Below are 71,802 nucleotides of genomic sequence, written 5' to 3'. Positions count from 1 at the left end.
TTAATGAGCCCTGGGACACTGAATTCCTGCACTGAAGAGCTGAAGGCTGAACAAGCCTCTGGAGCAGGAAAATTCAGCAGCAGCCTCCAAGGTGCTGAGGATGTCAGCAGCCCCCACTGAGGCCATCCCTGCCCAGAGACCGTGGGGGAATGGGCAGACAAGGAGAGCGTCCCTGGGGCTGGGGCAGCACAACTCAGAGGCACCAGGGGCTCCAGCTGGGCAATGGAGTGTGGAATGTGGCTGGGAAAGCCCTGCCTGGGCTGTGCCGAGCAGGACAGACAAGCCCTGACTCCCATCCCCCAAACAACTCTCTCAAGGAGACATTTAAAGGAATTACAATTGTTTGTGTCCCCTGAGTTGGACTCCCTGGAAAATACCAACAAGAGGTCCTCAGGTGCTCAAAACAACCAAACAGCTTTTACTGGCAACTTTAGAAATTCAGTGAAACTTCAGCAAAATGTTTATTATGACATTGTAGTGGTTTTGGTTTGTTAATTTATGATTTTTCTAATTGTGAGATTTCCTAATTAATGTATTGATGAGTGTGGTGGGTTTTATAGTCAGGTAATTATTTTTGTATTAATTTTATTGTGAGATTGGATTACGAGAAAGGTAAAGTATGCCGAAAAATTTAAAAGGGTATAAAGGAAAATTTTCTTAAAACTAAATTTAAAAGAGAAAGGACTAATACCTCACCTGCCAGTAACTTGTGGTGGAAGTTGTGGTTGGGTTGTGTTAGGATTGGTTTTATGGTTTGTTTTTGGGTTTTTCTCTGTTTAATTTTAGTTGTAGGGTTATTTTGGATGGGTTGCAGGTTGTATAGGTTTGAATGGTGTTGGGGGAAGGGGACTTGATGGTAGGTTTTAATAGATGTGGCTAACTTTGTTCTGGTTAGGGTTTTGTAGAAAGTTTTGTTTTCCTGTTTAGTAGTTGTTGGGGTTTGGTTTGGTCAGAATGGGGCCAGTGCTGGGGTGGGGGGGGGGGGGCAGCCTCAGGGGGGTGGGGGGAAGGGGCTCAGCCCACGGCAGGGTTGCTTGGTTTGGTTTGGTTTGGTTTGGTTTGGTTTGGTTTGGTTTGGTTTGCGTTGGTTTGGGTTGGGTTGGGTTGGGTTGGTTTGGTTTGGTTTGGTTTGGTTTGGTTGAGATGGGGGCTGGGGCCAGGGCCTGCTGCTTCATTGTTGACTGGAAAAGAAGGAGGAGGTTCCTGAGTTTTTTGTCTTTAATGTATGTGTTTCACAGAAATGTGTTCAGTATCTTAGTGGTTTAACAGATTGTCAGTTACACAAAAAGTTTTGTATGACCTTTTAAAATTCTTCTAATGTCAAACTACAACAGACATTCAATCAACAAAAAACACTTCTCAGAGCATTGACTTGGCCCATTCAACTTCACAAACTCTAAGCCTGTTCAATTTAATGTAAATCAAAATTTGCAGGAGCACAGAAACAGAAGACACAGAGAGAGAGAGACAAAAAAGATACAGAGAGGCACACACACAGCTACCAACTCCTGGATTCCAGCACTGTTCTGATGGAAATTCCAAGAGGAGGTAGGGCCAAGATGTGTGCTTGCCATGTGGTCAGCCTTAAATACCCCTTCCCCCAGCTGGGCCTTGGGCTCATTTGGTCCCTCAGGAGCTGGGCTGGGGGCTGCAGAGGTGGCTGTGGAGCATTGCCTGTGCTGTGCCAGGGACAACAGCCTGCAGGGACAGAGGCGCAGGGCAGGGACACCGTGGGACAGCCTGGGCTGCACAGGGCACAGGGATGGGCAGCAGCTGCAATAGAGCCCTGACAGAGCCAACTTGGGCAGCACTTTGGCCATGGCTGCTGGCCCTGGGCCTGAGGCCACGAGGGGACAAGTGACCCTTGCAGGGCTGGGGCCTCATTGCCTCCTTGTCCCTGCTCAGCAGCCTGGCAGGGGCCGCCCCATGCTCCTGCCCTTGGCATTGCACATCCCCACATGCCAGTGCCCATCCCGGGAAGAGCCCTGAGCAAGGAGGGAGGGACAGGATCTGCCTGGCCAGGGGCTGGGGCTCAGGCCTTGGCCCTTTGCATTCCTCAAACACATCCGGTGTGCTCAGCACAGAGACACCTTTGCCTTGGTTGTCCCCAGCTGTCATCACAGCCTCCAGTGTTCTGCATTCCCTGGAACCTGGGGACAATTTCTCAGTTGTGGCCCTGAGCGGGATCTCTTCAAAGTGCAATAAACTTCAGCATTTTGATGAAACTGAGTTCTTGAGTGTTTTGTGATATCACTGAGGGAGTTGCGACATCACAGAGCTGGCTGTGACATCACAGAGTAGGATGTGAGGCCATAGAGCAGACTCTGCCATAATAAAGCGTGAATCTGTGGCATCAGAGGTTGGTTTGTGAAATAATCAGGTGGCTGTGTAACATCATAGAGCAGGCTGTGACCTCACAGAACAGACTGTGACATCACAGAAAAGACAGTGACATCACATGGTGACTTTATGACATCACAGTGTCTTCTGTGACATCACAGAGATGGCTGTATCACATCACAGGGTGACATCTCAGATGACTGTGTGTGCAGAAATGGCTACATGACAGGGGTCACACAGACATTCACTCGTTAGCCTACCAGGGGCTGGGAAAGTACCGAACACAGCTAGTTTGAGCTTTTGCACCTGCAAGATAGTGTGTCCTTGGGCCTGGCTGAGTATGATAACAAGTAGACAGAGAGACATGGGAAAAGGGAATGTAGGTCTATAAGAATGAGGAAGAATTGGTGGTATAGCTTAACCAATGAGTTGCTTGGCTTGCAGAATAATCATGAAGCTTATTACTTGTGTGTATAAAAGTTTGATGCTTTTGCTAAATAAACGGAGCTTCCTGATCTCATATTGAGTGTCCAAGTCTTCCCGCACCTGACAGTTTCCATGGCAACCATCACCAACCCCCTGTTGCTATGGTCAGTCTCTTGGCAGCTCCATGGAGACCCCATGCCGGGGTGGTTGCCATGGACACCAGCTCAGGCCTGCAGCCAGAGCCCGTTGCCATGGCAACCATTGGCAGCCCCCCATCCCCAGGCTCATGGGATCCCAGAACCACAGAACTGGCTGAGCTGCGAGGGACCCATCAGGATCCTCCAGTCCAACTGCTGGCCCTGCACAGGACACCCCAACAATGCCAGCCTGGGCCTGGCAGCGCTGTCCAAACGCTGCTGCAGCTCAGAGAGCCCTAGAGCTGGGACCCTTCCCTGGGGAGCCTGGGCAGGGCCCCAGCAGCCTCTGGGCAAGAACCTTTTCCTGGCATCCAACCTGAGCCTGCCCCGACTCAGCTGCAGCCGTTCCCTCCACTGCTGTCCCTGGGCACCAGAGGGAAGAGGTTCCCACAGCCCCAGCCAGGGACCCGCTCCCAAGGCTGTTGCCATGGCCACCAGGGCTGGGACCAGCTGGGATGCTCGGTTCCACGGGCCGGGGTTCAGGAATGGGATTCACCAACTTCCTGCTCCTGCTAAAACCCCACTGCCCTCCCTGCCCTCCCACCTCTTGTGGAAAGAACAAAAGGCAAAGATCCCGGGCTGGGATAAGAACAATTTATTGGGAACAGCAACGAGATAAGAAACAAATGGATCAGAAACAATATTGATAACAAAAGCGATAAATAAAATGGTTTACAAGGAAAACTTAAACACAACTCACTGGGTCTGCCTGGCGACAATTTCCCCTTTCTGGAAAGGACACCCTTCTCCTCAGGAAGAGAGAGAGAGAGAGAGAGAGAGAGACCCTTTCCTGCCTCTGGCAATGACCTGAGGTGGGAGTGAATGTAATGAAAGGGCCATGGCCAGACCCTCATGTTCTTCCATCCCACATCATGTCATTGGCTGGGGCAGGAAAAGGGACAGGTGTCTTCCCAGACAGAATCACAAGGAACATGGACCACCAGGGCTCTTCCCAATGTGGGACCTCCAATGGGAGATGAAGCTGGAACTGGGCATAAAGCTCCCCCTGCAGTTGGAGCATTTGCAGGGCTTCACTTACTGGTGAATCTGTTGGTGTCTGGTCAAGTGAGAGCTCTGGGTGAAGCTCATCCCACACTGGGGACACTCGTAGGGCCTCTCCCCAGTGTGGGTGCGCCAGTGGGTGACAAGGTGGGAGTTTTGCTTGAAGCCCTTCCCACAGTCAGGGCAGAGGAAAGGCCTCTCCTTGGTGTGGATCCACTGGTGCCTGAGGAGATGGGAGCTGGTCCTAAACCTCTTGCCACACTCGGGACACTCGTAGGGCCTCTCCCCAGTGTGGATGCAGAGGTGGGTGATGAGGGCAGAGCAGCAGCTGAAGCCCTTTCCCACATTCCCCACACTTGTAGGGCCATTCCCCAGTGTGGATCATCTGATGGCAGATCAGGCTGCTGCTCTGCCTGAAGCTCTCCCCACACTCCAAGCACTTGTGAGGCTTCTCCCCATCATGAAGCTGCTCATGGACCATCAGCTCTGAGCTCTGGCTGAAGCTCTTCCCACCTTCCTGGCACAGAGTGGGTCTTTCCTCCTGAGAGCAACCTGGGCTGTGTTTGAAGCCCCTCCTCCTTTGGAATCTCTGTGCATTTTCCCCCCACTGTAATTCTGCACTGTGGAGTCACTCAAAACAGCCTCTTCCATGAGGTTCTTCCAAGGAGATTTGTCCCCTGTGGTCTCCATCCTCAGCCTCTTGTCTGGGGGAGGAAGGAAAAGGAGAGGATGGGATTTGCCTGTGTGCCAGAGCGAAGGGGAAGGAGATCCCCCCAGTGCATCCCCAGCAGGACAGCGTTGGCACCGGGGTTGTCCTGCAGCTGGGGGCCATGGTGGGCTGGGAGATGGAGCAGGAGAGAGGGGGAAAGGGGCACTGACTTCCTCCTCACCTGCCTGGGTATCCCAGGGCTCCTTCCTCTTCCTCACAGCCTCCTCCTCCATCCAATCAAGATTTGGGAATGGGAAATCCTGTTCTGGGAAGAAAACAAAGGGTGCGCACATTGTCTTTTGTTCTGGTTTGAAGGTAAACTTGGGGGAGAGTCTAAGTCGGAGTTACAATTTAAGAAGAAAATTTAGATCAGGGCAATGATACAGAAACACTGCCTTAAACTGACAGAGTCGGGATATAACGTGACACCCTGTTGGTCAGGGTGGTGGCAGCAGTCCCATTAAATGGTGGCTTCAGTCCTGTTAGAGTAATCAACGTGATTCTGTCAGAGCAGTGATCCTGTAAAAGGGTCTGGTCTTCCTCTGGATGTCCAGTGGTGGTTCTGGAGCTCTTGTCCACTGGGAATCCAGTAGGCCAGTTGCTCCTGGTGTTGCAAGGCTAAGCTTATATCCAGGTAGGAATGCTTGGTTCCTCCCCCTGGGCGGAGCATCCCACAATGGGAGGATGCAATTTTATCAGTCCTGCAGTGACACTCAATGGCCCATTAGCAGAAGATATCTCCCCTGGAGGGCGTTATCAGGGGTGAGTCATGGAAGAGATAAAGAATACTGCCCTGCCTTTTAATAGCAGTTGATGAAGATGGGGATTGGAAACATGCATTTGGTTACATCTTGCATTGCAACCTGAAGCAGTGGGGTAATCCCTGCTCTGGGGGTGAACACCACCCCCCTTACCCAAACTGGCTCAGGCTTCAACCCTGGGAAGGGCTCACACACAGGGGACAATGTCACACTTGGCTCCCTCCAGAGGAGGTCTCTGTCCCTTGCTCTCTCCCCCTTTTCTCTTTCTTTCTATCTCTCTCTCTACCTCACATTTACTGTTCAATAAAATCCATTTTGGATTTGGTCTCCTTAGCACCTTCATTGGGGCAGAGGAATCTCTGTAACAATTTTCTTAACCATATTGCAATATTATTTGGGCACAGTGAGTTCAGGGTGCTGTTCTCTGACTCCAAGTGCCTTTGACAACAGCATGGTTCCCTTCTCTGAGGAGATTGTGGTTCTCTCTGGAAGAACTCTTGGAAACTTGGAAGGACTTGGAAACAGTCCCACCTTCCTCCTGGGGAACTTATGGGAGAAATGATGAAGAAAATGGCTGTTCTGGCTGACCAGTGAAAAAGAAAATATTTTGTTGTCCTTCCTTGAAAAGGGTGCTTGGGGCAGTCTCTGTCCCTCTCAGCTCAGGGGATGCTCGGGGGTCTCTGTCCCCTCGCCCTGGGGGATACTTGGGGGGTCTCTATCCCTCTGGCCTCCGGGAATGCCTGTGCAGGGCTGGGGACCAGGGCTTCTGTGTCCCTCTCACGGCTGAGGGTGCTTGGGGCTGGGGGGCTCTCCCACCTTCTCACACCTGGGGAGGCCGGGGGGTCTCTGTCCCTCTCAGTCCTGGTGTGACCCCACCCAAACATCATCGAGGTCAGAGGGACAGAGACACCCGCAAACCCCCAGAAGGGTTGAACCTGGGATTTGGTTTGGGGCTGAGGATTTTTGAAGGGGCTGGAGTTGGGGCTGGGCTTGGAGTTGGGGCTGAGATTTGGATTAGAGCTGGGATTGGGGTTAAGGCTACACATGGGATTGGTTTTATGGCTGGGGTTGTGATTGGGTCTGGGGCTAGACAAGTCTGGCACTGGGATGAGATTAAATACAGAACTGTAAATGTGTCTAAACATGGAGTGAGATTGAGACCAGGGTCAGGGTCAGGTTTGGGACTGAGATCACCCAGAGCGGGACAGAGGGGATGTCACTGCAGGATGTCCCTGCCATCATCCCAGTCCTCCTCAGGCACCTCCAAACATGAGGGGCAGCTGGGTGCTCCATGATCCAGGTGCTCCCACGCTGCCCCTCAATACCAGGTGAGCATTCCCTGAGGGCAGCCCTGACTGTGACCCCTGGGGCTCTGGGATCAGCCCTCACATCCCTGTGGGAGCAGCTGCAGACAGGATGGGAGATTCCTCTGGGCACTGGACAAAATAAACTTGGCAGAAATCAAACCTGACTCTGCATAAATCGCTTTGATGAATACTTGTTTTTCCCACAAGTCATATGTGATGAAAACACAAATAAATTGCAAACATGAATAAACCAAAAATAGAAGCAATTTTGTGGCAATTCCAAGGTTGATCAGTTCCTGAACAGCTCCAGCTCAGCTGCTGGTAGGTTCCAATAAGAGCCAAGTAGAAATTCGGCCCAATACAGATTATGAAAAGGAAGGGAAAGCTCTGTGTAGCTGTCACAAAGCTGACAGGGATGAAGAGAAAAATGATTCTCACATTTGGCAAAGCCCTCAAGCCTGTGAATTCAGAAGTTATTCTGGAATTTAGCTACTTGAGCTGGGGTTCTTGTGTGACTTTCCGCAGCCTTGTGTTCCTCATCGTGGGGTGAATGAACCTTGTCAGTCTGGCTGGTAGCATTTGCTCCCTTTCCTCCAGCGATTTTAACAAACTTTTCAAGGAAGGACAACAAAATATTTTCTTTACACTGGCCACCCACAACACCTATTTTCTTCATTAGTTCTCCCATAAGTCGCTCAGAGGAAGCTGCATCCAGGTTTCCAAGAGTTCTTCCAGAGAGAACCACAACCTCCTCAGAGAAGGGAACCATGCTGTTGTCAAATGCACTTGGGTTCAGACAACAGTGCCCTGAACTCACTGCGCCAAAACAACGTCACAATCTGGTTAAGAAAATTATTAGAGAGATGCCTCTGCAGCCAGGAAGGTGATAACAAGACCAAATCCAAAATGGATTTTATTGAACAGTAAATGTGAGGTAGAGAGAGAGATAGAAAGAAAGAGAAAAGGGGGAGAGAGCAAGGGAGTGACAGGGACAGAGACCTCCCCTGAAGCAGGGTAAGTGTGACATTGTCCCCTGTGCATGTGGCCTTCCCAGGGTGTGGGTTTTACACATGAGCCAGTTTGGGTAAGGGGGGTGGTGTTCACCCCCAGAGCAGGGATTACCCCACTGCTTCAGGCTGCAATGCAAGATGTAACCAAATGCATGTTTCCAATCCCCATCTTCATCAACTGCTATTAAAAGGCAGGGCAGTATTCTTTATCTCTTCCATGACTCACCCCTGATAACGCCCTCCAGGGGAGATATCTTCTGCTAATGGGCCATTGAGTGTCACTGCAGGACTGATAAAATTGCATCCTCCCATTGTGGGATGCTCCGCCCAGGGGGAGGAACCAAGCATTCCTACCTGGATATAAGCTTAGCCTTGCAACACCAGGAGCAGCTTGCCTACTGGATTCCCAGAGGACAAGAGCTCCAGAACCACCACTGGACATCCAGAGGAAGACCAGACCCTTTTACAGGATCACTGCTCTGACAGAATCACGTTGATTACTCTAACAGGACTGAAGCCACCATTTAATGGGACTGCTGCCACCACCCTGACCAACAGGGTGTCAGGTTATATCCTGACAGGTTATATCCTGACTCTGTCAGTTTAAGGCAGTGTTTCTGTATCATTGCCCTGATCTAAATTTTCTTCTTAAATTGTAACTCCGACTTAGACTCTCCCCCAAGTTTACCTTCAAACCAGAACAAAAGACAATGTGCGCACCCTTTGTTTTCTTCCCAGAACAGGATTTCCCATTCCCAAATCTTGATTGGATGGAGGAGGAGGCTGTGAGGAAGAGGAAGGAGCCCTGGGATACCCAGGCAGGTGAGGAGGAAATCATTGCCCCTTTCCCCCTCTCTCCTTCTCCATCTCCCAGCCCAGCACAGATCCTGGAACAAAAGACAATGTGCGCACCCTTTGTTTTCTTCCCAGAACAGGATTTCCCATTCCCAAACCTTGATTGGATGGAGGAGGAGGCTGTGAGGAAGAGGAAGGAGCCCTGGGATACCCAGGCAGGTGAGGAGGAAGTCAGTGCCCCTTTCCCCCTCTCTCCTGCTCCATCTTCCAGCCCAGCACAGCCCCCGGCTGCAGGACAACCTTGGTGCCAAGACCGTCCTGCTGGGGATGCACTGGGGGAATCTCCTTCCCCTTCCTTCTGGAATGGAGGCAAATCCCATCTTCTCCTTGCCCTTCCTTCCCCAGACAAAAAGCTCATGATGGAGACCATGGAGGAAGAATCTCCTTGGCAGAACCTCATGGAAGAGGCTGTTTTGGTTGAGTCCACAGTGCAGAATTGTAATGGGGAGGAAAATCACCGGAGATCCTGCAGGAAGAGGGGCTCCAAACCCAGCCCAGGGTGCTCTGAGGAGGAAAGACCCTCCCTGAGCCAGGAAGGTGGAAAGAGCTTCAGCCAGATCTCGGAACTGGTGGCCCAGGAGCAGCTTCATGATGGGGAGAAGCCCCACAAGTGCTTGGAGTGTGGGAAGAGCTTCAGGCAGAGCAGCACCCTGATCAGCCACAAGATGATCCACACTGGGGAATGGCCCTACGAGTGTGGGGAATGTGGGAAGGGCTTCAGCTGCAGCTCCGCCCTCGTCACCCACCAACGCAACCACACTGGGGAGAGGCCCCACGAGTGTCCACATGTCAGATTTTGGGGCTGTTTAGATGGTCTGGGAAAAGCCCAAGATGGCCTTGGGTCGCCCGCGTTCCAAAGGACGAGAAGAAACTTCAGATTTTTTTCTCGGTCTCGGTGTTTATTAATTGCTTATCTAAAAGATTTTCTCTTGGCCTGACAGAGTTCTGCTCAGCAGTCAGCCATGGGCACACACTGAGAGCCCCTGGGGCGGTCACCTATCTTTATACTTGGAGTTACGTATACAATATTTATCATTTTTCTCCAATACCCTCTACCCTTATTAACCAGTGTTCTTTTAGTAAGGTCCAATCCCAGAGTGCCAACACCACCACAGAAGATGGAGGCCTAGAGGAAGAAGAAGAAGGAGAAGGGCACGCCCCAATTCCTCCATCTTACCTCTCTAGACCCCCCTGTACAGAGATCTTAAACCCTGTATCTCACACTCCAATTAACTTATCCCTTCACCATTCACCCCGGTGAAATCCTCCTGTCCTCATACTGATGTCATCTCCCCTGTGGGATCAAAGTCCAGTCACCAGACATTTCTGGCAACATTCCAGGACTCCCGAGCCCCCCAGGGGTGGTCTCGTTCACCCTGCACCCCAGTTCTGAGAGACTGAGATCCCACATCCACACTGTCAGAAGAGCTTTTTGACAAGCTCCGATCTCCTCAGGCACCTGCTCATTCACACTGGGGAGAGGCCCTTCTGCTGCCCTGACTGTGGGAAGGGCTTCAAGCGCAACTCCGACCTCATTATCCACCAGCGTATCCACACTGGGGAGAGGCCCTACGAGTGCCCAACCTGTGGGAAGAGGTTTCAGACCTGCTCAAATCTCCGTCTGCATGAGCGGATTCACACAGAGGAGAGGCCCTTCCACTGCCCTGACTGTGGGAAGGGCTTCAAGCAAAAGTCCACCCTCATCACCCACCGGCGCATCCACACTGGGGAGAGGCCCTTCGAGTGTCCCCAGTGTGGGATGAGCTTCACCCAGAGCTCTGCCTTGACCAGACACCAACGGAGGCACCGGTAAGGGAAGCCCTGCAAATGCCACAAACGCAGGAACAGCTTCATGCACCACTCCAGCTTCAACCCCCATTGGAGGGCCCACATTGGGAAGAGCCCTGGTGATCCAATTTCCCTGTGATCCATCTGGGAAGACACCTGTCCCTTTTCCTGCCCTTGCCAAAGACATGATGTGGGATGGAAGAACATGAGGGTCTGGCCATGGCCGTGTCATTACATTTACTCCCACCTCAGGTCATTGCCAGAGGCAGGAAAGGGACTCTCTCTCTCTCCCTGAGGAGAAGGGTGTCCTTTCCAGGCAGGGGAAATGCATGGCCAGGAAGAGCCTGTTGTTGATGTATTAGTTTTCCCTGTAAACAGTTTTTCTTATCCCTTCTGTTATCAACATTGTTTCTGTTCCGTTTGTTCCTTATCTCATTGCTGTTCCCAATAAATTGTTCTTATCCCAGCCTGGGATCTTTGCCTTTTGTGCTTTCCATTGGGGGTGGGAGGGCAGAGAGAGCAGCGCGGTTTTAGCACGATCAGGAAATTGAGGAATCCCATTCCTGAACCCCGGCACATGGAACCGAGCATCCCAGCTGGTCCCAGCCCTGGTGGCCATGGCAACAGCCTTGGGAGCGGGTCCCTGGCTGGGGCTGTGGGAACCTCTTCCCTCTGGTGCCCAGGGACAGGAGTGGAGGGAACGGCTGCAGCTGAGTCGGGCCAGGCTCAGGTTGGATGTCAGGAGAAGGTTTTTGCCCAGAGGCTGCTGGGGCCCTGCCCAGGCTCCCCAGGGAAGGGTCCCGGCTCCAGGGCTCTCTGAGCTGCAGCAGTGTTTGGACAGCGCTGCCAGGCCCAGGCTGGCATTGTTGGGGTGTCCTGTGCAGGGCCAGCAGTTGGGCTGGAGGATCCTGATGGGTCCCTCCCAGCTCAGCCAATTCTGTGGTTCTGGGATTCCATGAGCCTGGGGATGGGTCTGCAAATGGTTGCCATGGCAACGGGCTCTGGCTGCAGGCCTGAGCTGGTGTCCATGGCAACCACCCCGGCAGGGGGTCTCCATGGAGCTGCCAAGAGACTGAGCATAGCAACAGGGGGTTGGTGATGGTTGCCATGGAAACTGACCATAGCAACAGGGTCCCGGTGATGGTTGCTATGGAAACTGCCCATAGCAACAGATGTCTGGTGTTGGTTGCCATGGAAACTGACCATAGCAACAGGGGGCTGGTAATGGTTGCCATGGATACTGACCATAGCAACAGGGGGCTGGTGATGGTTGCCTGCTAAGGATCAGATTTTTCACAGGCCCTCAGAGGGGTTCCATGAGAACTTACCAGGAGTCTCCAGGCTGCTCCAGAGCTGGAATGTCACAGGCACAGACAGGGGCTCCATGGAGACCTCCCAGGGGTTTCTGGGATGGTAAGGAGCCGTGTGGTCAGAGGCAGTCACAGCCATTCCATGGTGACATCCCAGGGCACCTTGGGCTGCAAAGGCGCCAATCTGTCACAGGCACTCACGGGGGCTCCACAGTGACATCCCAGGAGTCCCCAGGCTGCCAAAGGGCTGGGATGTCCCAGACACTCACAGGGGTTCCTGTCATGGGCACAGTGGGAGCTTCAGGCAAAAGCTTTATTTCTTTATTGGAGAAACTTCTGATGAGTCATGAGGTGAAGAAATGACACCCAGTAGCCACCATGGTTCCTCAAACCCCTGCAGGGCCCCTAGACTTCTAACATTCCTTCTAAGAGAGGAGACTGGGAGTGGCTGGATCCAATCCCAGCCCCAGACTTTGTCAAAGGTGTAAAAGATGTAACAGGTGGAATTCAACTTCAACACATTTTGTCCCACAGGATTAATGACAGAATACCAGATACATTTATATAAATATGTCTCTGGCTTATTCTGATCATGATCAGATGGAAAGATCACTAGCACAGTTATTTACTCCACAGTTCAGGAGCTATACCATTATTAGAATATAGTGCTCTAGGCAGCAGTTTTGAAGTCAACAGGGCCTTGCTGGAGTTGTTGGAGCCCATTGCAGGCAGAGCCTCCTGCTCCAGAAGGAACTGCCTTTCCTGGGCCATGAGCAGGGCAGGTCCCGCTGCAGGGAAAGCCCCAGGCCAGCCCCAGCACAGGGAAGGGCTCGGGCACAAGGGCAGAGTGCCGTGCTGGGAGCTGTGCCAGGGAGAGCCTGAGGCACCAAAGGCACCTTGGCAGCAGCAGCTGCTTGCAGGCCACGGCCAGAAGCCTCCCTTGGCAGCCCGGCCTGGTGGCCACCACTGCAGAGCTGCTGCCTCAGGGCTCATTCCTGGCTGGGCTCTGAAAAGCCACTTCTGCTCCAGGAGCCTGACTGGGAAGCCATTGGCCCCAGCACCTTGGGGACAAGCTATTAATGACAAAATTCTTCATGCCAGCAGAGACAAGGCAGGGGCAGAGGAAAGGGCAGAGCCAGGCCCAGGGGACAGGGCTGCCATGGTGATGGCTGTGAGGTCACTGCCCCTGCAGCAGCCTGGCTGCCCTCAGCAGACATTCTGGCCAGAAGCGTTGTGAGGGCACCCAGCACATCAGAGAACCCACACTACAGGAATTCTGTCCCTGAGGATGAGAGGGTTTCACTGGGTCAGGCTGCACAAACATCCTGCTCTTGGACAGTTCCTGTGATGGGGCATCCCTTTCTCTGGAAATACACTTGCAGCTTTGTGCCTTTCTCATAACTATAAAAGATTTCCTCCTTCTACCAAATGTAAATCCACCCTCATTCGTTTTAAAGGTATTGACCCTTGTTCTGTCACTGCAAGATTTAGGAGAAAAATCCTTTAATCACTATTTTTCCATTTTCACAGGTCTTGGAGAGGACCCAAAAATCTCCCAAGATGGAGTTTGGAGGCCTCATCAGATAAGCACCAGGGAGAGGCTGATAGCTCTGGGGTCAGTGGGGTAGAGACTGAGGACTAAATGGGAATAGCCTGGGAGGGATGGAAGGGTGGTTTCAGAGAGTCTGGAGCTTTTTCTTCATAGTGGGAATGGGCCTGAAGAAGACATAATAGCATCAAGGGCAGCTGGGGAGGCCCAGAGTGGCACCAGGAGAAAGGAATTTCCCTGCCAGGGCAGGGCTGTGGTGCAGCACGTGCAGGCATAGGCAGGCAGGAGGCAGAGCTGCCAGCAAAGGAAGGGCCCAGCCAGGTGTGGCAGCAGGGGATGCCGACAGCCTGCAGGGAGAGAGGCACAGCTTTGCTCAGCACCAGAGACACCTTTCCCTCGCTTGTTCCCACATGTCATCACTGCCACCTGTGTTCTGCTCTACCTGGAACCTGGGTACATTTTCTTGGTCCTGTCCCTCAGAAGGATCTATTTAAAGTATGAAAAACTTCAGTGTTTCCCCCTCTTTTTGAGTCCCTGAGAAGTTCTTTGAGCACATTCTGGGGGATGGGTCTGAAGCAAAGAACAGCAAAGCCCCAGAGGGTGATTAAAGTCCCTGTGCTGTGTCTGTGCTGCTGAGCTGGGCCGGGCTCCTGGCCCAGAGGCAGCTCCTGGCAAGGGCAGCGCTGCAGAGAGACAGCTCTGGCCAGGAGCAGCTCCTGTGCACAGCCCAGCAGGGCTGGGACACTGCCAGGGCCCCTCAGGGACACCAGCAGGGCACAGACAGAGCTCACAGGGACTCAGCACTGGCAGGGGCTGTGGCATGTCCCCGAGGGGGCTCTGTCACAGCAGCACCTCTGGGGCTGTGTCACAGAGGCACAGAGCAGCTGTGATGTCAGCAAGGGGCTGTGTGACAGCACAGAATGGGCTGTGTGAGGTCACAGATTGGGCTATGACATCACAGAGTTTGTTGTGTGAGGTCACTGAGCAGCTACAGCATCATAGAGGGGACTGTGTGACATCACAGAGCAGTCTGTGACATCAAGGCATGGCTGTATGACATCATAGAGCTGGCTGTGAGGTCAGAGTGTGTGCTGTGACATTACAGAGTGGCAGTATGACATTGCAGAGAGGGTTTTGTGACATCACTGAGACTGTTGTGACATCACACAGCTGCCTGTGACGATAAAGAGTAGGTGTGAGGCCATAGAGCAGATCCTGCCATCATAGAGGGTATCTCTGTGACATCAGAGAGGGGGTTGTGACAGCACTGGGTGGCTGTGTAACATCACAGAGCAGGCTGTGACAACACAGAAAAGACAGTAACATCACAGGGTGCCTTTTTGACATCACTGTGTTTTCTGTGACATCACAGTGCAGCTGCATGACATTCCAGGGTGACATCTCAGATTTGGTTCTGTGGCATCACAAGCATGATGTGTGACATCCCAGAGTGGGCTGTGATATCATTGGTGTCTATGTGACATTGCAAAAGAGGTGTGTGGCATCATAGGGGCTGTGTGACATCACATGGGCTGTGTGACATCACAGGATGCTGTGTGACATCACAGAGGCTGTGTGATATCACAGTAGCTGTGTGACATCACAGGGGCTGTGTGAGGTCACTGGGAAGGTCACTCTGCCCCGGCCTCCCTCACAGCTCCCCCCAGAGCAGTCCAACCCTGCTCGTGCACAGCAGGGTCCCCTGTCCCCCCAGGGTCCCCCCACCCCTGGCCCTGCAGCCTCCCCCAGAGGATGTTCCACGAGATCGACCCCCGAGCCTGACACGGGGAGGGGGGGCCGGGGCCCTGGGGGTGGCACAGGGGGACAGGGACTCCCCCGCAGCATCCCTGTGTCCCCCAGGGCCAGAGCCTGGGCCAGGGCTCCTTCACCCTGTTACCAACAAGGGGCTGAGACTGCTGAAAAAATCTCCAGCAAGGGAGCAGCAGAAACCAGATTTAATATTAAGGGACAGCAGCACAAAGTTCCTTGGCAAGAGCCACTCTGCTCCTGACTGGACAGTTCAGGCACAGAAAGGAAACAAAGTAACAACAAAACCAATGTAAATCTAGGCAATCAAACCAGAAATGAACTGAGAACTGTCCCTGTGAGTGTGTATGACACAAGGGCAGCGAGGGCAAGGATAAAAGGAATACAGCCTAAAAGCTTAATAGAGCTCAAACCTAACAGAATTTAACTTACACCTTAACCTTAAGTGATACCTTCAACTTCACAATTTGGCAGAAGAACACTACTTAACAGTATCTAACCTAACTTATAGCTTATGACTTAATTTAAAACAGGAATACCACTTAAAAAATTAGGTAATAACTTAAAATTAACTTTATATCTTTGCAAAAGAACAGCTTTCAGCAGCATTTAACTTAGCTTAGAGCTTGCGACAAAACCTTACTTACTGATATCTGGATATCTGACTGACTCAGCTATCCAAAGCACTTAAACCCCTCAGAGAGCAGCATTTCTGCCACATTTCCCCAGCACAGGCGCTCCTGTGTGCACACAGACACAAAGAGTCAGTGCAAGGCACCTGTGAGCAATTCCCCTGAGGGCAGGAAATGCTCACTGCTAATGCTTTGGCATCTCCCCAGTGGGTGAAGGGTTGAGCCTGGAGGAGTGGGGGGATCGGCCCAGGCTCTGTGGTTGTTCAGGATCCCTGAGTGCAGCATACAGGAGAGTTCCCATCTGGGAGAGGCCCCACTCAGAGGGAGTCGCTGGCCCAGGAGACCTCCAAGGGCTCCTTTTGGAGCGCTGTTTGCAGGGCCCCAAGAGAGGGGCTTCAGTCCCAGCAATGGTTCATCCTGGCCACACTTGGCATCAACAGCTTTCTTTGGCAGTGTGAGAACAGGGATCTTGTGCCACAGAAGGAACAACAACAGTTCCCAGGGCTGCTCCTACAGAAACCAGGAGCTGGTTGGGCAGCAGCAGTGCCTGGAGCAGACAGTGTTTGTGATGAGCTGCAGAGGAGCAGAGCCCAGGGGCTGTTGGCCAAGGCCGAGGCCCAAGGAGCATTTCTCAGCTGGCAGGGCGGCCTGAGAAGGGGAGGGGGGAATGCAGCAGCACAGGGCCATGGAACCAAGGGACCATTTTGACACTGAGGAGCCCTGTGAGACCAAGGGACCATTGTGACACTGTGGGGCCCCTTTGAGACAAAGGGAACATTGTGACACTGTGGGGCCCTGTCAGACCAAAGAGCCAGTGTGACACTGTGGGGCCCTGTGACATCAAGGGACCATTTTGACACTGTGGGGCACCATGGAATCATGGAGAGCACTGTGACATTGCTGGGCCTCATGGAAACATGGAGACCATTGTGACACCATGAGGCCCCGTGGAATAAGCAAACCATTGGGACACTGTGAGGCCTCATGGAACCAGTGAGACCATGAGGAAGTCCATTGTGATACTATGGACCTCCTCATGGTGGCCCTGGGAGGACCATTGTGATACTGTGGGGCCCCATGAAATCAAGAGGCCTTTGTGACACTGCAGGGCTGCATGGAACCAAAGCTCCAGGGCAACACAGAGTGGCCTCCTGTCATCAGTGGTCCATTGTGACACTGTGAAGCCAGAGGAGACCATTGTGACACAGCAAAGCCCCAGGGTCCAAAGGTCCATTGTGATATTGCAGACTTCATGGAACAGAGGAGTCACATGACATTGTGGGGCCTGGGGAACCACGGAGACCATTGTGACACTGCAAGGGCTCATGGAATCCTTGGGACCATTGTGACACTGCAAGGGCTCATGGAATCCTTGGGACCATTGTGACACTGCAAGGGCTCATGGAATCCTTAGGACCATTGTGACACTGTGGGGCCTTATGGAACCAAGGGGCCACTGTGACATTGTGGGACCCCATGGAACCTAGGGGCCATTGTGGCACTGCAGGTCTTCTTGTAATCAAGGGGCCATTGTGACACTGCTGGAACCCATGGAATCAAGTCACCATTATGACACTGTGGGGCCCCATGGATCCAAGGAACCATTGTGACACTATGGAGCCCCACAAAACCAAGAGAACACAGAACAGCTCTGGCTGGTTTGGCCTCCCATAGACTGCCTGACTGGTCCAGCTGACCTGTGCATGTTGAGGGTCACTTCTCATCTGTGGCTGAAACACTGGGGCTCTGTGCTTTCCTTCCCAATGGAAAAGAACTGTCCTTCTGCTCCAGGCACCCATGGCCAGAATTGGGATTTCACCTCCAAATTTCCTTATATCCTGATATTGTTCCCATAGGAATATTGCCAGGACAAGTCTGGCTGGCAGTGGTTTCACAGTAGTCACTTCTCATCTGTCCCCAAAACACTGAGGGAGGGTCCATGCTCTCCTTCCCATGGGAAAGAACTGTCCTGCCTCTCCAGGTGCCCATGGCCGAGATTGGTTTTCCACCTCCAAAATTCCCTAAATTCAAAGACTGCTTCCAAAAAAAATCTGCCATTCCTGACACGTCTGGCTGGCCTTGGCCTACTGAGGCTCTCACCTGCCTTCCAAACCTTGGAGCTGTGTGCTTTCCTTCCTATGGAAAAGAACTGTCCTTCTGAACCAGGTGCCCATGGCCACAAATGGGATTTCACTTCCAGCATTTCCTGTAGTGACAGACTGGAGGAGATTGTTGGCTCGAAACATTTTGTGTGTGGGGGAGGAAGGGGCAGGTCCAGCCTTGCCCTGCCCTGGAACCCCAGCACTGCCCTGCCCTGTGACCCCAGTACCCCCAGAGCCTCTATCCCAGCCCAGCAGTGTCTGCCAGTCCCTGGCACAGCACAGGCAATGCTCCACAGCCACCTCTGCAGCCCCCAGCCCAGCTCCTGAGGGACCAAATGACCCCAAGTCCCACCTGGGGGAAGGGCCCAGGATGACCAAGGGGTATTTGAGGCTGACCACATGGCAAGCAGACATCATGACCCTACCTCCTCTTGGAATTTCCATCTGAAACATTCTGGAATCCAGGAGTTGGTAGCTGTGTGTGTGCTCCTCTGTATTTTGTTTTATTTCTTTCTCTCTTTCTGTGTTTTCTTTTCCTTCTTCTAATTCCCTCTTCTTGCCAATTTTGAGTAACTTAAAATTGAACAGGCTTAGAGTTTGTAAAGGTGAAGGGGCCAAGTTAATGCTTTGAGAATTGTGTTGTGTTGATTGAATGTCATATTAAACCTTTTGCCAAAGTTTCTCTGATTTTCTAAAGTTACCAGTAAAAGCTGTTTTGTTGCTTTGAGCTCCTGAGAATCTTTTGTTGGTATTGCTCCAGTGAGTTCAACTCAGAGTATGGAAAGAATTGTAATTCCTTTTAAATATCTCTTTTAGAGAGTTGTTTGGGGGATGGGAGTCAGGGCTTGTCTGTCCTGCTTGGCACAGCCCAGGCAGGGCTTTCCCAGCCACATTCCACACTCCATTGCCCAGCTGGAGCCCCTGGTGCCTCTGAGTTGTGCTGCCCCAGCCCCAGGGACGCTCTCCTTGTCTGCCCATTCCCCCACGGTCTCTGGGCAGGGATGGCCTCAGTGGGGTCTGCTGACATCCTCAGCACCTTGGAGGCTGCTGCTGAATTGTCCTGCTCCAGAGGCTTGTTCAGCCTTCAGCTCTTCAGTGCATGAATACACTGTCTCAGGGCTCACTAACATTGAGAACACCTTAAAAAGCCAAGCCTCTGAGAACAATTTAATTTTAATTTTTAAATATTTCGTGGTTAATTAAACAAATTCCAGTAGTGTATTCAAGTTGAATAGATTCTATTTAAAAAGACAGTGAGAAAAGATTTCTTAGGTCAAATTGAGGGTTTTTTTCCCCTGTCAATTTATATATACATGCAATCACCAGCTGACACTGAATCCAAGTACCTCCTTATGCAGTTGGAAAAGATATGAAAATCAAGACCCTTCATGGCTGACAATCAATCAGACTCTGTCTCTACCCCCACCCAACCGTTTCCCCCATCCAAGCCCTTGCACTCAGAGTAGCCTTGTGCAAATCTGAGCTCCCTCCAGGCCAGGCTGCACCTGCAGCTTTCAGCTCCTTGGCTCCAACTTCTACCTGCTTTCCTTGGAGAAGGAGCTCCCCGAGAAACAGAGGGATGTTCATTTGTTTTCAGCCAAGAAACCCCTGGGAACTAAGGTGTGTGCTGGAATTCAATGCACTCCCCATCCCGCAGCAGCCCTGCATTTCCCTCCTGCAGCCTTGGTCTCCAGCACAGCCATGGAGGCTCTTTGGGCTCTGGATGGTTCCTGCAGCCCCCAGGGGCAGCTGAGCTCTGCCTTTGGCACAGTCAGGCCTGGCCAGCGCAGGCCATGCTCAGCAATTGCTTGTGTGTGCCTGGCCTTGCTGTCAGCCCTGGCAGCGGCTGCGTGGCCCTTTTGTGGCCCTTTGCTGGCCCAGCCATGGTGGCCCAGCCCCTGTGCAGGCCCAGCCCAGGCCAGGAGCATTGCAGCTGGGAACTGCCCCAGTGCCGTGGTGCTCACAGCAGCCTTGGGGCTCTGTGCCCCATGGCCTCCCTGCTGGGCAGCCTCTGCCAGCTCCTGCAGAGCCCGTGGCACCTGTGGGGATGCACAGACAGCCCTGCCCCGGGCTCTGCTGGCCTCTGGGCCAGCAGAGAGGCAGCCAGGGCTGGCCATGGCTGGGAATAGGCCTTGAGCCCCACAGGAGGATGGAGCTGGGCCACAGCCAAACCCAGCCCAGGCCAAAGCTGGGTTTAGCAGCCAGGGCTGCCTAGGCAAGGGCACAGAGGCTGGTGCTGACAAATGTCCTGGGCCCCCTCTCCCTGCTCTGTCCATGCCACCAAGGGCACAGAGCAGCCTCCTCTCTGGGCCACTTGCCTGTTTGCAATGCCTTACACAGGTGCTGGCCCTGCCCCACAAGGCCTGGCCTGAGTCCTGCCCCTGCATGCTCAGCCAGGCTGAGATGGACACTGATGGTTTCTGGGCCAGGCTCTCTGAGCCCAGCCCAGCTCCCTGCAAGCTCTGCCAGCGGCCTTGAGCTCTGGGCAGCACCAAGGGCCTCTCCCCAGCTCAGCCCAGCCGGCTCTGGCCCCACAGCTCTGCTCAGGCCAGGCTGCTCTGGCCACTGGCCCACGGCCTCAGCCCCTTGGCAAGGGCACAGCAGCAGCTGCAGCTGCCACAGGACTCAGCCCCAGCCATGGGGGAAGGTGCTTGGCCAAGTCCAAAGGAGGCTCCCTGGCTGCCCTTCTCCCCTCGGGCTCAGGTGCTGAGAACTCTGCAGCCCCTGCTGCCATCCCATCTGCCCAGGGCAGCGCAAGAGCCCCAGCCTTGGGGCCCTCAAGAGCTGCTCCTGGTCCAGGCCCAGGGCCCATCCCAGAGCTGGGGCAGCCACAAAGTTTTGCCCATTTCTGTTCATTGCTGCTCTGATGGGGATGGATCCTCAGCCACTTGGAGGTTGCGGGAGAACTTTGCTTCTCCAGAGGCCTCTTTTTTCTTGACCACTTCAGTTCAGGAATTCAGTGTAAAAGGCTCATAAATATTTGTTCCAAAACACCTGAACAAGAAGAACCCCAAAGAATTATATAAATATTCAATTTGACTGTGGTTAATTAGACACATTTAAGAAGTATATTCAAAGTGGATATACTATATTGAGAACAATGCAGTGAGAACTGTTTTGTCCTCTTTTCTTTTCCTATTTATAGATTGATATCAGCAATGTCCAATTGATATTGACTCCCAGACCCTCCTAATGCAGTCTGAATACACATGAAAATCAAGACCCTTCATGGCTGCCAATCAATAACACTTTGTCCCTACCCCCTCCCTACCATTTCCCTCAGGAATGATGTGTCCAGCAGGACCAGGGCAGTGATTCTTCCCCTGTGCTCAGCACTTGTTGGGAAGCACCTCAAGTTCTGTGTGCAGTTCTGGGCCCCTCAGTTTAGGAAGGACATGGAGGGGCTGGAGCGTGTCCAGAGAAGGGCAACAAGGCTGCTGAGGGGTCTGGAAAAGAAGTCCTGTGAGGAGTGGCTGAGCGAGCTGGGGCTGTTTATCCTGGGGAAGAGGAGGCTCAGGGGAGACCAGGCAGTGTCAGGGCACAGATTGGACTTGATGATCTCCAAGGTCTTTTCCAATCCTGCTGATTCTGGGATTCTCTCAAACCCTTGGAGCAGTCACAGGATGAGCCCTGGGCCTCCTCTTCAGAAGCTGCAGCAGCCCAGGTCCCTCAGCTTCTCCTGCCAGCCCCAAAGCCCATCCTGTCAGTCCTGCGGAGCCTCTGCAGCTCCTCATCATTGCCCAGAACAGGCAGCCCCAGAGCCAGACACAGAAGTCCAGATGTGTCCCCCTGGCCTGGGGTGCCTCTGGCAAGGGAGCAGCAGGAGGAACTGCAGGAGCCTGCAGACAATTCCTGCAGCACTTGTAGGATGATCCTGCTGCCCAAGGGACGGGTCCATGGTGCCAAGTCATGAGTCCCATTGCCCAGTGCAATGGGGAGTGGGGCCAGACAGGAAAGGGCAAACAAGGATGGGCTGTTTGCAGGGGAGGGAACAGGGATGGGCAAGAGCAAGAAATTTATATCGGGGAAAGAGTAAAGAAAGCAAAGGTGAAGCAAAGGAAATGCTCAGGACAGTTTGGGGGTGGTTGCCAGGCAGCCCTGGCTCTGCGCAACATTGTCTGCAGTGGGACAGGAAACTCCCAGCTGATGGGAACAAACTTTCTGGCTGACTGCAGAGGCCAGGACAAAGCTGAGTGGTTTCCCTGGTGTCCCCCAGCCCTTGCTGGCCCCAGGGGCTGATGGCAATTGTGCTCCCTCAGGTTCATGTCCCCACACCAACAGCATCGTGGTGCTCCCTCTGCTGTGTGCAATGCAAACAGGGGCTGCTGAGCCAGTGCTGCCGTGTCTGTGCCTGCAAGGATGGGGCACCTGTGTGAGCTGGGGAGAGGCCAGGGCTGCATAGGGGGGATGTTGTTGACAGCTCCATGAGGACGCTCTGGGATGCTGTCCTGGGCTGTGCAGCGCACTGGGGATGGATCAGCCCCTGCTCTGCTGCTCCTTCCCGTCTGCCCCAGGGCCCTTGCAGAGCCCCAGTCATGCTGTTTGTGCCCAGCCTGCCCACGGCCAGCCTGGGGCTGCTCACAGGGCTTTTCGTGCTGAGCATTGGCCTGGCTGTGTTCTTGAGAGAGCCTGGGCAAGGAGCCTGGAGCCCCCAGGCCCTGGGCTGAGGCGTCAGCGCTGCCCCAGCCGTGCCCATGGCCTGTCCCCGCTGCAGCCCCGGCACTGCCACCCCCAGGACTGTGCCCGGCCCCGAGAGCACTCAGGCCCTGCAGCAACACCAGGGCCACCAGGGCAGCGGGGCAGGGCCATGGCAGCAGCACTGGCAACACCAAGTGCTGCTGCTGCTGGGCCCAGCTGCTGGGCCAGCCCTGATCTGCCCCCAGCTCTGCACACCGACATCGCTGCTGCAGCTCCAGAGAAGGCAACAAAAGGGCATCTCTGCAGAAAATTCTGCTGGGAGATCCTTTATTGTGGGATCTCAGCACAGCAGCCCTGATGTGCAGAGTCACCGAGATAACCCTTGGGGGGCTCGGAGGTCCTGGAATGTTGCCAGAAGTGTCTGGTGGCTGGACTTTGATCCTGCACAGGAGACGACACCTGTATGAGGATGGGAGGATCACACGGGGATAAATGGTGAAGGGATAGGTTAATTATAGTGTGAAACACAGGTTTTAGAATTTCGGTACAGGGGGGTTCTAGAGAAACAAGATGGAGGAATTAGGGCGTGTCCTGTCCTTCTTCTTCTTCTTCTTGGCCTCCATCTTCTGTGGTGCTGGTGGCACTTTGGGATTGGTTCTTACTAAAAGTGCACTTGTCAATAAGGGTGAAAGGTATTGGGGAAAATAGGTAAATATCTTATACGTAGTTTTGGGTATAAAGATAAGTGACCGCCCCGAGGGCTCTCAGTGTGCTCATGGCTGATGTGCTGTGCAGACGTCTGTCGGGTCGGGAGAAAATATTGTAGATAAAAACTAATAAACACTGAAGACCGAGAAAAAACCTGAAGACTCCTTTCGTCCTTTGGAGTGCGGGCTGCCCCAAGGCCATCCCGAGCCTTTCCAGGCTATTAAAACAGCCGGGAATGAGACAAGGTGTGACCCTGCCCCGGCAAGGGAGCGGGACATTCCCATCCCCACGGATCAGGGCTGGGAGCAGCACTTGGAGCGCGGATGTGGAAATACTGGGAGCGACTGGGAGCTCACTGAGAGGCTGAATTATCCCCCCTTCCCCTTCTCAGGCCACCCTGCCAGCTGAGAAATGCTCCTTGGGCCTCGGCCTTGGCCAACAGCCCCTGGGCTCAGCTCCTCTGCAGCTCATGACAAACACTGTCTGCTCCAGGCACTGCTGCTGCCCAACCAGCTCCTGGTTTCTGTAGGAGCAGCCCTGGGAACTGTTTTTGTTCCCTCCGTGGCACAACATCCCTGTTCTCACACTGCCAAAGAAAGCTGTTGGTGCCAAGTGTGGCCAGGATGAACCATTGCTGGGACTGAAGCCCCTCTCTTGGGGCCCTGCAAACAGCGCTCCAAAAGGAGCCCTTGGAGCTCTCCTGGGCCAGCGACTCCCTCTGGGTGGGGCCTTTCCCAGCCGGGAACTCTCCCGTTTGCTGCACTCGGGGATCCTGAACAACGATGGAGCCTGGGCCGATCCCCCCACTCCTCCAGGCTCAACCCTTCACCCACTGGGAAGATGCCAAAGCATCCTCAGTGAGCATTTCCTGCCCTCAGGGGAATTGCTCACAGGTGCCTTGCACTGACTCTTTGTGTCTGTGTGCACACAGGAGCGCCTGTGCTGGGGAAATGTGGCAGAAATGCTGCTCTCTGAGGGGTTGGAGTGCCTTGGATAGCTGAGCCAGTCAGGACTGTAGGGAAGGTTAAATCACAAGCTGTAAGTGAAGGTAATTGCTGCTAAGAGTTGTTCTTAGTTACTAAGCTGTTTCCTTTAATATAAGTTATAAGCTAAGTTAAATATTGTAAAGTGTTTTTCCTCAGTTAAATTGCAAAGTCATAGGTTTAAGTTAGGTTACATGCTGTTATACTCTGCTCTTTTGCTAAACTGTGAACTTGAAGGTATCAGTTAACATTAAGGTACAAGTTAAGTCCTGTTAAGTTTGAGCTCTGTTAAGCTTTTAGACCGTATTCCTTTTATCCTTGCCCTTGCTGTCCTTGTGTCACACACACAGAGGGACAGTTCTGGGTTAATTTCTGGTTTGATTGCCTGTATTTGGTTTGGTTTTGTTGTTGCTTTGTTTCCTTGGTGTGCCTGAAGAGTCCAATCAGGAGCAAAGTGACTCTTGCCAAGGAACTTTGTGCTGCTCTTGGTTAATATTAAATCTGGTTTTTGCTGATCCCTTGCTGGGGATTTTTTCAGCGCTCTCAAGCCCTCGTTCGTAACAGGGTGAAGGAGCCCTGGCCCAGGCTCTGGCTCTGGGGGACACAGGGACACTGCCGGGGGTTCCCTGTCCCCCTGTGCCACCCCCAGGGCCCCGGACCCCCGTCCCCGTGTCAGGCTCTGGGGTCGATCTCGTGGAACATCCTCTGGGGGAGGCTGCGGGGCCGGGGGGACCCGGGAGGACAGGGGACCCCGCTGTGCACGAGCAGGGTTGGACTGCTCTGGGGGGAGCTGTGAGGGGGGCCGGGGCAGAGTGACCTTCCCAGTGACCTCACACAGCCCCTGTGATGTCACACAGCCCCGTGATGTCACACTGCCCCTGTGATGTCACAAAGCCCCTCTGATGTCACACAGCCACGTGTAATGTCACACATCTGCCTGTGATGTCACACAGCTGCCTGTGATGTCACACAGCCCTTGTGATGTCACACTGCCCCTCTGATGTCACACAGCCACATGTGATGTCACACAGCCCCCATGATGTCACACAGCCCCCGTGATGTCACACTGCCCCTGTGATGTCACACTGCCCCTCTGATGTCACACTGCCCCTGTGATGTCACACAGCCACATGTGATGTCACACTGCCCCTGTGATGTCACACTGCCCCTGTGATGTCACACTGTCCCGTGATGTCACACAGCCTCCTGTGATGTCACAGCCCACTGTGGAATGTCACAAAGCCATCCTGTGTCACAGAGCCATTGCTGGCATATCCCTCTGTGATGTCATAGAGCTGTGCTGTGATGTCACAGAAAGGAACCCAATGATGTCACTGTCCTGGGATGTCACAGCTTGTTCAGTGATGTCACTCAGACACCCAGTGATGTCACTCTCTGATGTCACAGAGCCACACTCCATGATGGTAGAGTCTGCAGTATGGCCTAATACCCTCCTCTGTGATGTCACAGCCACCTCTATGATGTCATAACCCCTCACTAATATCACAGAACTCTCTCTGTGATGTCACACTGACACTCTTTAATGTCACAGCACACACTTTGACCTCACAGCCTGCTCTGTGATGTCACACAGCCATGCCATGATGTCACAGCCTGCTCTGTGATGTCACACAGTCCCCTCCATGATGCTGTAGCTGCTCAGTGACCTCACACAATGAACTCTGTGATGTCATAGCCCATTCTGTGACCTCACACAGCCCACTCTGTGCTGTCACACAGCCCCTTGCTGACATCACAGCTGCTCTGTGCCTCTGTGACACAGCCACAGAGGAGCTGCTGTGACACAGCCCCCTCGGGGCCGTCCCACAGGCCCTGCCAGTGCTGAGCCCCTGTGAGCTCTGTCTGTGCCCTGCTGGTGTCCCTGAGGGGCCCTGGCAGTGCCCCAGCCCTGCTGGGCTGTGCACAGGAGCTGCTCCTGGCCAGAGCTGTCTCTCTGCAGCGCTGCCCTTGCCAGGAGCTGCCTCTGGGCCAGGAGCCCGGCCCAGCTCAGCAGCACAGACACAGCACAGGGACTTTAATCACCCTCTGGGGCTTTGGTGCTCTTTGCATCAGACCCAGTCCCTCACAGTGTGCTCAAAGAACTTCTCAAGAACTCAAAATCAGAGTCCAAGTCCAAACTTTCTGTAACTTTTAATGGGTCTCACTGAGGGACACGACTGAGAAAGTGTCCCCAGGTTCCAGGTAGCGCAGAACACTGGTAGCAGTGATGACAGGCAGGGACAAGCAAGTGAAACGTGTCTCTGTGCTGAGCACACCAGATGTGTGTCAGGAATGCAAAGGACCAAGGCCTGAGCCCCAGCCCCTGGCCAGGCAGATCCTGCCCCTCCCTCCTTGCTCAGGGCTCTTCCCGGGATGGGCACTGGCATGTGGGGATGTGCAATGGCAAGGGCAGGAGCATGGGGCGGCCCCTGCCAGGCTGCTGAGCAGGGACAAGGAGGCAATGAGGCCCAGCCCTGCAAGGGTCACTTGTCCCCTCGTGGCCTCAGGCCCAGGGCCAGCAGCCATGGCCAAAGTTGGCTCTGTCAGGGCTGTCTTGCAGCTGCTGCCCATCCCTGTGCCCTGTGCAGCCCAGGCTGTCCCACGGTGTCCCTGCCCTGCACCTCTGTCCCTGCAGGCCGTCGGCATCCCCTGGCTGCCCCACCTGGCTGGGCCCTTCCTTTGCTGACAGCTCTGCCTCCTGCCTGCCCCTGCCTGCCCACACAGAGCCTGGGCCTGCTCCAGGCTCCTGCTGGGGACGTGCTGCACCACAGCCCTGCCCTGCCAGGGAAATTCCTTTCTGCTGCTGCCCAGGCTGGGCCTGCCCAGCTGCCCTTGGTGCCATTATTTCCTTCTCATGCTTATATCCTGTAGGAAGAAAAGCTCCAGCCTCTCTGAAGCCCCTGCCAGGCTACTCCTGTTCTGTCCTCAGTCTCCACACCACTGAGCCCCGAACCTGCAGCCTCTACCTGCTGGTTATGTGATGAGGCCTCCAAACCCCATCTTGGGGGATTTTTGGGTCCTCTCCAAGGTCTGTGAGAATGGGAAAACAGTGGTCAAATGTATTTTCTCCCAAATTTGCAGTGGAAGAACAAGGGTCCATATGTCTAAAGTGAATGAGGCTGGATTTGCATTTTTTAGAAGGAGGAAATAATTTACAATTAGGAGAGTGGAACAAAACTGCAACTGTTTTTTTTTCCAGAGAAGGGGATGTGCCATGCCAGGAATTGTCCAGGAGCAGGAGCTTTGTGCAACCTGACATAGGGAAAGCTCTTTCCCTCCCCAAGGATGGAATTCCTGTTGTGTGGGTTCTCTGATGTGTTCACAAGGCTTCTGGCCAGAATGTCAGCTGAAGGCAGGCAGGCTGCTGCAGCAATTCAGAGGCATCTCCCTAATAATTTTAATAAACAGATGATAACCACCCACTGAAATTTTAACAGAATTTGTTCACCTTTAAACAGCTTAGGCAATCACTATAGGAAAAAAATGTATAAACTAGTACATTTAGAAAATCTTGCATTTCTTCAGTGCAAAAAAAGGCACAATCAGTAGATCATATATTGTTCATCCACTCAGCTGGGCGTACCACTGAACTGCTGCACCAGAAGATGGGCACTATCCCATCCTGTATTTCCCTTTGGCATTCTCTCTCAGAGTGCAGATGAGACAAAACCAAAAAGTTCAACTTGAGTCAATCTTTACCTTCAAATGAAAATCGGGAACCCTTTGCAGAGGCCAATGCTCTGCACGTTGATGAACTTTTTGCAGAGGCCAATGCTCTGCAGGTGTAGGAATTCTCTGCGCAGACCAATGCTCCGCGATCAATTCCCTTGGCGAATCGCGCAGTGCAGCCGCCTGCAGGAGCCCAGGCTGCGCACACCCAGCCAGGGCCGCGTTCTCAGGCAGCTGAGGCCGCGCCGCTGGCACAGACGCCGCCGCCGCGTTCGCGGTTCCCAGGCACCCGCGGCCCCCGGCAGCCGCCGCCCTTTCCTGGATCCTGCCCCTCCCGGACCGGGACGCCCCCCCAAGATGCTGCCGGGGCTCGGGGGCTTCGTCTGCCCGGGCTGGGGCTCGGCCTCCCCTGCGGGACAAGGTGAGGGGGGTCCCCGGGGGTTGTGTCCCCCCGGGAGCGTGTGTGAGTCCCTCATTTCCCCACCAAGCCGGGGTCACCCCCTTTTCTCTGCCCAGAGCTCCTGAGCCAGCTCCTGCTGCCCCCTGGGAGGGGCTTTGGGAAGCCCCCCGGGGACCCCCTTGAATGCCCATTCCTGGGCACTGGGACCCCCCGCATCTCCTTCCCCAGCTGCAGGACCCCCTGCACCCCCTTATCCTTCCTCGACACCCCCTGCACCCCCTTTCCCGGGTATCCTCCTGTTACAGCCCCTGGATCCCCCGTTTCCATGAGCCCGGGGACCCGCGGACCCCATTCCCGGCCAGCCCGGGGTACCTCACCCCCAGGCCTCCCTTTGCCCGGCGACCGATGACGTCACTGCAGACTCGTGGCACCATTGGCGGGCAGCAAAGAGCGGTGCCAATGGCGGGGCCGGAGGCGGCTCAGGGGGCGGGGCCGCAGCAGAGCAGCGCGAGGGCTCCAGCGCTGGGGCTGGGGGCGCTCGTGGGGTTCCGGGGGGCGGCGAGAGCTGAGGGGGACCCCCGGCACCGGGACTCTGTGATCGCCCGTTCCGGAGCACCGGGGCGCCCCTGAACCCCCATTCCTTGGCACCGCCATCCCCCCGCACCCCCATTCCCGGGCATGGGTTCCACCCTGCCCCCCCTTACCCGGCTCCAACAACCTCCGCACCCCCTTCCCGGGCATCCCGCCTCTCCCAGCCCCCAGAGTCCCCTTTTCCTTGGGCCAGAGACCCCCTGGACCCCTATTCCTCCCTTTGGGAATGTGGGGCAGCGGGATGGGGGTTTCCCTCCCCGCCTCATCATGCCGTGCTTCCCAGAGCCGGAATCCAGCGGGAATCTCACCCTGGTGCTCCCTGTGTCTGTCCGCGCTGCCATCGGCGTTGTTCTCCTCCTCGGATTCGGCGTCTGGAGGCTCCAATAGGGTTCCCCACAAACCCATCCTGGGGGTCTACCTGTTCTTCCCCCCTCCCAAGACTCCTGGGGGTCCCCCATGGCCCACCCAGCCCCCCCAAACTCCTCCTGGGTCCCCCATAAGCCGCACATGGGATTCCTGGGAGTTCCCCTGCCTTCCCCCATTCCCAGGACTTTGGGGATCCCCCCCGATCTGTCCGTGCCCCCCCAGATTTCTTCCACGGCCCCCCTCTGATGGCGGGGGGTGGGGGCTGACTGCTGGTGCCCCCCTGCTTGGGCGCTGAGGGGAGTTCGGGGGTCCCTCAGCATTTGGAGTCCCCTGGGGGTTGGGGTGACCCCCTGGGCCCCCAGGATCCCCCTGAATACGCTGACGCTGCCTGTGCTCAGTGAGGGGGCTCATTCCCAGTACGGGGTCCCAGCTCTGTCACCGGCATTGCCAAGGTACCCCTAAAACCCCTAAAACCTCCGGGGAACCCCAAACCCCGTGGAACAAACCAACCTCCCTGGGACCCCAAAACCATCCCTGGGCTCTCCAAAAGCTCCCCAAGACTGAAAAACCCCATACTGACCACCCCAAACCCTCCCAGGACATCAAAATTCACACAGGATGTCCCAACACCCCTCCAGATCCCCTGAGAAGGTTCATACCTGGCACGGGATCCCCATTTCTGTCACTGGCAGGTATCCCAAAACAGCCTTGGGTTCCCCCTGGCATCGCCTAATCCCCTGTGTTGGGAGCCCAGAAAACCCCCCTTGGGAGCCCCCAAAAATCCACCATGACCCCCCAAAATCCCTGGTATAAACAAAACCCCTGCCAGGAACCACTCACAACAGTTTATACCCAGCACAGAGTCACCATCACCATCACCCAGATACCCCCAAACGCTCCCAGGACCCCCAACCCCCCCTGGGACCCCCAGTATTCCCAGGATCCCCAACTCCCCCTCCCGGGCTCCAGTGTCTGGAATCAACGGGAGTGGTGTTGCCCGTTTAAGGCGACTGATAGTGGGACCCGACCATAGTGGGGGCCCTTAAAGCGGTGATGGTAGAGAGAACCCCAAAAATCACCCTGGGAGGCAAAACATCCCCTACAGGGCCTTGGAGTGGGGGCCCCATAAAAATGTCACTTAAAGCCATCATGATCCCCCCTTGAAAGGGGCTTGTGTGGCTGCGGTTCCACAAACACCCTAAAATGGGAAGTAAAAAACACACTTGGAGTGGTGGGATCCCCCCAAAAAAACCCTCAAAAGAGAAAACCTTCACTTCAAAGGGACCTGAAGACCCTTAAAGGGCCTCGAGATGGGACAAGATCCCTTCCTCTGCTGGGGCCTCTCCCAGCCAGGAACTCTCCTGTTCGCTGCCCTCGGGGCAGCCCCTGAGTCTGTCCAAACACCGGAAATTCGCAGCCTTGAGCCCAGATCCAGAGTCCTGACTCCTGCACGGGGCGCAGGAAATCCCTCGCTCGCTGCTGTGCATTGTCCCTGCTGAGGCTCAGACACTGGCAGGGCACATTCCCTGCCTGCAGGATTCGTACCCGACCCAAGCGCTGCACTGATGGCTCCAGCATTGATTTCCAACAAAACCAGGGCAAGGCAAACTGGGTGTAGCTCATGGTATTTTACAGTGGCTAAAACTCACTAAGTCACTGATCTTAGAGGTGAGATGCATTTGGAATTCATGGCATGGAGAAGCAGTGCAACATGGAAAAGGGGAGCACAGAAATAAATAGAGGAAAACATCTCAGATTGTTCCTTTCCATTTTAATTTCACTTCTGGAAAGCTGTTTCACTTCCCCAGGAATCTTCTCCACAGTCCTGTCTGCTCTATTCAAGAACCTTTCCTGGAGAATGAGGAGCAGCTTCTGTCACAAGATGTGCCCCCAACTGCAGCTTCTCTTGGCTTTCCACACCATGAGTGCAGCACAACTTCTGCAGCAAAGCAAGACAAATGTTTGCATCACTTGACAACTTGTTCTTTCTTTTCCTTGTGGGCTGGGCACTTGTGCCATTGCTGAGTTTTTCATTGTGCCCATTCTAACCCAAGAAAACAGGAGGTTTTGTTGGGGACTTGCTGGGGAATGCAAGCCTGACCGAATACAGAGAGAATCTCCAGAACACTCTGGGAGCTCCCCGGGCTGGGCTCAGGTTCCCGCTGGGACTCTGCAGAGGGCAGGGCTCCAACTGGGATCAGCAGCAGTGCAAAATACCTCTGGGCATCTCCACTTTCTGCTGCTCCGAGGAAGCAATGAAGCCAGCCAAGTTCTGTATTTTCGTTCTCCTGGTGGATTTTTTCATTTGATTTGCCACTCCTGTTGGGACCGGTGGGGAGAATGTGGCACGCAATATGAGTGATCAGCAAATCTCAAATCTTTATTGATAGGCACACATCTTTATGTCGGTGTTAATGAATCTCATACATATTGCAAAGGCGAGCTCACTATTGGTTAGTTACTTATCAGGCAACTACGCCTACTTCTGCATCCTTGTGGATATTTTATTGAAACTTTTCTTCGTATTTCTGCCAAAGATGCTCTCCCCTATCCTACTGTTGCACCAGGGGCACAATGTCCTTGCTTGTCATTGGACACTGACTACTGGCTTCTGTGCTTGTCCCCTTCAAGCTTAACCAGCGGCATTATGTCGACGTGACGTTTCTCAGCTAACCAACTGTCCACAAGGCTCTCCACACTTCCCCCGTTTTTCTGTTGGACAAGCATAGTCTGATTAAATGCAGCAGATCTCATCCTTTGCACCATGTTCTGTAAGCACATGCAAAAACACAGCAAAATTAACACTACTAACAGAGCTATAATGCCCACTATAATGCTAACTTTAACAACAGAACGTAACCATGATCCCAGGCCGAATGATGAGAACCATCCATCAATACCGAAACCTCATTCTACCTGTAACTTTCCAGTCAACCTTCGCAATTCAGCGAGCTGGGCATGGATGGACTGGGAATGGTCAGAAAGATTCATGCAACACATGCCCTCAAATTCTTCACAGCCATGGCCTTGTGCAAGTAAAAGAAAGTCAGTCGCAGCTCTATTTTGAAGCGTTGCATGACAAATAGAATCAACATCAAGCAAAAGGCTAGAAAGTGCCAAAGAGGTGGCATTGGTTTGCTTTGCAAGCCAGCATCCCAACTTATTTAGGGCACCATGGGCACCTGCAGCTGCCACCCCTGGAGCCAGAAAGGATGCTGCAATTATGGCCCCTGGGGACCAAAATTTTACATCGTCCCTACAGTCAGCAGTAAATGCATGGATCATTCTCTTATGTTGACGATGGCGGCGGCTCATGTTTAATATCATGGACGTATTGGGTGTAAGCAGAGACAGCCGTCCAATTGTACATGGCCCCCCGCACAGCATTGATGGGACACCAGGCCAAGCACAGTCCCCACAGATTAAGAAGTAACCTGCTGGCAATTGAATAGGGTCATTTGATGAGATTGACACTTTCCTTGCGGTATAATTGCACCAAGCTGTTGCATTACGATACACAGCCATGGTGGAAGTTACAATAGTGGAATGGTTTTTTGCTGAAAGCTGGCTTTTATGGTTAAAATTAATACATGCATCTGTCATCACTGAACCTAACAGCTCCAATTCTTGGGGTTCCTGTGGTGCTGTGGGGAAGTGAGAAACCCATTGGTCCCAATTATCTACACTTGTCTTGGGATTGTCGGTTTTGCAGGTGGGTACACTTGAGGGACATGGCCAGGGATCTGCTGGCAGCCCAACCAAGCAAGCTGTAAATGGATTACCGGGAGAAGATAATGACAGGCAAATAGCCTCCTGGTTAGTTAAGTTTGCCAGGGCGACCCAAATGTTAGTCTTAGGCTGAGGTGGGGCCCATGCATGATGAGTTTTCACTTTTCCGGCAGCATCTGCACTGTCTGCTAAGAGGGTGAGGATTAGCAAGGTAACAGCATAAATTTGCCACATCACCCTGGTCTCCCCGGGCGCTGCTTTGAACCACCCAGACATTTGGGAGATAAACATGTTTCCCACAAATCGTTAAGAATGTCTCTTCTTTCTTTTCCCCTTCTTTCTCCTTGATCTGCCCAGATTTAACCTCTTTAGGTCTCTCAGACAATTGTCCCACGCTTGGTTGGGATCTTGATCTGCAGAAATTGGACCTATTATACTTGTCTGTGAAAGAGGAATACCCCTACCACACTTAGTCTGTAAAATATGTGACTTGGACTGTCCCAAAGCACGTTTAACTAAATGCTGGGTTTCCCACCTAAACCATGCAATAATTTTCTGTTGTGGTGATTCATACAACTGTAACCCTTGGAAGCCAGGTAATCCTGTAAAGGCCTGGAGTTCTGCTTGCCAGGAGCCCAACTGCCAATAAAATCCACAGTTCCTGCACCACAAGTCAGGTAATTGAGTCTGATGTAGCCACTTAGTTTGCTGACAACCCCCGCAAAAAAACAATACCCATGCAGCACACTGTCTATTATGACACTCAATACTAGCTAGGTTCCTAAGCCCTCTAAATTCAAACATAGAAAGCGCTTGAAGCAGGCTTAGTATATAATCTAAGGATTTACACCGATCAATCGCTCGGTTGATAGCCAAACTACACTGTCCTTTCAGCTTAAGAAGTATTGGTCGAAGGATGATCAACAGCTTCGTCTCTACTCGCTGATGGTCTTCTGTGCTCAGTTGATGGAGTTCTGGTGGTTCCATCTAACACAGCTGTTCGGGTCCATTTAGCAGGTACCCATAAGGATCCTGTAGGGGTAGAAACACAAAGATATCCGCGGCCCCAGTATAACACCTTAGCAGGACCTTGCCATTGTCCTGTTTTGGGATCTCTGTATTTTACCCTTACATCTTGCTTTACACTTTCTTTCTCCTGTACATAGTGGCGAATTACAGCAGGAACCTTGCTTTCCCCAAAAACACACTAGTGATTTAAAACAAATAAACACCTTAACAGTCTTTCTTGTGGCTCTCTAATATCCTTGTATTTTCCTAGATATCTTTTCAAGGTACCATTAGCTCTTTCTACGATTGCTTGCCCTGCCAGGGAATTAGGAATGCCTGTCACATGTTCTATCCCCTACATTTGCATGAACTGCTTTATTCTTTTTCTGCAGCAGGCAGGCCTGTTATCTGTCTTAATACACAGTCACACTCCCATTACAGCAAAGCAGCTGCTGAGATGCCTCTCCACTTGTCCGGCTTTCTCACCAGTCTGTGCTGTGGCCCATATAAAATGACTATAGGTGTCTATAGTAACATGCACATACTTCATCCTACCAAACTCAGCAACATGTGTGACATCCATTTGCCAGGTCTCATTTGTACTCAACCCTCTTGGGTTAACCCACAGACCTAACCCGCAGCCCCCATTATGATGACTACATATGGGACAGGCTTTGACTATTGCCCGTGCCTCTTCCATAGATATCTGAAATTCTCTATGGAGGTCCTTTGCATTTTGGTGAAACATGGAATGTGCCTCTCTGGCCATAGTCTGCCTGGGAATTGGAGTCACTTGTGTAATTGAGACTAACTTATCTGCTCATGCATTACCTTCTCCCAGACCAATATCCCATTTGTGACTTCTGATACGGATAACAGAAAAGGGATGTTTTCTCAGCTTAATTGCCCTCTGTGACTGAATAAAACGCTCATGAAACCTCCTGTTTTGAACCTCTTTTATAGAGGCATCCTCTATCCGCTCACACACTCCTGCAACATACAAAGAATCTGTCACTATGTTGAGGGGCCCCGAAAAATGCATCATGGCCCATACAACAGCCAATAGCTCCATCGTTTGTAAAGAATCCGACTCGGAAGCCTGGAGAATTTGATGGTGCCATTGTCCCTTTTCCTGCCAGGTCACTGCAGCAGTTCTTGATTTTCTTCCTGCATCCATGTAGGCTGTTATAGCATCCGACAGGGGCTTCTGTGATCTTTCTGGGCATTGAATCCAACCCCACTGCCCTACCCAGTTCAATGGTATATTGGGAATATCATCAGTGGCAATCACGCTTCCAGCTCCCAGCAGGGCCTCTTGTAATTCCATACTGTTTATCAGGTACCAGGTCAATGTATCTTTCTTCATTGGTATCTGTATCTGATCAGGCTCCTTTCCCGTAATCTGTAATGCCCGTTCATGACCCTTCTTTAGCAGGTCAGCCAAAATTTCAATTTTTTGAAGAAGGGTTTTATGCTGTTGAAGTGGAGGAGATATCCATTCTAAGGCCCACGCCTCCCCCGTTTTACTGTCTTGCTGAATAAGTGCACCCAGTAAAAATTTAGTTCCACATCAAACTGTCAGCTGTATGGGGAGGTTAAGATCTCGTCTCCGGACACTGTCCTGTGTCACACAGTCCAATATCTGCTGAAGTGCTTTAACCTGCTCAGAGGTTATATGGACAGGTTGTGCTGGGTCAGTCCCTTTTAGTAAAGGTCGAAGTTCATCTAACAACTCATTTGGGATGCCCACAATAGGGCGCAGCCATTGCAGATCACCAAGTAACTTTTGAGCATCATGCAACGTATGTATTTTAATATTCAATTCCAATTTCTGGGGGGTAACAACCTGATCAGTAAGTGTCCATCCCAAATATTTCCAGGGTGCAGATAATTGAATTTTTTCAGGAGCTAAAACTAAACCATGTAGCTCCAGGACCTTATGTATTTCTTGAATTTGTTGGCCTGTAAAAGGTTGCGGCTGCGCAAATAAAATATCCTCCATGTAATGATAAATGGTTGTTTTGGCCCAGGCCTGTCGCAAAGGTTATAAAGCATTGTCAACATACAGCTGACACAAGGGGGTGCTATTGCGCATGCCCTGTGGGAGAGTAAGCCATTCAAATCTCTTGTCTGGTTCTTCCCTGTTTAAAGCCGGTAAGGTAAATGCAAACCTCCGAGTGTCTCGAGGGTGAAGAGCAATAGTAAAAAAGCAGTCCTTCAGATCCACAATTAACAGTGGCCAGTCCTTTGGCAACATGGCTGAGTTAGGCAAACTTGGTTGTAAGGCTCCCATAGGCTCCATTTGTTCATTTACAGCCCGTAAATCTTGTAGCAAACGATACTTTCCCGACTTCTTTTTAATAACAAAAATAGGGATATTCCATGGGCTTACTGACAACTGTAGATGACCCTGGTCATATTGTTCTTGTACTAGTACATGTGCTTGTTCCAGACTTTCCCTTTTTAATGGCCATTGCTTAACCCACACTGGTGTGTCCATGGTCCAAATGAGTGGGATTGGGAAAGTCCACGCAATGGCCATTAGCCCAAAGGGTAGTCATTTGTCAGCACAACCCCCATTTGAGCCAAAATATCCCGACCAATGAGGCACTGCACAGTAGGGGGCAAAGGCACAACTGAGAAAACACTCCGTAAAATTTTTCCGTTGATAGTTACTGATAACATGGGTGATTTCCTTGCAAGCATTAAACCTCCAACCCCAGTAACTGCTACTGTGGTTGGCTGTAACGGCCAGTTGTGGGGCCAGCAATCCGGGCTGATAATGCTGGAGTCTGCGCCAGTATCTAATAAACCTTCCAAGGTTTGCCTGTCACCCTGATACTCTATCAATACAGCACATTTTGGCCGATCGTTTAAGTTCATTGTTAACAGAGTAAGTCCTCCAGTGGAGCCAAAGCCCCGTTCCCCCCTGGACTGTGACTGATGAGGGGGTAATGTTTTAGTCATTTGTTCCAATGGAACTAACTGAGCTATCCTCTGTCCTTTCTCGATTTGTATTGGTGAAAAAGGAGTATGTACCATAACACAAATTTCCCCAGTAAAATCAGCGTCTATTACTCCAGTTAAAACAAATAATCTCATCATGGTAGCTGATGATCGCCCCAGAAGCAAAGCTCCCATAGGTTGTCCATCAATGATGATTGGTCCCTTTATTGCAGTCGGGACCTTTTCCGGTTGGGTGGTCATCAATGTTACCACTACTGAGGCTGCCACGTCCAGCCCGAGGCTCCCGGCGGTGGCTGGTTGAAGGGGGGCTGGGCTGAGGTTTTGACAGCTGCTACTTGTATCTGGGCGCCGCGGCTGTTGGGCGTGCTGGGCCTCGCGTTTCCGCGTTTCCCGTCGACGTCGGCAGGCTCCGGTGTTGTGGGTATCCAAGCGACAACTGTGACACCAGACGCTAGCTGCTTGGCAGTCTCGTCGGGTATGTCCCATACCTCTGCACCGGTAACATTTAAATCGGCCAGTAGATGGAGATCGTGGACTATTTGTTGCTGCTGCCTGTAGGGCCCCAAGGCAGCAAGGACTTGGCTCTGCGATGCTGCTGCCTGCTCCTTCAATCCTGTCCCTAGCTCTTTAATAGCTTCTACTAACATTGCCTGACTCCCTACGGGCACATTTGCCATGCGTTCTAAAGCTTCTTCTATAGTCCAATTAGCTCCTAGGGTATTTAACACATTTTTCGTAGCCTGGTTGCTATTTTGAAGTACCCACTGCTTGAGTAAGGCCCCTTTCATGAAATCTGCCACTCCAGCTCGCTCGATAGCATCGGCCGCCTTATCGATAAAAGATCCAAACAATTCATCCCTTCCTTGTTTTATACCCATGTATGAGGGAACCCTGCCTGGTTCTTTTATCCTGTCTATAGCCAGTCTCACCAGTTGCATAGCCTCTCAACATTTATCAGGACCGATTAACGCTTGTGCTTCTGTTCCAGCAAAAACCCCTATACCCAATAATTCATCTAAGTTTACCCCATGTAAAGGGTCACCAGGTTGCCGAACCACTGCTACGTACTCCTGGTAGAGTGCTTGCCAATGTGCATTAAACAGAAGCTGCTGATGTTGAGTAAAAATAAGCTTCACTATTCCTCTACAATCAGCTGGCAATAACACCTGGGTCCCCCAAATATAGTCAAGCATTTGCTTTGTGGGCTCACCGGTCACCCCAAATTGACTAACTGTGGACTGTAACTGCGACAACAGTTTTCAATCTAGAGCAGTAATTGCTGCCTGTAATCCACCCCCATCCAGAGCAGTATACACCACTGGGCAAGCCACTTCCATAGCTGCTGCCATAGCCTCACAATCCCCCGAATCCATGATCTCTTTTGCTACTGCTGCCCATGCCTTCCTCCGCTCTTATGCAATGGCCCCCACTAGGTCACTCTCTGCTCCAGGGATCGGCTCATTGCTAGGAGGGGGAGAGGGAGGGTCTGGCCAGGGAACAGGTGGTGCGGATGGTGCTGTTATGGGGGGTGAGTTGCTGCTTGAAGCAGGAGCCGATGTTGGTGGCAAGATAACTGTGGATGTGGGAGGGGGTAATGGGCAATCTGACCAATCTCCATAACTTTTATTCTTACTATGAGCAGCAGTAGCTTGCTGTGCAGCCTTCTTTTCTATCTGATATTGTTCTAACTCATTATGCACCACTCGCCATAACTTTCCTAACTTCTTTGCAGTTTTATCATCATCTAAAACCGCCTCCCACAGTTTATCTCCAAACTTTCGCCACTCACTTAATTCATGGACTGTATGAGGATTTTGGAAGAAACCCTGTGCATACCCATAAGCTAATAACCCATGAAGCTCTTTCTGCAAATCTATGCCCTTAACCTGTAGCTTTTTTAAAAAGCAAGTAAATAAATCATATGCTGCTTGCCTTTCCATTTTAAAAACGTCAGCACTGTTGCAGCCCCACAAGGTCTCGGCAGCACGTATCGGCCGGGCTCTCCTTTGAAGTCACCCAGGGCGCAGCACCACCCCTGTTTTCAGCGGTGCTTTTTCGCCGTCCTTGCTGCAACAGGACCCGAACTCCTTCACCGATCCCCCGTGGTCGCCATTACCGGTATCACAATGTTGGGGTCACCATGTTGTTGGGATCAGCAGGAGAAATGCGACACGCAATATGAATGATCAGCAAATCTCAAACTTTATTGATAGGTACACATCTTTATGTCAATGTTAATGAGGCTCATACATATTGCAAAGGCGAGCTCACTATTGGTTAATTACTTATCAGGCAACTATGCCAACTTCTGCATTCTTGCTGGGGAAACTTCTTCTTTTTGTGATACACTACCTATCATTTCTTGCAAAGTAGAGCAAACAGGAGTGGTAATTCCATTCAGAGGTTGAGTATTTCTGACCCCAAAGAAGGTAGCAAGACGTGATGGTTTAGGAGATGTTGGGTTTTTTATCTCTCATTGCCGTTCACTAACATCGCCTCCTAAAGCTTCAGTGGCTGCAGCAGCCATGTTTTTCTTAGCTTTCATAGTTTCTAAACTGTTACTAATAGATTTACAGGTGGCTCCTAACTCTATTGCTTCTTTTCCATCTTTTCCTCCTTCTATTGTGCTATCCCAAAGATGGTTTTCTACCTCTTTCCACTCAGTTGTACTAAATAGCAGGGAAGGCTCAAGAAATTGTTTTCTTTTTCATGCCCATTTCTCTAGGGCTTCTATTTCTGTTTCTTTTATGTCCACACCTCTCTTAGAGAGGATACTTTTGAACAATCTAATTGCTGCATCTAATTCCATTGCAGTCCTACTTTGGCAGTGGCTTGTTCGGCCACTTAAGCTCCGGACTCTGGTCTCTGTGTTTGCCCACCAGGTCTCTCCTGCCTCCAACTCTCTGGATCCCAAATCAGGTTCCTGCCTGATGCTTCAGAGTCTTCCACATTTAGGCAAACTGCATTCAAGCATCTCAGAGGGTCCCTGTTCGTGGTGCCAGTATGAAGAGGGTCCCACGGAGAGTCGGCTGAGTAATGACAATCACACCAATGTGGCTACATGTCCTCTTCCTTTATTTAGCAATTTTGTCATATTTATGCTTCTATACACTTGTCTCACACCACCACTGCTTAATGCTTATTGGTTAAGTGGCTGTATTCACACATACACGTTACTTGTTGATAGGTTGCCACACTGTAAGCGTTTTAGATAAGGTGAGCTAAATTAGCAGTTTTTTGGCATCCGGCTTCGTCCTTGCACAATGCTTATTCTTCCTTGTATCTATTCAAGGACAGGACATGGTCTATCTTGTTCCGAGGATGGTACATGGTCTTCAAAGTAACTCTGCAATCTGCAGGCCAGGGTCATTCAATTCCTGTAGGAGTATAGCATGCCCTTGTTCTGCCAAGAATTCTTCTACAAGCCCACTTCCAAGTTTTTAAAACTAGGCAGTCGCTTCCAACATGTCCAGTCCGTGGCTCTCACACCACGGACTTAGGACTAATAAAGACCAGTCATCATATTTTTCAAGTATTTTCTTTAAAATAGGAGTCCATACCTGCAGAAGGGATCCACCAGTTTCAAAGCCCCTGCTCCCATGCTAGTGGTGTCTTCCACTTTGTGGTGGTTGGACCGGAAATGGGATTTCTGGGATGCTGTGGTCACTACTATCAGGCCAATGGATGCTCAGATTGTAGGACCGCCTCTGAGAAAAAACACAGGGGTTAAAACCCAGAGCTGCATGCCCCGGGAGCTTCTTGGGACATCTTTCGGGAAAGGCTTTGGATCTCTCCCCCTGTCCCAGCTGCCGGCGGGGTGGGGGGAGGGGAAAAGCCACGCAGCCATGAGGTATGGCCCAGCCCAAGGATGGAAGGGTGGAAGAGACCAAGAGACATCAGGCAGCCCCCCCCAGGGAAGAGAGAGAGAAAGAGAGAGAGAGAGAGAGAGGGAGAGAGAGAGAGAGAGAGAGAGAGAGACAGCGTCTGAATTCAATAGCGGCGCTGGCCCAGGAGGAGAAGGGGGGGGAGTGCAAGGGCAGCGTGGGAGTTCCAGAGCTCTGGGACAGGCAGAGACTGAAAATTTTAACCCTTTTCCTGCATGATTGAGACCTTGCAAAATGCTGATCCTCCTGGAGCTGAATAAGAAGAGAGATAAGAGATGAGATGAGATGAGATAACAAGGGATGGGCCCGAGGGAAGTGGAGAAGACTCTTGAGTGGGAGAGAGATGACGGAGTGGCCTTTTGGCTGGACTTTTCTTGTGTGGCCATAGACTGAACCAGTTTTTTTCCTGTGACACAGAGACTGCATTTAGGGGGAGGCAGTGCCTCAGAACTGGGAGGGTTCAGTGTGAGTACCCCTCGGCCCCAGGGGGTGAAAAAATGGGGGGGACAGATGTCCCGAAGGAGAGACTGTGCCTTTCTTTTTGGAGTGAGACAAGGCATCCTTGAAAGACAACCCTAGAACAAGGTCTGCTCCATGCACAGTGGTGAGAGCACTGGGCATGGAAGGAAAGATGTCATGATGGCAAAGGACTTTCCCAGCGGTGCTGAGTGACATGGAAACACACGAGGTTTCAACTTGTTTCCAAGGGAAGCCTATGGTACAAGAAGGACTCCTCTCCTCTTCATGAACTGAAGATTGAGTATTCTAAAGGGTGGTGCCAGACTGAGAGTTGGTGATTTGGGGGAATGTATTGCATTGGGAAATTTTGGTGGGGAGGAGGAGGAAAGTGCTTTTTGTAAGGTTTTCAATTTTTTTTCCCTTATAGTTTTTTCTTCTTTTCTTGTAGTTTAGTTAATAAAGTTTTCTTTATTTCTAAGCTGGAGCCTGCTTTGCTTATTCCTGGTCACATCTCACAGCAGACACCAGGGAGAGGGTATTCTCATGGGGGCACTGGCTCTGTGCCAGGCCTAAACCATGACACACTTACAAAAAGAAAACTAATAAGAAGGAAAAAAAAGAGGGTCCAGACCAATCACAGCTCTTTATGCCACTCTTTGCAGCTCAAAGGCTGAAGGAAACTCTTCCTGGTTGCCCTGCAGTGCTGGAGGCCGCCCTTCACAGCTCAAAGGCTGTGGGCAGCTCCTCTTTGCCGCCCCATCCATCTCTCCACTCTATCAGCAGCAGCTGTTGTGATCACGTCAGGGTCACCAATGGGGTCGCAGTGTCTGAGTAATATCAGACAATATCAAAAACCCGAGGAAGCCTTTGCCTGGCGCGTTCCTGCTGGGAATGCCAGCGGAGAGCAGGCACTCCGCAGCTCTTCCCGAGACACAAAGTGAAGTGTGAGAACAGGCATTTCACTCCTCTCCCTTGCAGCAGCAGCTTGGCGCAGCTCTGTCCTATTTTAACCCTGCCATCTGCTCGCAGCTCCTCCCGTCCCCGGGCGGGCAGAGCAGCTCCATCGGAGCCTCCCTGCGCTCCCACCTGCCCAGCTGTGGCCGTGCCCCGGGTACCACGGCGGGAGGGAGGGAGGGATGCTCCTTAAACACCCATCCACTCATCGCTCCCGAGCCTTGGCAGGCCAGGGAAGATGCTGGATCCACCCACTGCCGTGTCACTCTGGCTCTTCCCGGTCCCAGTGGGTTTAATGGTACTATTAGAATCGTTTTAGTCGATAAAAGTAGATTTGTTTCACTGAGTCATGACTCAAAACCAAGACTTTGCTCCATTTACAAAAGCAAATCACCATCTTGCACATGCCAAGCACAGATTTCAGCTCCGAAAGTGAAGCCTGGGGAGTGTTTCCAGCCAGAGGGAGAATGGAAAACTGCATCTGCAAAAGCTAGGAAACGTTTTTCTCATTTATCTTGTTTTGATAAACAGAGAGGATATCCTGTGGAATACCAGCTCCTGAAGAAACCTGATGAACTCATTCTACATCAAGCGACTTAATCATGGATTAATAGAGGGGAGAGCAACAGCAGGAGATGCCATGGGACCAGGGACTGCAACAAAACCCATGGATAATTCCAGCCAGTTCCTAAGTGGGAAGCCCTCGAGGAAAACTTGGGAGCCACAGAAAGCACCAGCAATTCTTTCTGCTTTCTGATTCATCCCTACTCACCCACCCACATGCCATGGCAGAGGAGGCTGTAACTGCTACATTTAGGATGACATTTAAAAATCAAAGTTGTGCTGCTGATGGTCATTAAAAATCCCACAGCGTTTTTCAGAAACAAGTGGGTACTCACATCAGTGTCCCTGCCAAGTATCAGCACAGCAGTCATTTTTTTCTAGCAACTTCAGTTAAAAGAGAAAAGAAAATTGTGCCCACCTATAATTACTGTTATTACTGTTGCTGTTAGTTTTTAAACATTCACTATATACCTTTACATTTCCTAAATACAAATTAAGAAAACATTCCCCCAAACCTTTCCAAGTGTCAGATTCATCTCTGTTAACATCAGACAGCTACAATTAAGACTTCCAGCCCATAAGAGCTGCCTGGGCTCCCTCAGTAACATGTCCTGACCTGTGGTCTGCATGTCCCTAGAGACCCCATGTCTGTTTTTCCATGGGACTTGCCCTGGCTAACCCAGAGAGGCAAATCCACTGCCTAGAGCTTTAGGGTCACTCTAAAGGGGGCTGCATCTGTTCTGAAAAGCATCTGAGAAATTCAAGGTCAGCAGCAGCAAGCAGAAAAGATGATTTATCTAATGGGAGATGGGGCTGCCTTTGACTCCTGCCTTAGCTGGAATGATTTGTCTGTTGGAAGATTCCCTGTCCCTGGCTGGATAGCCAGCTCAGGTGGAAACTCGTGTAGGAGCACTGAAGCTGGGTGACACAGATCCCATTTTCAGAGAGAGGGTGAAAGAAACACTTATGAATGCCTGAATCAAGCTCTCAAAGAGCCAAGATGATCGAGGTAGTTAACAAAATACAGGAATAACTCAAAGGATTCATATGCAGGTGTAAGAAACAAGGCCATGGCAGGTACCAGAGCTGAACTGGGTGCTCAGGGAGAGTGGGAGCAGGGAGAGGAGCCCTTCCAGAAGGGAAGATTGTGCATAAAAGATGCAATGGAATAAGATAATTATGCAGGAAGAAGAGAATGTCAGCAATGTGCCCTACATCACTGATGGATGGAGAGAGCGGATACCTTGACAAAGAAAGCCAACGTGCTAATTAAGATTTAATGACCCTGAAGGCAAAGACAAAAAGCCCTCCTTTGCCACAGTGGAGGAGGGAGTGGACAGAAAGCCTCAGCCTGGCAAGGGAAGGGTTAGGAAAAGCCCAAAAGATCATGAGATGAACACCACCTCTGCAAGGGGGAGCATCCAGGCAGGTTCTGCCAGGCAGGAGAGAAGGGCTCCATCCCTAGGGCAGAAAAAGCTCTGAGAGCTGAGCGTGGCTGCGGGAGCTGAGCTGCCTGCATCCAGGAACAGCTTGAAGGTGAAGGAGGAAGCGGGTTCAATTCATTCCACACTCTGGAACTCTGGAAAGGCATACGCCAGGCAAATGTGAGTTGTGATGATCACTTCCCACTGCTAGACTCCGCTAGGAGGGGACAGGGAGGTAACACAAGCAGGAGTTCACACATGTGCTGCGAAGGCGCAGGAGCAGCCAGGGCTTGCCAGTAATTGCTGGGGTGTAAAAGCCAGGCTGACTGCAGCCTCGTAAACAAACCTGGCTGTGCCTCCCCATGGCTCTGCTGCCCACGGGTCTGCCAGGGCCAGAGTGCACACCACGGGGCTGCCAGGGGGGTCTGGGTGCTGTCTCTGCCTTCAGAAGCTTCAGGAAATCACTCCAGAAATCACTGGTCCTGCACCAATGCTTCTTGCCCAGCTGGATGGCAGCAGGAGCAGCCTTTGCTGAGGTGGGGCAGAGCATCTCCAAGCTGAGTCCATCAGCAGGACTCAGACTGAGCCTGGGCCATGCACACCAGGGAGGTGGCCACGGCCTCCAGCTGACCACACAAACCCTGCAGGAGGGGGCTGAGAAGCCATGTGTTGTGTGATGAGTGAGGATATGAGTGCAGCGTGCTCCTCTGGCCAGCCCCTGGGCTGTGACACGCTGGCCTCTTCCCAAGCCGAGCCGCCGCTGCCTCCCGCTGACAACATCCACGACTGATTTGTGGCAATGACATCAGCGCCCACAAACATCCTGCCCTTCCTCACATCCTGCCCTTCCTGCTCTCCCAGCAGCAAGGACACCAGCCTGCCACCAGGCCAGGGTGGAGGAGCACAGCTGGGCTGGCTCCCACCTCACCCCATGGCTGGTGGCACCCAATGGCACCAGCACAGCACGGTGACACCTTCCCCATGCTGGGCAGTGCAGAGTCCAGGTCACAGCACTTGTGGGTGATGTCTGGAAACCATCACCCCATGGAGAACAGCCATCACACTGACCTACCTCCTTTCCATTCTCTGCCTGTTGTGCAGAAGCAAGAAAAATCCTCTGCTTGATCTCAATCAGCCATTTTTAAGTTCCACAGTGGATAGCAGCTATTCCATGGATTCACCTCCACTCTGGAGACAGGCTGAAAGAGGTGGAGGGGAGAATGGAATGCTCTGAGGAAACCTCAGAGCCCCTTCCACTGCCTAGAAGGCTCCAGGAGAGCTGGAGAGGGACTTTGGACTAAGGCCTGGAGTGACAGGATGAGGGGGAATGGCTTCACACTGATGGGGACAGGGTTAGATGGGATATTGGGAAGAAAATGAGAGCCTTGCACAAGGTTCCCAGAGCAGCTGTGGCTGCCCCTGGATCCCTGGCAGTGTCCCAGGCCAGGTTGGACACTGGGGCTTGGAGCTGCTTGGGACAGTGGAAGGTGTCCCTGTCCATGGCAGGGGGTGGAGAATGGGATTGGCTTTAAGGTCCCTTCCAACCCAAACTATTCTGGGATTCTGTGATTCTCCTCTCCCAAGAGGGCTGAGTGCCCAGAGAACCTGGAGACAGACCAGTTCTCATGTTGGGAAGCAGGACTTGGACAGGCTTGGTTTAAGTCCATCTTGCAGAACCATTATGCTCAGTTCCAGTTCCCTTTCTTTTCTGTGTGTTCACTGTGAATTCCCCAAATGCAGCACAATCTTTCAGCATTCCTGCCATGGGATGAATCTGGGCAGGTTCCTGGGCCTCACTCGCTGCTCCCTGTTTATGTCCTTCACGCTGTGCTGTGACAGCCCGTGCCACAGGATGCCTTGGACAATCTGGGCCACACATTTATGGCCATGGACCTCTGTGGTTCACAGCACAAATTTGGGAACCCACAGCTGACCATGGACACATCACTCATTCTTGAAATGTAGGCCACAAAGCTACTTTAGTTCTGCTTTTGCTTGTAAATCAAGGGCTTACATATGTAATTGGCCCAACCTTAAGAGCAAACAACAGCAGTGGTAGCACCGTGCCAGCAATTATTCATGCCTGTAATAAACGGCTGTAAAATTGAAAGCCAGCCTTTAAAAATCTGGCTCCTCACTGCACAAACAACAAAAACTCATTTGCAAGGTTTGGCAAGGGGAGTTTTTAACTTGGGGAGAGAGATTGAGGTGGGTGAGGATTTATTTTTTTCTCTTTTCATTCTCTAAAAACACTATTCATGTCCACGTTTAGGTCACGGATTACCCTGGCTACATTTCAGCACTGTGGAATAAACCCAGTGAGAGGCACAGGGGACAAATCTGCCCTCTGCATTCCAAGAGCAGGGCCCTGGGAGCAGGCACAGCTGATCCCCTTCCCCTGGCACGTGGGAGCAGTGAATCCTTTGCAGCCCTTGCTGCCTCCTGCTGAGCCAGCAGCGAGCCCGCAGATGAGCCACCATCCCTGGGGATGGCACAGCCACAGCAAACCCCGTGCTGCTGTTCCACACCAGGATAGGGATGCTGAGCCTTGCACAGGCCCTGCCACTTAACAAGAGCATCCTGGCTGATAAATCACTCCTCAGGGTCAAGCAGCAAACATCCCTCTGTTTCTTGTGCCCTCTTTAACCAACCGTGGCTGCCATGCAGCGCTCCTGGACTTGCAGGGGCAAAGGTGTGATGAGATCATTCCTTTTACTATGCACATTTCTCACCCACAACGCCAGAGCAACTCCTTCTCTTCTAGCAACTCTTCAGAGCAACTCTTCTAGCACGTGGCTGAAAATCTCCTTGGTGGTGCCGAGCAATGGCACCAGAGCTGATCCCTGCTCCCAGCACGAGTAGATTTTTCCCACTCCAGCAGCAAATGACAGTAGCAGGCACCTTCCACATGCTCTGGACAAGATTAGAAGGTCTGAGGCACTGACAGACTTCCTTACTAGGGAATCAGCCGTTTTACATCCTCCTTTGGCATTTCTGGTTGGCTTCCTCCTGCTTTAAGCAGTGGCAGAGCACGAATGGAAGAGCTCTGTGAGGACTGCCCTCCCTCTCTGCTGTGGAAAGCTTCCCTCGTCAGAAATCCCCTCTAACTACCAAGTTGCAGTTTCTTCTGAAGGAAGCCACATTCATCACAGTTCAGAAGGGACCTTTTGGCCTAATCCCCACTAGAAAAACTGCCAAACTGATCCTCCCATCACACAATTAGCAGCCACGGAGACTTTGCTACACCAGGCGATGCGGTGCTGCTATGACAACAGGAACGGGAGCCTCGTTAAGGGTCTCATCGAGAGGGATAACGAGCAATCACGGCTCCGAGAGGAGCAGGAATCAATGGGAGCTGTTGATACCAGCGCGTTTTGCTGCATCGGGCCAGGTACTCAGGAGCCCTGGAAGCCTGACTCGCATTGTTACGGCACGGTCGCCGTGAGTACAACTTGTGAGGACAGGCAGATTCCTGGGGAGTAGAGATGAATATTCATGAAGGAGCTCAGTTTGGGAGAGGAAATGAATCAAGTGTGACAAATGCCGCCTATTAGGAAAAGAGGGTGGCGTCTATTTTTAGTGGAGTTAAGCAAACATTAAAGCTCACTCTCTAAGAACTCCAAATACCACTCCCTGCTCTGCCTCCCCATCGGCAGATAAGAATTTAGCAGCACGTTCCCGCCAGCTAAAACCCGCTCACCTCAACAGAACTTTTCCAATTTAGCCCCTGTGAGTGTTTTATAAAAATACAAATTTTAATCTCTCATCTGCATAGGAAGATGTAACGGCTTCCACCAGGATTTATTTTTTCCTCCCCTTCTCCAGCATCATAACGCTTGAAGGAACCTTTTTAAGACGGAAGAAAACGCTGCATTGAAATCTCCTAAAAGAGCACTCACATGGAGCTGTAATCACTTCAGATGCACAGAATTATCAGGAGGAGAAAATTCATCTCACTTAGAATCAAGCCCCAATTTGAAGCAGAAAGGAAGAGGCTTGGTTTGCCACCGTGCCAAGCACTCAGACTTTTCACTGAAGTCAAAGAAGCTACAGCTGCTCTGAGCCATTGAAAATCATGCCCAGAATCTCTAGCGAAACTTGTTTGCAGAGATGGCAGCAGGCTGATAAGGATGTTGACTATTCCAAATAGGCCCATGTTATTTTATATTTTTAGAGATACTTAGTCTGTCTATTACTATTATGAAGCAGAGGTGGAGTATTTACTGCCCTTTTCTAGAAATCTGTACAAATGCTGCTTTTCAGCAGGCTTCTCTGTTCTTCTGGTGAATGTGTCGGAGAATGACTTAAAGAAAAGGCCATGAGACATACAATTGAGAGAAAAGTATAGGGGAAAAGTAAAAGCAGTTTCTAACAGTTCTCAGCCTTCTGATTTGTATAAACAATTAGACTCTCTTTATAAACAATGGAGTTCTCAGATTGTCTTCCCATAATAAGCAGAACACCGTCTCTGGGAAGGCCTGCCATCCTGAGAACAGATGTAGAAGTTTTGGGAATACTGGTTTCTGTTTTAGTTTCTGGTTTCTGTTTTTGGTTTCTGTTTTTGATAAACAATTGTAGGTATTCTAAAACAAAGGGAGTGGTTAGAGGTTTCTCTGTTGGCCTATCATGACATTGGATTACAGAATATTCATGGCGTTCGTTAGCACTGTTGTTTAGGGTGATTGGTTGATCAATAAAGTTGGAGTTCGATGCATTACCAGGATGGTCGTTCTCCCCTTCACTTCAATATGAATGTTCCTTCTTTTACTTTTCAGGCTTATAAATGTCCAGTTAAGGAAGACAACAACGAGAGGATAGTGCCTAACAAAAACACCACCATGCCCACAAAGCTACTTGAGAGGCCTTCATCCCAGAAGATAAGCTGCTCCCCAGCCAAGATTATGACCAGAGCATTTGGGGAGCAGTAGCACATGGGTGGTCCTAACAGTGATCCCTAGAGGACCCCTGGGTGGGATGGTGGGGAGATGAGCCAGGGGTGAAGGACTCTTGGCACAAACTCTCCAGGCTCAGTCCAGGCTCTGATGGCTCCTCCATGCACCAAAGGCCAACTCTTCAAGGCAAATGCCCAAACTTCCCCACGTGCAACACCACATGGCCTCTGTCACCCCTCCTGTAGAGCATCAAACACAGTCTCAGCATGTGTTTAAAAAGAAGTTGCTCTGAAATTAGACATGCCAAGTGTTTATTATCGATACCAGTCTCTAGCACCAACAGCAGAGAGACACAGCCTTTCCCAGAGCATCCAAACCCTGGGAAATCCTCTTTGGCTTTGGGATCACAGGTGGTGTCCCTCCCTGAGCTCCCCTCCTTGGCCCTTCCTTTCTGATTGAGCGTCCTCATGATTCCCCCTCAGCTTTCAGGTTACAAGCTCCCCTTCCATGTGGAGGGGAAGACACCCGTGGTTAACAAATGTGACTTGTAACTGGGTGCACTGGGGCAGCCTGCATGCCCAGCACATCTGGGACCCCACCAGGACAACAGAGCTGTCCATACATCACCTCCTGGTGCTCAGCAGGGCTATTTGTCAGGGCAGTTGGGCCCAGAGTCCTTTGGAGAGCACATCTCCATCCCTCACCATGCCAGCCCTCAGCAACTGTTGCCATGGTTATTTTATTGGAGTCCTTTTCATCAAGGAGATGCTGCAACTGCTGAATTGTCTCTTGCAAGAGTTATATAGGAATAACTAGCTGATAAGTAGGAATAACAGGTTCAGACTGCCCACGGAAGCCAGCGATCCCAATTATTTTTTGTTTTGATCCTGCCTTTCTTTTGGTCTCTGCCAGGCTCAGGTTTAAAGCGGGGGTTAAAGATAAGCAGCAGAGAAGGAACGCTTCCTGATGGGAAACACACTTAGCTCTGCCAGGAGATTAAAGGTCTCTCGTCACACAAAGCCTCTGCTTTTCAATCAACCCTAAATAGGCTCTAACAAGGCACAGCAATCAACCAGGCAACATATATCCATCCTCACCTGTCGGCTTGGGCCGAGGAACAACATGTATTTCCAGGTTCCATCATGCTAATTGTTAATCAAGATATTATCGGCACAGCCCCAGAGCCGTCCGTCAGTGGGGCAGTGAGGGATGGCCGGGCTGTGCTCCTGCCCGCAGCGGGAGCGGCTCTGCCGCCGGCCCACAGCTCTGCTGGGGCTCGTGGTGAGGCGGCCGCTTGCAGACCCACTTTCAGCATCACAGAATGCAGGAATAAAGCCTGCTCTGGAGAGCCAGGGCCGTTTTGTTTAGTGCTCATTGAAAGCTCTGGGTAATGATGGATCTGCTCTTCCCCCGCTGATGGAGTGCCACAGCGCAGGCCATTAGGCTTTGAGCGACAGAAATGCCTTTTTGTGCTCTCTGCTGTCCCTGGCACAGGGCTTGGGTAGGGAGGTGCTGCCTCAGCCCTGGAGAGGCTCATGGAGCCCACTGCAGCCTGCACAGCCACCAGCAGCACCCAAATCCCAGCCTGTGACAGTGGAGGGGCTGCCCAAGGAACAGGACTCTCCCCACAGACGGATGCAAAAGAGCAGGGGAAGATCTCAGCTTCCTTCACAGGAACGAGCCCAAGGGCAAACAAAATCTATTAGATTTTTCTTTCATCTTTTTTGGAGGCATCAGGCCCAGCATTGCCACACAGGCAAGGGAAGGGATTGTCCTGCTCTATTCTGCACTGGAGTGGCCTCACCTTGAGTTCTGAGACAGTTTTGGGTGCCACAACATCAGAGCCCCAAAGCTGTTCCAGATGCCCAAAGGAGAGGCCGGGCTGGGGAAGGCTCTGCAGGGGCCACCCGAGGAGGGCTGAGGGCACTGGGCTGATTCAGCTGCAGAGAGGAGCCCAGGGCAGAGCTCAGGGAAGGAGGGAACGGCTGCAGGAGAGCTTTGGGATGGACACCAGGGAAAGGTTCTGCCCCAGAGGGTGCTGGCACTGCCCAGGCTGCCCAGGGAATGGGCACGGCCCCGAGGCTGCCAGAGCTCCAGGAGCCTTTGGGCACCAGGGATGCACAGGGGGCACTGCTGGGGGGTCTGGGCAGGGACAGAGGCTGGATGGGGTGATCCTGGTGGGTCCCTTCAGCTCAGGATAGTCTGACTCCAGATGTAAGCCAAGCACACCTCACACCTGGAGCTGGACAAACACTCTGTGCTGTGCCATGGAGGCACTCAGCAGAGCCACGGGGTTGGACAAGGTGTCTGCCTGGTAGAGACACCTGAGCTGCTACCAGTGGGCTCAGACAGCCAAGCTGGAGCCCCCAGACTGGTGCCAGCCCCTCTCCCTCCCTGGCGCTGAGCTCCCCTCCTTGCACTGGCACAGGCAGACGTGGCTGCAGAGAGCCACAGCCCCTGGCAGCACCTGGACACTGCAACCACACATGAGGGATGGGCCCTTCCTGGAGAGTGCTCTGCACTTCTGGAACAGCTACAGGCTAAAGACAAAGAAGTGAATGTGGATGATGTGACCCCAGGGAGATCAGGATTCAGCCATTCTCAGGGTACCAGAAGAGACAGAAGACGACTTTGCCAATTCCAGCTGAAATAGCTGGATTTAAAGAAATTAAATTTGTCAGTTCATTAGTGAGTAACATAAGAATGAAAAAGGCATTTCTAATTCCTGATCCGCTAATCCACAATCCACCGATCTGCAATCCTCAGAGTCCCCAGGGAAAGAAAAGAAAATCCACAGCAGCCTCATAGTGTCTCTCCACAACTTCTGGCCAGCTCCTGCAGAGAGAGCTCAGCTACAGAGCCTTCCTCCCTGTACAAAACCTACCTCAGCAAACCTGCTGCCACCCTAGGGGGCTCAGAGGTAACAAAAATCAAACTGCACTTGTTGGAGTGAGCAAACACTGCATGTTTGGTGAGGTGCTGGGTATGATGTCCCAGGAGTCGGCTCAGCTCCCCACAGATCTGCAGGATCAGCTCATTTCCAGCTCATTTCCACTCATCAGGACAATTAACAAGGTCTCAATCACCTTCTTAACTGGGAGGGCTGATACTGCATCACAGGAAGGGGTGCTGGTGCCTGTTAAAACACTGTCCTGGCTGCATTTGGGAGATGCCTTCTGTACCTTGTTCCCAGCCGATGGCCCCAGGATGCTATTTGTTATCCAGTTTGCCCAGCAAGACCAGTTCAGTGCACACACACCTGCTGAGCACACATAGCTGTGGGCCCCCAGCCACGTCCACACTTTAAACCATCATCTCCACAGCCAATTTCAACTTCCCACACCAAATCCTTCCTTAAATTATTGCCAACACTCAGCCCCATTCAGCTGCCTCAGGGGGAGGCACCCACAGGCCTCTCTTTGGCACATGGGCCATGGCAGCACAGCCTGTGCACAGAGGCCAGACCAGCAGTGAGCACCAGGTGGGAAACTGGGGACCCCCTGGGGCTGCCACCACTGCCCTTGACCATCCCCTTCATGCCATTTCCAAAAAGAAGTGCAGACATAGCTCCAGAATTTGCCCTTGCAAAGCAACTTTGCCTTCACTTGCTGCATCTCCCCAGCTCAAGAGCTGCTCAGGGCCTGCTGACCATGAAAGCACCACCATGAGCAGTAAAGCCAGTGAGGCCTGGCTCCCAAAACATGATGGAGAACTCTCCTTTCTGCAGCACCTTTTTCTCCTCCTATCCAGCAGAAAATGCTGTAAATGTCAGTGGCTACAAACCTCAGAAATATCCACTAATGCTAAAGCCACCACACATAACACCACGTGGTGTTTCTTCATTATTCCTTTCCCTCTCACAGGCAAGGATGGGAAACCTGAGGAAACTGTGCAGGTCACACATGGAGCAGGAACCCAGAGCAGAGCTCAAATCCCCATTGCTCCACATTGCTGAGTTTTTTGGAGTGTGCCTCACAACACTCCCCTGCTCCCTGCTGAGCTCCCTGGACACGGGAGCCATCGTGCCCAGCCACGGGAGGCTCGAGGCAGGAACAGCAGCTCATTACCCAAGCGCATCATCCGCACAAGGACCCCGACACACCACCATCCCTCCCTGCCCTCAGCCCACACCTGGGACACCCTGCCCTCCTCCAGCCACAGGTCCCACCAGGAGGGGACAGCTCGGGGCTGGCTCTGCCAGGGGACAGCTGTGTGTCTCCCCCTGAGCTCTTCATGCCTGCTGAATTGATCCCCAGGTGCTGCCAGGCCAGGACCAAGCCCTGATTCCACTGCACTCTTGAAGGTTTCAATTAATCATAAAGCCAATTCCATTTTGGGCTCCATCTGTCTTTATTCCTTCAGGGACTAATAATGCCACACCGTGTGTTTTCACACACTAGCTGAACTGAAATTAAGACAGATTTCAATATGAAGTACCTGAGAAGAAAATGCATTTTTTAAAAAGAAATCTCAGAGTCGTTACTGTTCTCACCTTGGAAAAAACACCTTGTTAAGTAAAACCAGCGGGGTATTAATTTGGAAAACAACTAAGGTGAGTTCCTGCTCATTGCAAGATATGCAAACAAACAAAAATCATATTTAGGGGCTTTTATGACAAAGTATGTATGGAAATATAACACAACCTGCTTCCAGAAGGAAAGGAGGAACATGCAGAGGAGCTCACACAGGCTCCCATGTGCAGCCCTGAGCAAAGGGATGCTGGCAGCAGCATCCAGGCATGGCCCAGCACCCAGGAACCCTCTCCAATCCTCCCTGTTGCAGTGACAGAAATAGATAAAACCCAAGAACCCTTGTGGTTCATCGTATGGCAGGTTTAAGCTGCTAAAGGCTTCAGGAAACCTCCTTTACATGTCAGCACACTGTTGGCACCTGGGTTTTGTGTTCCTTCCTCTGCAATCCCCCCACGGGGCCTTTCCAGCCAGCCAGGCCTGCATGTCCACTTCAATAAGGCAATTCCCATGTGGATCTGGGGGGTTTTACAAAACAACAGCCTAATTATTGATCTCAGCAGATGCAGCTACGGATTAATGATCTGTCCCTTGGAACTGCCACTGCAGGGCTGTGCCCATTGTCCCCTGGCTGTCAGTCTGGCAGCACCCTCCTCACCCACATGGAGGTGTTGTCCCACATGGTGACAGCTGAGGCTGGGATGCCCAAAGCCAGCTTCAGGATGATTAACACAAGGGAACATTTATGGTGAGCCCCAGGAGGGAATAACTGAGGGAGTCATGACCGTGGGCAGCAGCAGTGACAGGACGTTTAGCATGACCCACATTTCGCCTGGGCTCCAGCTAACACCACCTCACTGCAGGAAGAGCCCTTCCTCTCTCTCATGCCCTGTGTTCAAGGCATTCAGGAAAAAAGGAGAGACAGTCTGGAAAGGATGTTTGCAAGAAATTATACGATGTGCTCTGCGTTGAATTCATAAGAGACATGTGAGATGTGAGAAGTGCAGAGCGCTGAGGGGCACGAGGATTCTGATGGAAGCCAAGATCCTTTGATGGCAGCCTTCTGGAACTGGCTGCAGTACCTTGGAAACTCATTAAATGCAGCAGAAAGGACAAGTGACGTACATCTATTGATACTCTGAGCAGCAAATTAGTTTTCAAATCTATTCAGGGCTCCTGCAGTGGCACTGAGGGGCTGAGCCTCAGTGGGGAGCGGCTGTGAGAGCATTCCTCCAGCCCATGTGGGGACACAGCTGCCCTCAGGGAGGGGCTGCCACGGGCCCAGCTCCCCTGGGACATCAGGTGGCCACAGACAGCTGCCCTGAGCATCAGGGCCCAGAGGGCTGCACGGCTGCCAGGGAGTCATCCCCTCCCAAAACATGCCAGGCTGCTCTGAGGGCCTCTGCTGGACATCTCCTTTCAAGCAGAAAAAAAGATTATCTAAAACAAAGGGGCATCAAAACCCAGCTCAGAAGACACAGAATGTCAGCACCTGAGCAAAGAGCAAGTAGTTAACAGTGATGAGGAGTTTCTTCAGAAAGAGATAATTTCCAGTAAGTTGTTGTTTTCTCTCATCATCCCGTGCAAACACCTGGAGAGCCTCAAAGCAGCTGAGGTTGGCAGCAGTCTGGTGGAAGGCCTGAGGAGCTGTCTGCATGGATGAATAATCACCTGTTTCAAGGAATCTTTAAGCACATGAATAGACAGATGAGAGAAAACTTATCAAAGCACTGTATTAAGAGAACAGATAGGCTGGAAGATGCCAGCCTGGAAAAGAAGTTGATCCCTCTTCAGTCAGGACAACCAAGGGCTGTTCTTGGATGCCATGGGAGCCTGCAGTTGCTGGTTTGTGTTATTTTGCCTCCTGTGAAAGATCTGCTGCCCTCTCCCTCAGCACAAGGAGAGGAATGGGAAAGAAAATATGGCTAAATCCAGAAGAGAGGCTACAAGAGGAATCGGCAGCTCCCCAACATCCCTCTGACAGCCCAGTTCTGCCAGTTGGCAATGAAATCCAACAAAAGCCACCATCAGAAAGAGCTAGGAGGGTGCAGGCAGCAGGACCTACAGAGGCAGAGATGGGATCTGCACCCTTCCATAGCAAAGAGCAAATACACATGCCTCCTCTTGGTGAGTGCTCTACACCTATTGCTCGGAGGGGATGCAGAGAACACGCCAAGACCTGGGAAAGTCACAGCAGGTCAGGAAAATAATGTAGGTGGTTAGGGAGGAAAATCTCTGAAGCCTGAGAAGGCATTAGCAGAGTGTACAGGCTGTAGTAAAAAGGATAAACAGAAAACACAGGATCACAAAATCATTTAGGCTGGAAAAGACATCCAAGATCATCAAGGCCAACCATTAATCTCACACCACCGTGTTCACTGCTAAGCTGTGTCCCTAAGTGCCAAATCTGTGCAGCTTTTCAACCCCTCCAGGGCTGCTCCAGTACTTCACAACCCTTTCAGTGAAAAAAAATTTCCCTAATCTAAACCTCCCCTGGCAGAACCTGAGGCTGTTTTCTCATGTCCTACTGCTTGTTACTTGAGGGAAGAGACTGACCCCTGCCTGGCTCCACCCTCCTGCCAGGGAATTGTAGAGAACAAGAAGGATGAATGAATAGTGGCTGAAGAGCCAGAGGAATACATGTTGTGACACTGATTGACCTCTGTGTCCTCTCACAGCACCAGCCCAAGTCAGAGAACTCACTGCAGAATTCCCCTGTTTTACAGAAAGGACAATGTCCTCAGCCTAAGCCCAGTCCCTCAGCTGAGGCCAAGGTGTCCATCCCCTCTCCAGCAGCCACAGGCACCTGGGAAAACACACCTGGCACAAGACAAGGGCCTGCCCCCACCCCCTGCCACTCCCAGCCATCAGCATTGCCCCAAATATTTCTCCCTAAAAACCCAGGAGCAAACCTAGGATTCTAGACTTTTCCCTCCTTGTCTTCCTGAGAGCGCAAGGATAGCAGTTTACTCTCTAATTGTTAATTACACTTCCTTGTTAGATTTCAGAGGCTGAAAAATGTTTAGGGATTTATTCTTCTGTGTAATTAACCACAATGATGAAACACCCATTTATACTGCACTGCAGTTTTTGTTAAGGTTATTCATAATGGGAAAAGGCTAAATAGGTTGAGTTCATTATCATTACAGAAAAAAAATTGAGGTGACCCAATCAAATTAATTTGAAATTTAATGCAGTGAGGCTGATAACTTCACACAAGTCAGGAGTTAGAATGAAAATAGAGGAGACAATCTACAAAGCAAGAAATTATAAGCAGTCAAAGAGTGGAGCTGGAATTACTGCCACTAGGAGATGGCAAACACATGGTGTGGGCAAACAGGGGCACTGAAAAAATCAGGGAAAGTGGATAAAGAGATGGGCAAATACTGCAGGATGTAAAAGGAAAAGCTGGAGGAGGAAGGGATGAAGATGGATTGGAAATAAATGGGTAGGGACAGTGGTTGTTAAGCTAATCAGATTTATTTCTCTGCACAGAAATTCTTATGTCCTTACAAGACAGCATTGAAGCAAGGTCTTTAATTTTACTTTTCCTGGGTTTATTGCTTGGGCCTCTGTGTTATTTAAGCAAGCACCAACCTGTTTCAGTGCACAGCTGGACCTTACTCAAACCCCTTAAATCTGGTGGAAGCTCTTTCCTCTTGTCAGAGGCATCCTGGAGGGGCTGCTGCTTCTCCAACAGAGCAGGGAAGTCTTGTGCTCTGGGAAAATGGGCACCACCAGGGGACTGCTGGACGGAGCAAGGAGACAGCATTGCCACATCCCTCTTCCCTCAGAAAAAACAATGGAAAAGCAGAAGCAAAACCAGGTGGACCCCATGATGCTGAGCTCTGTTGGACACCCCGGCACAACAGCAGGAATCAGAGCCCATCACTCTAGGAGCTTCTCTGAGGTTTCTCTGGAGAAGTAAGCACATGTTTTGTGCCTCTCTTGGCTTTACCAGAGTGGGGCAAGCTCTGAATGAGCCTCACAGTTGGTGATACAAATAATAGTAAATGGGGTATTCAGGATGCACATGATCATCCCTTAAGGGGTTTAATCTCTGGGAAACAGCTAAGACAATCCATGGAAAACTCTTGTGTGTGGCTACAGGATCACGCTTCAATTCTCACCAGTGATGAGTTTACTCCCAAGCCTTTACCAAGCCCTGTGACATTATTTTAGCACTCAGGGCCAAAAGGGAACAGTGAGAGCCCAGCAGTGCTGGGCTTGTGGGCAGAGGCTGTGCTGGGACTGTCCTGTGCCCTTCTAGGACACATGGTAGATGTCAGCTTGGACCATCAGTGGGACATCCTTGTCCCTGGCCACCCCACAGGGTGGGCTTTGGAAGGTCTGGCCAAAATGCCACGAGTCTCTCACTGCAGCTGCACAAGTGGCTGCCCTCCCAGTTCCCCACTCTGGCCAGGCCAAAATCTCACCTTCTGAGCCTTCTGCCTTGTCCCCATGAAATACAAACTGCTTCCCTTTGCCTTGAAGGTCCTACAGCTTAACTTCTCTCCATCCTCACCTCCAACTCATCCCTAAGTACACAGGGAGCGTTTGGGATAAAGCTTCAAGAAGTCATTCAACATAAATTATTATTCCCCTTCTAAACGGATTACAAAAATCCTTTTATTACAAAATACTAAAATGTTCAAATTATTGGTGAGTAAAAACGTTTCCCGTAGGTAAAATTTTCAAAAATGGAGGTTTTAATCGCACACATAATCCTTTCTGGCTAACATTTCCACTCTTGTGAAACATGGAGATACAGATTGCACAGAGGCCTGGCTGTGCTACGAACAAAGGGAGATGCTGCCTGTAAATAGCTCAGAGGACATCAGAAGGCACTTCTCTCATCAGCAATCTTTTTTAGCTTAATGTAGCTCCTCTTTGCATAAAACATTGACATTTTTGTAATGTTTGGACCCAATGGTGCGAATGCTGATTGTCATGCGAAGATACTGGAGTGTACCTTCAAAATATGCAGGAACATTTTACAGACAGTAGTTTCACTTGCCTCCAAAATGCTGGATCTTAATATTTCATACTTATATATATTTAAATGTTAGTACCACAGGATAAATTCTAACATGCTTTTACGCTAATGCAATCACTGGAAATCCAGATAATGCTGTGTATTGGCATATACTGTTAGTGAATTATGGATACCTAAATGTACAACCCCACATGCCTAGCAATTATTTTTGTTAGTGCATTTAACTTTTATTTGCAATCAGAGCACTTGAGGATTGTTCAAATGAAGTTTACTTTTGCAAACTGCTGAATGGAAAAACATTTTGTTAAAGGCTTAAAAACAGTAAGAGTGTGATGAGGTTTTAGACTTGCAATAAGGGCACTGCTCAGAGAACTCCACCAGATGGAATGATGTTTGATTTGGTCACAGACTCAGCAATTAAAACCCAAATGCCTGAAGTGAAGGACATATAAGAGAAACATGAGATGAAACCTTGATTTCCTCCTTGTCAAGTGAAGATATCTGCCTCTCCTATGGCAGAGGCTCCCAGAAGCAGATGGATGCCAGGAGGTCAGACCCTGGCAGCTGGACCTGGGACCCTGTGCCCCGAGGTCCCAGTCATGCTGTGCTATGGCTGCTTTTCAAGTCTGCTTTAAGCCAAATAAATAGGAGCGATAATACCAGGAAGGGGAAATCCTGAGCTGGCCCTGTTGTGCCTTCTCCTCCTGCTGCCTTTGCTGATCCAAGTCTTGGCCTGCTCCCTGGCCTGTTGGCTCAAGATGCTGATCCCCTGGAAAACCTTTTTGTTCCAATGGGCTTCCAGCACAGCCAGAGCTTTGAGCCAGGTCCTGGCAGGGCCATGTGCAGGCAGGACCTGGGGGCTGCAGCTGTTTGTTCCATCCCTTACCTGCTTGACTACCTGAGCAGAGTTAAGGACAGTGCAAATCTGGAGAAGATCTGGGTATTTCTGAGAGCTGAAAAGTTCTGGATGTGTCCCAGGCATGTCTGGAATCACTCTGTGTCCAGTGGTTTCCTCCTGTGTTAAACACTTGTCTACAGACAAGGCCAAACTCCCTCTTCCAGACTGAGCTGTGCCAGGAGTTACTGACCTCCTGTGCCAGGCTCTGGAGCTGCTCTCATCATGCCCAGATTTCCCTCTGGGAATGTTTGCCTGGCTTGAAACCACTGGCCTGAGCCAGCCTGGCTGAAGAGACCTGGGAGGTGGCCACAGACCCATTTGGTGAGCAGCAGACCATTGCCTCTTCCCAGGCTCAGCATCCAGCAGAGGATCTGACACCAGCCCCAGGCACACAAGCACAGAGCAGATCACGTCCCTGCAGCCCAGCGAGCTGTGACACCTCTGGGAATTTACTGGAAAGCCCTACCACCTCTCTAAGGCTCTCAGGAACAACCATGAGGGAAGGAAATAAAAAACAAGCCCTCAGAAAAACACAAAATGCTGTGTAAAGTACCTGAAATGCCCCCAACAGTTTAACTAGAGCATGGAGTAAGCTGAGAAAATGTATGAACAAACGAATTAAACAAGCGAGCACACAGCAGACAAGTTGGCATGTAGGTGTCTACTGAGAAAGCTTAAGCACAGCAAAGGGAGAAAAAGCAAACTCAAACCAAGGCATAATATCCCTCACATTTTGGAGCAGAGCTCTCAGACCATGTATCATCCAAACCACTCCAAATTACCATCTGCCAGAATGTCCTTCAAAGAAAAAAGGTCCACAAGTTTGCAAAGCAGCAGTTTAATGTTGTCATATCAGATGAGAGGCTCTCTCCAAAGAAGATTTTTGCACTTGAGTAAGAAACACTACACAAAAGTGTGACTCTCGTGGCCACTGCTACACTGTCAGGTACCATGAGACAATGAATTTTTGGAGTCCTGGCCATGTCATGGCAGGTACATCTGGAAAGAAGCTCTTTAGCAGCCCCTGTCATTTCATAAGTTACCTGCAAATGTTTCCAGATCCTCTGCATGATCTTCTCTGTATGCAGAAAGAGTCTACATAAAGAACCTGAGCAAACCACTCTGGTATTGTTTCAGAGACAAAGATACACCAGAATATGAAGAGCAGGTTTTGTTTCTCATGTATCTTCCTGTCATCCCTAAATCAGGCTCTGTTTCAGACTAGAAGCTGGATCCTTCCCTGGTATAAATCTGGGTACCTGCTCCTGTCCACGAGGCCCATCACTCCACACACGCTGAGGGCCAACTGCATTGCATATGAGATTGCCAAGTAAATGCAGGTCTGTGCATGCACCATGTGTTAGACTAGGCCATAAATAATTTATGATGCTGGAGAAGGTGACTGTATTTTTAGGTGTAGAAATATGCAGATAAAACAGTCCTGACCTTCAATTTTCACTCTGCACTTCTGATCCTGAATTTGAGTCCATCCAACGCATTTCTAAAGCCTCTGCACCACTGAATGAGCAACACATCCCCTGCAAAGCCCCAAAACCCATAAATCAGAAAAGGGGCACCAGGAAAACCCATGGAGCCCACAGGATACCTCCTGTAGCCAGCACTAGACAGGATGCCCCAGCATAAGGAAGAGCAGGCTCCTTCCCCTGAACCTCAAACATTCTGCAGGTCAGTCTCCTCTGGATTCTGGCTGCTGACCCTTATTCCTGACCCCACATCTAATCAACATGCCTTTGATGTCAGAGGCACGTGTTCATGGGGCCCAAATCTCTCTCTAAAGACCATGGGAGCTGCTCAAATCAGCCCCTTGCCATCCTGAGGCAGCCCAGGAGCAAGGATGAGGAAGGACAAAGGTGCTCACTGGGGTGCTTGTAACTGTACCCTCTGTTACATCTTCCCCCAGAGAGAGCTGTCAGTGGGACAGAAGGAGAATTATTCCTTCCTTGGACTTTGTAGAAACAGGGAGCCCAGGGAAACCAAGAAACAATCATAGATTTGACACCACATTACTTCTGGATGTGTCCAATGAGCAAGATAAGGACACACTGAGGAGAAGGGGAAACATGTTGCAAGGGCGAGGAAGGGGACAAGACAGTTTTGTGGTGTGTCACAACACAGCTTTTGGTCTCTGCTATCAGAAATAAACCAAGGGAGGTGGAGAGAGGCACAGAGCCCAGGTGAGGGCAGGTCTCACCTGGACAGGGCAGCTCCCAGGACAAAGGCAGTGTGTTCCTTCAGCGAGGCCTCGCTGCTGTTCAGCCCCTCGATCATCAGCCGGAGCCCACCCATGGACAGGAAATCCTTGGCATTGTCCACCTGGGAGAGAGCAGCTTCCATCAGCACAAAGCCCCAGCCCCTGGAGAACACCTCCCTTCACACCCACAGCATCCCTTCCCTCCTGCTCTGACCAGCAGGGAGTTTTACAAGGGATTAAAAATTCCGAGGGAATGGCTGTGGCTGAGCTTAGCACAGCCCTGCCCACGAGCAGAGATGTCACAGCTGCCCAGGCACAGTGTCCTTGTGGGAGGACATTGTCACACTCAGAAGGCATCGCTGGAAACTCAAATACTTTGATTATAGCTATCAAAACTGCTCTTGACATGTATTTTGGCAATTCAGGTGGTGTCAAAAACTCAATATATCTGCTGATGTCAAAAAACTCCAGTTCTTTGCTCTCCCCTGAGCAAGGCTTTACTAGGGATCCAGGGAATTGCATGTTTTGCAAATGAAGTTAATTAATTGATGCTGTAATTGTAGCACCAGGAGTCAGGGATGTTTAGGAGCCTGTCAGCACCAACAGGGTGCAAAGGGGGCATGGGAGCGAGTAGCATGGGCAGTTCTGGGAGTTCTCCATGAGTTCCATCAACAACTTCCCATGGACAAGGAAGGAAAAAGCCAGTCCCAGCTTGGAGGGGTCATCCAGGAGCTTCCCCAGGGAGCAGCCCCACAATGACTTTTCTAAGCAAACAATAATGGATTAACTGCCAGTAGGGAAAAGTTTGCACATTAGTGGGAATTCATCAGCCTCTGGCTCTAAGTGGATCAGGGGCTAGCCAGGCACAGTCCCAGTGGGCATCTGCTCTTGGAGAGGAGATCAGAAAAGGCTCTGAGTGCTCACAGACAAAATTTAGAGAAACAGCACAAACTACTTCAAGTACAAAATTCAGTCCAAAGTCAAATCAATGCATTTTGGTATTCAGTGATTTTTTTTTTCAGTTTAAAAGAGGATCTGATGAATGCTCAGAACTGCCTGCACAGAAAAATCAGTTTCTGCCTGCACAGAAAAATCAGGTTTAGAAATTCGACATATCTCTCTGAAAGACAGGGACACAACAGCAATCATTGGCTGATGGAAACAGAATATAAAAATGAGTTATCAGCAGGGCAAGCCGACCCCCTGATGAGGTGGAACAGGACCACAAGCCATGCAGGGCATATGGGACCCTCTTCTAGTCAATGACTTCATGCTCAGTGTTATATGTATCTCAACCATGTGCCTTCATCAAAATTGGCCCTAAGTCAGATATTTTAGGTACCCAGGAGAAGAAGAAGCTTTGTGTCCTACAGGTCTGTCGTTACCAACCAAAGCAGGACCTGGGGAGCTCCAGCTCATCTCTGCTCCCCAGTGGGACAATACCCACCAAGCTGCTCTCTGCAGGTCTGCTGGGGCTGATTCAGGATTTGCAGCAGCTTTTGTATCCTTTCAGATGCTGTTCATTTAACTGTCCCTATAAACCAGGCCTGCCAGAGCTCTCACTTTTCTGCAGACCCATCTTTATCTACAAAGAAATCTATGCAGCAGCCCAGTTTCAGCTGCCAGTGGGTCCTTTTATTACTCAGCCTCTGTAAAAACTGGTTTAGTGCTGGAATCAGACATTGACTTCTGCATGAGAGGGAATATATGGACAGGCAGGAATTTGCATCCAGCAGCTGGAGTGGTAAAACCATCCCCTGCTGTAACCTCAGCAGCACCAGAGTCCTTTGTGCTGCCCCAGCGTCAGTGAGACACCACAACAGCAGAATGTAAAGTGTGCTGTTGTGCTGTAAAGCTTATTCTGAAGATGTGTTTATCTTTTTTAACCAGAGTCTGTTGTGAGAGCTCCAGTTCTAAAACTAACAAAATCCCCAAACTTAACAACTTGAAGGTATTAACCTCTCTGGGGAGCAGTGGATGCTGCAAGGCAGCAGCTTCTACCTCACTTCAGTCCACTGAAATCAGCACAGAAGAAAAACCAAAGATCAAAAGAGCTCTTGAGTAAAGTACACAGGCAAAGCAGGTGAGGGGAGGGATGGGAGAAGAGCAAATATGACAGCAGTTATTCAGGGAGCAGGTTTGAATTGGAGGAGAAAGAAAATAGGGAGGGAAGGTGAGAGAGAAAATGTTAGAAAACAAGAGCGAGGGAAAGCAGCATGTCAACTGCACACGATGGAGAGGAAATTAGCAGAGAGAGATGGTGTAGCATGTCAGAGCAGAGGAGAGGGGAAGATAAGCAGAGTAAATAATTGAGAGAAAGAGCCTGCAATGCCTGAGAACGGGTCTTGGCTCCACACACTGCTGTGCAAGCACCGTGAATGCTGTTTATGAGTTACGCTCTGCCCTCTTCACATTTGCATTTGGGTTTTATGCGTTACAGATAACCCAGCAAGCCAAAATTCCCTACTCCTTCTCCAAGATGGGCTCCCAAACATGCCAAGCTGAATCGTGGCTGAGGAGAAGCAAAGCAGAGCTGGCAACCAAAAGCTGAGCAAAGGCAGAGCCCTTGGGCTGACTCCTCAAAGGCAGGAGAGAGCATCTCCCCGGGCTGGGCACCAGCCATGGCTCCCACGGCACGCTCCGAGGCACGAGCTGCCCCGCACCCACTGCTCCAGGGTGACCACGGCACAGAGCAGGGAGCAGCCTTTGCTTGCACGCCCTCCAGGGCATGGCATTTTCCACTCCACAGGGCATCCTGTGTCCCGGAGACAGCAGCAGGATGGCCGGGAGCTGAACAGTTCTGAAAAGCCACGGCACGGCATGGTACTGCTCTGATGGAGGCTGGGGAAGGTGGGACTTGCAAAGTGGCCCTACACAAGTCCTTGGCCACCCACATCTGCAAGGATCCCCTGCTCCCACAGCAGGGCTGTGACTCACTGCAGAGAAGTCCTGGCAGTTCAGCCCTTCCAGAGTTATGCGGCACCAGTGTCCTTTGGCTGCTGCTCAGTAATTACATTAAGCCACTGCTGCTAAAGTCAGTCCCAAGCAGAGATAATGCTCTGGACGCATTCAACTGACTGGAAGAAGAAAGAGGAGGAAAAGCCATGCTGGCTTAGAGACAAGTCATATTTCTTATCAGCTTCCTGCCTGACGAGAAGGTGCTGCCCAGCCATCTGCCCCGGCAGCGCGGGCACAGAGCAGCGCTGTGATCGGCGCACAAAGGAGCCCCTGTGCTCCTGCCAGCCTCCTGCCATTCCCCCTCTCTGACCCCTTTGATGCTGCATGTGTTTCCCTTTGATGCTCCAGTCCCTGCTCCTCTGCCATTCTGAAATTGTTTGCCCCATCCTGTGCTGCAGGGATTTTCTGCTGGAATAGTCCAGATCGCTATGCTGGAATTCAAGGCATGCCAGGGCATTTGGGGGTTGCTTTTTAGCACAATGGCCTGATGCTCTGGCACCCTTAATCAGGCAAGATTAGCCCTGAGTACAAATATGAAGCTCTTTGGGTGCCCATTGTTCACAGTTATTCTCTGAGTCACAGAGATGCCGTCAGTGACACAAAAGCAGGGAGAACAAACAGCAAGGAAGCCTCTGCATGCCCACAATGACAATTCAGAGTGGAAATTCAAGACAAAGAGCCCTGGAAATAACACTTGTATCAGCTGGCACATGGACTCTCTCTCTCACAGCAGCAACACTTCAGCTACCTGCCTCCAAATACCACATTTGGTTCAACAAGTGCTGTTCCAGTGAAAGGGCTTGCACTGGCACCTCCCAAGAGTTGTCCTATTCACCCTCTGAAATGACAAAGTGCCATTGGAAACTCTCCCAGTGCACTCCAGACTCTCCCCAGTCACTGGGGAGGGAGAAGCCAAGTCCCTTCCCACACGGCAGAGCAGAGGCTGGATGCCCAGACACCCTCCCAGGGGTGGCACCAAGGCAGGCACCAAGCCCAGGGCAGCAGAGCTCTGTGCCTGCAGCTGCATCCAAGGGGAGGTAGGAATGTGTGAGCTGAAAGCAGAGCAAGAGAGATGAGAGAGAGGGGGGAAAAGTGTGAGCACAAACCCGAGGAAGCGAGATGCCAGGAAATATGTTCACCCTCACACAGAGCTAATTAGCACAGCGAGGCTCTGCTTGCCACTGCTTACTCACACCAAGACAAAATAGGGGGTTTGGGGTGGCTGTCACCTTTCCTGGTACAAAGACGTTCTCTGTGAACTGATATAAAGGCACCTACCATCAACCACGGCAGCTTTCCATGGAAGCAGAGAGAAAATAATTATTTTCTGAGCAACCACCACTCTACTTACCCAAAAATGGCAGCTAAAACCCCATTTTGTAACATTAAGGAGATAAAAAAGGAAAAAGAGAGGATAAGAAAACCAGCCTGAGAACAGACAACAAATCAGGCAACCACCAGGATACTGCTGGCTCCTGGCACAAGCGATGATTAATTCCAACCTGGATATAAAATAAGCCTGCACTAGTCCTCTGCTGTCTGTTATTGTCCCAGGATTATGGTAATTAAGCAATTTGTATTACCTGATACTGATAAGAAAAATAAAGCCCCGTTTATGACACTGTATCCCCTGGATTTTACAAGGTAGTTACTGAGGCATTCTTGTTACCTGGTGAACATAATATTCGAGATCATAAAGCGCCGCGACTTTCTCATCCAGCGTGGAGGCAGAGCTGTTGAATTTGCTGATTAATTTAACCATAATTTCATAATCTGTTTCTATCTTCATGTTCAGCTTTTCAAACTCCTCCTTCAGCTGCTCTATGGGTCGGAACTTCTTCCTCACCTCTTCCTCTCGGGCCTTGGAAACAAAAGGAGGAAAAACCAGATGTGAGATAACAAGATAGGAGATGAAGAGAGACAAGACAGACACAGAAAGGAATGCCAGCCCCAAAATTCACAAAGGGAACCTGGCTGTCTGTGCCAATGGATTTATTGCTCTACATCAGAAGTGCAGGGGCAGGTTCCTTCTGAGAAGCCCAGGAACCCAGTTAGCTGTGATATACCCACAATATGAGTGAACAGTAGAGCTCTGTGCACCACTTCTACATCTCTACAGCATTTGTGCACTATTTCTACATCCCATTTCCATCCAATTCAACATCAAGCCCACAGGCAGCAGTACTGCTTTCTCTGCTTGCCTGCAAGTGGATCTTCTCAAAACCTGGCTGCAAAAAGCCCTGAGGCACCTCCCTGATCTTACAGCTGAACCTCTCTGGAACTGGACATGAGGCTGGAGAGCTCCAGAGGTCCCATCCAGCCCAAAGTGCCCAGTGACTCCAACGAGTTCTCAGACACAGACAAAGATGCTTTTGCCTTTCCAAGTGTTGAGCAAATTCCTGGAAGGGTCTATCTCCTAGGGAGAGGTGTGAGGACAGAAGCTGTCAGAAAGGGAGGCAGAAGGAGCAGTGATAAGCTGGGGGCAGCTGACGTGCTGTGCCATGGGGCTTGGCCAGCACACAGCCTGTCCTGAGCTCATCTCCCTCGCAGTAACAGCACCCCAAGGGCTGCCCTGAACAGACATGCTGGAGCTGGGCTGCCCCAAGGACAGGAGAAAGGCAGAAAGCCCCTTTTGGAAGGCATTTGTCACAAATGCCAAGATGTGTTTGTATGCGGAGTGAGCCTCAGCTGGAGGGTTTGCACTGTCCTGCTCCCCATGAGGGATCAGAGAGGGCTGGAGGAAAAACAAGTGAGCAATGGAGGTGAAAGCTGTGTCAATGGAATGATAAATTACCAGAGGTACCACACCCAACCCATCCCTCCCCGAGCTGCCTCTGCCAGAGCACAGAGAGGCTCGGTGTAACTCCATTTCCTCTGACACTGAGCCTTCAGGGATGGATTTGCTCTCTGCAAGAGTGACTGCAAATGGAATACTTTAGGTCCATTAGATGTAGCTGCTTTTAGCCCAGTTGCTGGGACAAAAGCTATTCTAAAAGGGGGTTTTAAAATATGGCTTATTTTCACCTAATAGAGTATCACTAATTTTTGCATTTCAATGATCCTCATTTCCAGCAACCCTTTTCAGCAGCCCTGCAATCAATCAGCAATGCTGCTATGGAAATAATCTCCAGCAAATGAAATCATGCCGTGCTGCCACATAAGGGAAGAAAAAGCCTTTCTGTGACACCAGAACTTTAGAGCCTTGACTCCTCTTTCAGTTTTTGTTTGAGTGAGCCAAGACCAAGGCAGCAGGAGGAGCGAGGGTTAAAGAAATACTGCTGAGGGGGAGAAGGGAAAGAGGCTCTGATGTACCTGATGAGTCACACATCTTCTCACCTATTTACTTCGGGTTGTGGGTTGTTTTGTAACTAAATGGACAACTTGGAGCTTGTGTAAGGAAACATCAGCTCCTGCTTCACCATGGCCACTTGGGTTTTGCTATCCAGAGCACAAGGCTGGAAACCCAAAGCAAGGAGAGTAAAGGGAAATACCCTCTGTAAATACCATCAGCTGCAATCCAGTTCCCTTTGGGGTCTGCAGACATTTTTGTGAATTGAGCTGCAGTGAAACAGATAAATTACATTGTTCAGAGTGATAGTGGAACCCTGGAAAAAGTTAAAGATAGAATCTAAAATGTTAGGCTTTGTGCTTTCCCAGATCAACTGCACCTGCGTAAGCAGTATGATAAATTATATAATTGTTAGATGTGATGATTGTTTAGTAATTAAATGTAATTATTATATAACCATAAGAAGAATAGTGAGAAACTATGTTGGAAATTCAGAGAGGGGCTAAGTTTATGTATACAATAGAACAATATAAGTTTAATAATTAACATGAAAGTTATGTAACGATAGAGTATAAAACATGATCATTTCGGATGTATGGTCGGAGTCAGATTTGGGTTGAATATACCTCGATTCCCAGAGCTCTTAATAAAAAGCACCGCATATAATTGCTCCATGATTATGTGTTTTTGAACGCTAACAAAAGCAGCTGTGGCTGCCCCTGGATCCCTGGCAATGTTGAAGGCCAGCTTGAATGGGGTTTGGAGCAGCCTGAGATAGTGGAAGGTGTCCCTGCCCATGGCAGGGGTGGGACTGGATCAGCTTTAAGGTCCTATCCAACCCAAACCACTCACAGAATCTTCGAGTCGTACAGAAAAGTCAGGGAACAATATCACTAACAGGTTAATAAAGGTATTTCAGGTCCATATTCACTACAAAATTAGTTGGCACAGTGTTTTCCAAGCAATCATTTTAACCATTGTGTTTCAGCAGAGTGTAACAGGGTGTTTTCAGATCCCTGCAATGTGCATTGCTTTAGAAATGGGTAACTCACCTTCCTTTCTGCCTTCTCACTTTCCTTCATTTTAGCCAAGGCCTTTTTAAGCTCCTCAGATGTGAATGAATTTGCATCGAGATCAACCTTGCCCAGACTTGCAGAAGAAACAAAACAAACAAGAACATGTAATGAGTGAAAAACGGCCTCAATTCTATTTTCACTGTGACATTCTAGCAATGGCTAAGGGCAGGAGGAAAGGAATGAAAAAACCTACCATACTCGAGAAAAGATTAGTCTGAGTGCTGGATTCTGTGTCAGGCTCACAGACACCACCCCCTGACAATATAGGGCTCTGCTGACCCAAATTCTCAGATCCCACAACAATAAAAACAGCTGATGAACTGATACATCAGAATTTCGTGTTGCAATTCAGGAACCACCCCAGCATCACTATATAACTGCAGAGGGCCTACAAGCTTCAACTTGCAGATTTCAGCTTATGAACATTGTACAGAGAGTCACAGGAGACCTCAGCACCTTTCCAGTGAGGGAAGGGACTACAGAGAAGTGGGAGAGGACTCTTGGTCAGGAACTGTAGTGACGGGACAAGGAGGAATGGGATCAAACTGCAAGAGATGGAAGAGATTTGATGATGGGAAGAAGTTCTTTACTCGCAGGGTGCTTGTCCCTGACACAGGGACCAGTGCAGAGAGGCTGTGGATGCCCCATCCCCAGCAACATCCAAGGCCAGGTGGGACAGGGGCCGCAGCAACATGCTCTGCTAGGAGGTTGCTCAGCTTGGAACCACATTATCTTGAGGGTCCCTTCCAAGCCAAACCATTCACGGATTTGATCATTCTGCCATCCCCATCTCCCACTGCACAGCGCCCCTGAAACTTCAGTGACATCACAGCGCCCAGAGGGTTCCAGGTGGAACATCCAGGACCTGGAAACGAGCACAGCAGACACTTCACCGGCTGCCAAGGGTCAGTTGCTGCTCACCCTGGGCTCTGACCCTCAGCGCTGAGGTGCTGCTGCTGCCTGAGCTTTTCCTGCTGCCTGCTCTGGAGTGCCAATCCCAGCAGGATGTGCTCTGCTGTGCCAATGGAGGTACAGTGCGATGCCAGGCAGGGGGCACCCGGCCTGGGCAGGCTGCAGCCATGTGGGAATGGATGGTGTGGGACAGGAAGCCCACTGGGAGATTGTGCTGCCCCTTGCAGACTGACAGAGACACTGTGGAGGAAATGGAAGTGGACCTGGGCCTGGATGAGGAAGAGATGATGGAGGTGGACTCCTCCTCTACTTCCATGTCCTCCCCTGTTGAGGACATGGAAGTAGAGGAGGACGACAACATCGAGGAGATGGAGGTGGATGAGGAGGATAACATCGAGGACATGGAAGTTGATGAGGAGGATGAGCAGGAGCCCATGGTCCTTGGATGAAGATGGAGCCCCACAGGTAAGACAGGCAGATGCTTCCCACGCCCTGCCCACACACACACTGGGTCCCCTGACGCCAGGCTGGGGCTGGGCTGGATGGCCCCGCTCAGGGACACGGTGCCCGCAGGGGGCCTGGATTGTGCTGCCACAAGCACCAGCCCCGGCCTGCCCTGCGCTTGCCTGGGGCCACACCAGCCCTGCCAGCCCCAGCCCAGCCCCTGGGGCCCAGCTCCCAGCCCTGCTGGGCCCAGTGCTGCCAGCTGAGTCCAGCTCTGCTGCTTCCTTTCTTCCAGGACTCATGCTCAAGATGGCACAGATCTGATGCCTTTGTAAATACGTTCAAAGTTAAGAAGTTCCTTGTAAATATGTTTACAACGTTGGAAGTTTTTTGTAAATACGTTTTGAAGATTGTTAGCCCATCGGATCCCATGTAAATATCTTCTGTACATTGTTGTTGTTGTTGTTTTAACAATTGTTATAACGAAACATGTTCTGTAAATCCTAGATTTGCCGATCTTCGGCAAATAAATGCTGTTTCTTTTTAAAACCTGACTTCTCTTGGCCATTCCTTTGGGAACAGGCACCCTTTGCACACTTGTGGGTTCCACTTGTTCCGCGTTCCCAGGGATGGAGGTCCCTGCAGGTACTGGCACAGCCACCCTGGGGCTGGGGGTCCCTGTGCACAGGGGCTCCCACTGACACCACTCCTGGCACTGGGCACTGCTGCTCTTCCTGGCCTGGGGCACAGTGCTGTCCCCAAGAGCTCAGCTCTCACCAGCTCTCACACAGGGGGCTCTCATAGCACTGGCCCCTGCAGCCATGCCACCAAAGCAGGCAGCAAACCTTCAGCCACCCTTCCTGCTGCAGCCACAGGCACTCCTGGGCCCAGAGCCGCCAGCAGGCCACAGCCATGCAAAATCCACCTGCACACTCTCAAGGCCACCACAGCCTTGGCAACTGGGCCACCTGCATCTGGGCTGCTGCAGGGACTGATCTTTAACTTTTGGCGCCTCCAAAGGCCCTCGGCTCTGCTTCCCAGCCTGCTCTGCACTGCCCTGAGCCTGCATTGTTCCCGAGACAAAAGCCAAGCCAGGGCATCCTCACCCTGCCCGCATTCCTGCTGCTGGTAGCGGCCACTGGCCCCTGGGCCCCACTCGGGTGACAGCTGCAGGGACAGGGCAGCCTGTGCTGGGCAGAGGGCACGTGGCTTTGGGCCCTGGGACTGCTGCTGCTGCTGCTGGGGGGCCATGGGCCCAACAGGGGCCCAAGCTCAGCCCCTGCCCGGCCAGCTGCCCCCACAGCCCCACACTCCCCAAGCATCCCCATCACACCTGCCAGCGGGAAATACCACGGGATTCAGGAAAGAAATTCCCCATGGGAACTAAACCAAGGGCTCCAAGGGGAAAGACATCGCCAGCTGATTTTTACCCACCTTTACAAAGGTGGCTGCAGGGCAGGTGAGATCTCCAGAGCCTCTGGCAGTGCCTGCTCTGCACGTGAGCCTGTGCGGCTGCTCCCAGTGGGACACAGCACCGGGCTCAGGCCAGCCCTCAGC

Source organism: Melozone crissalis, unplaced genomic scaffold, assembly GCF_028551555.1.
Source record: "Melozone crissalis strain CALT ecotype California unplaced genomic scaffold, PUWL_Pcris_2 ptg000139l_1, whole genome shotgun sequence".
NCBI classification, from domain to species: domain Eukaryota; kingdom Metazoa; phylum Chordata; class Aves; order Passeriformes; family Passerellidae; genus Melozone; species Melozone crissalis.
Note: the sequence above shows the minus strand (reverse complement) of the source record.